This window comes from Lacerta agilis, chromosome 4 (genome assembly GCF_009819535.1).
Source record: "Lacerta agilis isolate rLacAgi1 chromosome 4, rLacAgi1.pri, whole genome shotgun sequence".
NCBI lineage: Eukaryota > Metazoa > Chordata > Lepidosauria > Squamata > Lacertidae > Lacerta > Lacerta agilis.
The window spans coordinates 52,444,892-52,516,980 of record NC_046315.1 but is presented as its reverse complement, the minus strand read 5'-3'; the positions used below and the strand labels follow the sequence as shown (position 1 = coordinate 52,516,980).

At 42.6% G+C, this 72,089-nt stretch overlaps 1 protein-coding gene across 1 annotated transcript; it reads right to left on the bottom strand.

Annotated features, from left to right (window-relative positions):
• Window positions 1-43,813: 43,813 nt before the first annotated feature.
• ETS2 (ETS proto-oncogene 2, transcription factor) lies at window positions 43,814-59,511 on the bottom strand. The gene is made up of 10 exons (XM_033147034.1): window positions 59,163-59,511; window positions 53,697-53,768; window positions 51,168-51,288; window positions 49,804-49,923; window positions 49,317-49,517; window positions 48,654-48,737; window positions 47,931-48,173; window positions 46,688-46,951; window positions 45,942-46,060; window positions 43,814-45,377 (listed from the first exon to the last, which is right to left on the bottom strand). The coding sequence occupies exons 2-10, from the start codon at window positions 53,766-53,768 to the stop codon at window positions 45,162-45,164; spliced, it is 1,440 nt and encodes a 479-aa protein (XP_033002925.1). The 5' UTR covers window positions 59,163-59,511; the 3' UTR covers window positions 43,814-45,161.
• Between the last annotated feature and the right edge of the window lie 12,578 nt (window positions 59,512-72,089).

Sequence of the window (72,089 nt, the reverse complement as noted above, 5' to 3'; positions counted from 1 at the left end):
AATCAGGAAACATCACCCACTTCCCCTGTACTAACAATGGCAGGTTTTATTGACTGACCCCATGAGATCCATATGGCTGTCCATATTAATGTGAGCCAAATACTTTACATGCTTGATTTTTTTAAGGCCATAAAATAAAGTGTCTAGTTAAATAGTTCGTAATTTATTTTAGCATTTCAGTGGGAGCAGTGCTTAATGCAGTGTGGACGAGAATACTGAAGATGCAGGAGAGCTGTTGCAAATAATCTACTGTCTCCTCCTGCCCTGTCCTCAGCAAACTCATTGTGGACTGGCAATGGAGCAGAGGTGGGCAACACCAGGTCTGGGGCAGAATGAAGGACTCCAGCCCTCTTTGGCCAACCTCTGGGACTCTTCCCAGGCAACAAGCTTCTGCTATTGCTTAACCAGAATGTGTCCTTGAACTGTGACAATGCCTTGCTTGTGTTGCCCTAGATGGAGGTGTGTGTATCTGTAGAAAGTGGAATGTAGTTTACTGTATAAAGGTAAGAATGATACCCACCACAACCACCCTACCTGCATTTGCCTTTGGTACTGTCCACCCTTGTCATGTGCCCTCTGGAAAGTTGCTCAGGGAAAAAAACTTCCCCATTGCCTGCAGGGACACGCAAGGGACATGCAAGAAGAGGTGTTGTGATTGTGCTTATCTTCTGAACAGGTTTCCCGCCAACCACTTCACTGGCAGACTGTCAAGCTACTATGTAAATTCCTGAATTCACAACTAACTCTACTACTCTCCATTTTATCCCCTTCCTGAGGTGAATTCTCAGCCCTTGTCTTTCCCAAACATCTCCATGTGCTCTTGCCGAAGCAGCTGGCATCAGCAGCAAAGCAGGGACATGACTGAATCGACCAACCAATGCTGCACATTTAACAATTTTCAAACCTGTTTAGCTGCCATCGCTTCCAACAAAGGAATTCTGGAAACTCTAGCTGCGTTTCAGTTGACGTAGTTAAGATAAAACAAGTCTGATCAACCATAGCAAAAATACAATTTTCTGAATCCTTTGGAGGCAGCCATAGCAGTTAAACCAGAGCAAAGCTGGGATGGGCCAGATAGGAGGTGTTTTGGTGGGTGGATCCAAGGCAAGGTGTGGCAAAGTTGCTTATAGTAGCAGCACAGGCAAGCACCAAACAGGGGACTCAATGCGTACTTTAGGCCTAACTCATAGATACAAACATTTGTCCCTTGGAATCACAGTTGCCTTTAGAAAACAGCTGTGCAGTCCAAGGAAAGATGGGCATGATCATTTAAGTGCATGTAAGCATCCGGCTGGATGCTTGAGTTCCATGTTCAATGAGATGTCATACATTTCAACTTTCCCTGTGTATCAGGGTCATTCCCTGTCTTTTGTTCCTCGTTCTGCTAAATCACAGTCCCTATTTTGTTCCCAATTTTGCCTCTTGAGCACCCTATGTTGTTACTGAGGAGTTTTTATTGATGGTATTATTTCTAATTTTCTAATATATACACATTGAATTGTTATACCCATCCAACTGATATTTTGTGAGGCACTTTGGGCACAAATAAAAGATGGTGATGATGTTAAAATATGTTTATGTTGAAAAGGGAATGGCAAGTGTTCAATTACAGAAATAGTTTTATTGACTTTCAAACTGCCAGCACATGACACTGGTCTTCACTGGCTTCTCATGCACTTCCAGGCCAGGTGCAAAGTTCTTGTATTAATTTACAAGGCCCTTAACAGCTTGAGTCCAGGATACCTCAGGGACTGTCTGATCCCTTATATCGCTGCCCAATCATGGAGGATTTGGCGAGAGTCACTGTTAGTGGTCCTCCATGGCTCAGATGCATGGCTTGTATCCAGGGGTGGAGCAAGGACGGTGCATTGGGGGCAGGCTGCCCTGGAGACGGTGACACTCGGGGCCCCACCCCCACGATCGGCGACTCCCAAGCCGAGCCCAAAAACCTCGCGCGGCAGTGGCTGGCTTGCTTGTCTGCTCATTCAGCCGTCGCGTGCTTTCCTCTTTTTTGTTGTTTCTTTTTGGCGCACGTGTGCTTTGCAAAGTTCTCCCTTCCTGCTGCTGGGCCCTGGGCAGAGCTGAGGGGCGGGCCAGCGAGGCTGCCCCTCGGCTCCGCGGCACATGCGCCGTTCGTCCTGACGCGTGTGTCGTGATGGCATGACGCAAGATGCATGCACACTGCGGAGCGCCACCGCATTTGCTGCCCCAGGCAGCCAAGCGGCTCTGTTCGCCACTGCTTGTATCCACAAGAAGCTGTGTGGCCAGTGTTGTGGGTTCAATTTTGTGCAACTCCCTTCCAGTTATGCTCAGACAGGCCATCTCCCCACTGAACCTATTGTGCTTATTGGCAACTTTTTAAAATTATTGTTCCAGTAGGCCTTTTAATTGAACTCTCATTTTATAGTTTTTAACTCATTCTTAGTCTGTATTGTATTGTATTGTATTGTATTGTATTGTATTGTATTGGGTCTCTTGTACACCACTTAGAGAGATCTCCCTGGTCCTGAATGGGGTAACTGTGCCCCTGAAGGACCAGGTGCGCAGCCTGGGAGTCATTTTGGACTCACAGCTGTCCATGGAAGCGCAGGTTAATTCTGTGTCCAGGGCGGCTGTCTACCAGCTCCATCTGGTACGCAGGCTGAGACCCTACCTGCCCGCAGACTGTCTTGTCAGAGTGGTGCATGCTCTGGTTATCTCCCGCTTGGACTACTGCAATGCACTCTACGTGGGGCTACCTTTGAAGGTGACCCGGAAACTGCAATTAATCCAGAATGCGGCAGCTAGACTGGTGACTGGGAGTGGCCGCCGGGACCACATAACACCGGTCCTGAGAGATCTGCATTGGCTCCCAGTACGTTTCCGAGCACAATTCAAAGTGTTGGTGTTGACCTTTAAAGCCCTAAACGGCCTCGGTCCTGTATACCTGAAGGAGCGTCTCCACCCCCATCATTCAGCCCGGACACTGAGATCCAGCGCCGAGGGCCTTCTGGCGGTTCCCTCACTGCGAGAAGCAAAACTACAGGGAACCAGGCAGAGGGCCTTCTCGGTAGTGGCGCCCGCCCTGTGGAACGCCCTCCCGTCAGAAGTCAAGGGAATAAACAACTACCTGACATTCAGAAAACACCTAAAGGCAGCCCTGTTTAGGGAAGTTTTTAATTTGTGACTCTGTATGGTATTTTGGTATTTGTTGGAGGCCGCCCAGAGTGGCTGGGGAGACCCGGCCAGATGGGCGGGGTATAAATAATAAATTATTATTATTATTATTATTATTATTATTATTATTATTATTATTATTTTTATTATCTGTGATAAACTGGTCCACAAATTGTTGAAATAGATGAAGCAAATAGTATGCTAAGTTTGTAATCTTTTGCATTGTTTATTTTACTGTGCGCTGCTTTGGTAACTTTTTGTTGTGAAACGGTTTATGCAACTACAAATAGATAAATGACTAATGCTAGTGTCATCATGCTTCAGGGTTCAGCTCTCTTCCCAGAGCCTCCTGAAGTTTAGTCTCTAGGGAATGCATGTGCACTTCAGAACTCTAGCATTGTCATATCCTTGGGGTGAATGGGGGGAGGAGGAAGGGACACATCAAACCCTTGTTGGCCATCATCTCAAGAAGACATTACCAGTCAGTTGGGTAATTGTCGAAGATGTGCATTGGGCCAAAGTTACACCACTGAGTTCCATTTCAGCTTAACTTGATTTCATACACGCAATCCTTTTAAGGCAAGAGTGGGGACCCAGATGTTGATGGGCTTCGCCTTCTATCATGATTACTTCAATCCAAGCTGGCTGAGGCTGATGGCAGTTGGAGTCCAGCAGCATCAGCAAGGCTATAGGTAATGAAAGTTTTCTGAAGTCTTCTCATCTTCAGCAAGAAATGCTGAAACACTGAGTCAATCGAGTTACAAACACCCTGAATCTTTCCTAGCCAATTTGTTTTGAAGGGAAATAATGGCACACGGATGCGGGTGGCACTGTGGGTTAAACCACAGAGCCTAGGGCTTGCCGATCTGTAGGTCGGTGGTTCGAATCCCCACGATGGGGTGAGCTCCCATTGCTCGGGAAGGTAAACGGCTTTTCTGTGCGCTGCTCCGGTTCGCCAGAAGCGGCTTAGTCATGCTGGCCACATGACCCGGAAGCTGTGAGCCGGCTCCCTCGGCCAGTAAAGCGAGATGAAACCCCAGAGTCGTCCGCGACTGGACCTAATAGTCAGGGGTCCCTTTACCTTTAATGGCATTATACGTAGCATCAACAAGCTTTCCACGTAGTTGACAGTGATACTTTCCATGTGCTAAATAGTCCTTCAGTTGAAATGCCAGTGCTTGCTAAGTACCATTGGAATATTTCCTTGAGTGTGACTGTCTCATATGCAAAATAATTCCAGATGTATTAAGGTTAAGATGTGCCAAGCCAAGAGAACCCATTGAATTGCTTTTGCCCCCATGCCAGCAAGGACTCTGTTGGGCTTTAGGAAGAGACTTAGGTCTGTATTTATTCCGTGTGCCCTAAAACAATGTTATTTGTGACTTCTGCTGCTTTCTTGGGGGCAGGGGAGAAGTTTCTCTGAAACTTCTTTTGGGGAGAGATTTTCTGTTTACCATACTGGCTATTGCCAGGAATGTGCAGCTTGCAGGCAGCTGCAGGGGGAGCCTTGTGCTACCACGAACACTCCAGGATTCTTGTTGTTTTTAAGTTGCAAAAAGAAAGGAAATAAAAGAAAACTCTTGGCCACCTTGTAAGGTTAAATAAGGTAAATAGCACCCCCCACCCAAAAATGTTGGAACACTTTATCTTCCCCACCTGTGATTTTTCAGGAGGAGTTCATTCTGCCTTCACCCAACCAGGAAATGGTCACAAAATAATTTTTCACAGTTTTCAGCACAGCTCTAGTTCATAATGAGGGGGGAAACCTTCTGCTGGCACTTTTCTAATACTAATTACTGGAGGGGGGACATGTTCAGCAGGATCATGCCTGGGGGAGGGAGAATAATACCTCCTCATCCCACACACTGTGGTCCCAATGACAATCACTCCTCAACTTAGTATCATTTTTTAACAAACCCAAAACACTAAGTGTGGTTATTAACCACACAATTAAAGTGAAGTCTTTAGCCCTTGGCAATGTGCTATGAAGCTGATTTATTTGCATGTACATGACTGTGCAATGAGGGGGACAAGGGGATGCTTTGCCCCTGGAAACCCAAATTATTTATTCATTTATTTATTTTGATGCATGCGCGCGCGCACACACACACACACACACACCCAGTTAGCCAACAAAAGGTTTAGCATGATCTCTGAGACCACTCCTATTGCGAGTGGTTGTCAGACTCAAACTCTGCCATTTCCTGGAGAAAAGGCTTTTTGAGCTGGCAGGCAACTCAAATAAAGGCTGCTTGCTCTAATCAAATGATGCTGCTTCTACAAATGTCACAAGATTTTGAAACCCTAGAAAAGCAATGATAATATAAACAAAGGAGTTACAGAGCCAGGTGGAGGTGGGAGCCCAGGAGAGAAACCAGACGTGCCTGCCAACAAGATTCTCAGGAAATGGGTAATGGAAATCCTGTTCTTGGGAAGCAGGAACTTAGTGCTACTGTTTCGATTGTTAAAATGATTTTTAATTTTTTTAAAACTGCAGTTACAGGTAGGTAGCTGTGTTGGTCTGCCATAGTAAAAAATAATAATAATTCCTTCCAGTAGCACCTTAGAGACCAACTAAGTTTGTTCTTGGTATGAGCTTTCGTGTGCATGGTATGTGCACATGCACACGAAAGCTCATACCAAGAACAAACTTAGTTGGTCTCTAAGGTGCCACTGGAATGAATTTTTTATTTTATTTTACTGATTTTTTAAAAAGAAAAAAACAAGGTTTACAGAAAGGTGCAAGCGTTTTCTGGGTTACTAGAGAAAAAGCAAAGAAGCAGAGCTGTTTCTGTATGTTTAGCTGTGAATATCTGCAACTACTTCAAAAAGCAGAAGACAGCTAGTGAGCCCCAGACATGATATGCTGAAAGTACTTCATCACTGCTGAGTCAGTGGGCAGGAGAAATGTTGTTTGAGGCTTCTATCATGACTTGAAAGGACTAAGAACACTGGGGGGGGGGAATTCAAAGACTAGGCTGGTCACTGAAGGAACTACATCAACAGAGGGACTCTCCCTACATCCATGTACATCCTACCTGAAATGTTTAGTATTAGCACCCACACCTTAGTCTGGGGAAACTCAAAACCTTTTTTTTAAAAAAATGTTTTCATTAGTTTTCCAATATACCCCCAATAATAGCCAAATCAGAACAATATCAGTTAATTCCCAAATTACAGTATATTCTGGCGTATAAGACTACTTTTTAATCCAGGGAAATCTTCTCAAAAGTCGGGGGTCGTCTTAGACGCCGGGTGGAAAATCTGTGGTCGAGTATATCTCAAACTCTATATTTTAACTGGAAAAGTTGGGGGTCGTCTTATACGCCCAGTCGTCTTATACGCCGGAATATACGGTATACAATTATCCAAGTGCCAATCAACTTCCAATTAATACATTTTAGTTAAAAAGGCTCCCTGCATGATGGTTTGGGTGCATTTCCAATCTTATATCATTGCGTTCCATAATCTTAATGTCATTTACATTTCGGTTATAATAAAAATCTCCTAGTTATAATATATAAATTTATAAAGCTTCAGGTGAGGAACTCAAACTATTATTTTTATTCTGTCCTGCATGTGAAAACTGTTATATCTATGGAGATTCCTTTTGTCCATATGTGGTGTTGTCTCTTTCACCCCTCAGCTGTTTTCTCCCATCGTGGCTTGGGGTGCAACTGAATCTCAAAGTTTTTCAGAGGTCTTATCTCTGTTCCTTCCTTCGATGTCTCAGAACAGGCGACAGTCTGCTAGAAACCATTCTGTCTCTCTAGTAAAACATGTTGCTGATCTTCACCATTTCCCCCTCAGCCTAGGTGGACAGTTTTTGAACGTGCTGAAGATTTTATACTCCTTTCCAACTCTCAGAATCTCTGCCGCGTTTTTATCAAAAGAAGCCCCCAGATTCTTTCCCTTCCAGCAAGAGATTTATGGCCCAATTAAACTTTATCTTAGACTAGTACATTAACCCCGTTAAATTAACGGGCGCTAGAACATATGTGTTCAAACTGTTGCCCTAGCAACGTCGGGGACATGCGCAGAGCTGACTGAGCGGCTCTCGCTTATCTCGGGGTTTTTTTCTAACAACGCGAGAGCCGCATGATGTAGCCAGCTCTGCACATAGCGTCCCTGTTGCCCTAGCAACATCGGGAACACACGCAGAGCGTCTCTGCGCTCCAAGTCCCAACGGCTTCCGTGGGGCACATGCACAGTAGCGCAATCCCACGGACACAGGGACTGGACCCAGAGACACTTGCACTTTATTATAGGTGAATACATTCAGTCAGTAGCACAAACTAATCTCAGTCTCTTTTTCCTTGTCTGTTCTTAAACAAGGTGAGGGGAATTATTCTGTCTTTCCAACACAGTCATACTTGAACTTCCCTTCACCCTCCTTTATTCATTTCAGATCACACACAGTTTCCATTTTTGCTTGTTAATAATCAGTAATACTCCAACGTTCCTTCCTCACTTGTAAATTCTGGAGAGGGTTGTGAATCATAAATATACAGTATATAAACAAACCATGGGCTTCTCTCGCCCCCCAACTGACTCTCACTCTGAAGAAAATCTTATCTTTGATCTATGTAGCATGTTGTTGCAGCCCTTTTCCATCATGCACAGGTAATTTAAAGCCAATTAAACGGAGAACCTCTACTTCTTAATGCCAGCATAGGAGGGTTGGGGGAAACTCAAAACCTATTCCATCAGATTTTCAGCAAGTAGACAGTCATGCACACAATGCCCTAAAACATTTTGTATAATAGTAAAAATAAATAAATAAATCAAGCCATGTAAAATTTATATTAGTAGGTAGGACTTCTGGGAAAAGGAGGAAAACCTCTGGCACCTGCCACTCTTTTGATTACATGCATTAGCTATTCCATTCTCCTAAAATCAATGGTTAAAAGTATACATCAGGGGTCAACAAACTTTTTCAGCAGGGGGCCGGTCCACTGTCCCTCAGACCTTGTGGGGGGCCTGACTATATTTTGAAGAAGAAAAAAAATGAACGAATTCCTATGCCCCACAAATAACCCAGAGATGCATTTTAAATAAAAGCACACATTCTACACATGTAAAAAGACGCTGATTCCCAGACCATCTGTGGTCTGGATTTAGAAGGTGATTGGGCTGGATCTGGCCCCCGGGCCTTAGTTTGCCTACCCATGGTATGCATTATAAGCTGAGATTCCTGCATTGCAGGGGTTGGACTAGATGATTGTTGGGGTCCCCTCCAACTCTACAAATCTATGATTCCATAAGCTAAAAGTACAGATTTAAACACACACCAGTTTTTACATGCCTGGGTATGCTTGCCTAAACAGAAAAGTTTTAGCAAGTGCAGGAAAGAAGGCGGTGAATGCTTGTTGACTTTTCCCCGACCCCAAATTAATCTGTTGGAGGCTCTGTAGGTGACTGAACTGACTATACCATTCTTCAGTCTTGATTGTAGCTGGTTGTTAAATCTTTCCCAATGAATCACCCAGCATGCCATCCCTAGTTAGATGGGATCCACCCTGTTGGGTCTGGACTCAGTTCAGTCCTCTTAATAGGTTCATTCACCTAAGAAAGTTGACCAGTAATAACAGTTAATAAGATGACTTCACTTTGGGTGCTCTCAGACTCCAGGAAATGGGCAATCAACCAGATTTTTTTAGGGGTGAAAAATCTGTGGCATGTTTGCTGCTGAGTTAATGATTGCTTTTTTCTCATTGGGGATTGTGCTATAAAAAGAGGTCTGGTGTATGGGGCTTTATATCTCAAGTGTTGGCAGGATTATGCCCCTGAAGAAGCAATTTGGTTCAATACCGGAAGCTGCTGACATTTGACAGAATGCTTTAAAAACCTGGAGAGAACATCAAAGATGCTGCAAGGAGACACACTGTTCTAGGCTGGCAGGCTGCAAACTGAGCTGGATGACAGATGGCCTGGGTTAAAGGGCTATGGCAGTTGCGATCAAAATATGACTGTTTTTGTGTCATTCGTAGGGATGGGTGACCCTGTCAATTTCAGTTTCTCATTTTTCTAGTCTTAAGTTCTGGTCTCCACATTTTCCCATCAGATTTTTAAAAGAAGTCCTTAGGAAAATCTGCAGATTTCTAATATACACATTTTTTGTACACAATCCCCCCTAATTTGCACCCTTTTGCAAGCAGCTTCCTCTAATATTTTTATTTCCTCTAATATAATGCATTTTTGTATGTTATTTCCACTAATGTATGCATTTTTATGTACACTTTTTCTTTTGTCGGCACACGTCTGTCTTGAGAAACAATGGAGTGCGCCTCAGGGGGTGAAGTCAAACCGTTGGAGAATCACGGCGCCTGTTGTGGTTGTGGAGACCGGTATTTTGGAACTGCTTCCTCCCAGCTTGTTTTTGCTGCGTTAGCAGCACCAAAGTGACCTCTCTGGGGTGCGAGCCTTGGCAGTGTGCATGGAGGTCCTGGGCTGCCCAGATGGCCAGACCCCCCTCTCAGCCCTGCTGCTGTGGTCCAAAGGAAAGCAGAGCAATGTGTTTGGCACCAGCTTGGCTGCAGGAGTTGCTGGAAAGAAGCATTCAACCTAACCTCTCTTAGAGACTCCACTGTGGATTTGTGTAGGGTTTACTCCTTAGCCTTTTCTTCTCCTGAAGATGTCCTGCAAGGCAGCAAGTATGCATTTTTGTACATATTACTGGGCTAGAGACTGCGCAGTAAATTTTAGAGAAATTCAAATTTTGAAGGATGGCTTTGTTTGGGTTCACATAATGTTTCAGGAAGTGGAAAGTAGGTAAGTTTCCCTTTAAGTGTGAACTGAACCAGATTCCTCCCCCATCCCGTCATTCCTCAGTTGGCCCTGATTTTTTTACTTTTGTTATGTACTGAGTTGAATAGGATCCAAACTGCAGCAGTCTGATTGGTCCTAGAACAATAGGATTGAGATTGCAGCAGTCTGACTGGTCCCAGAACAATAGGATTGAGATTGCAGCAGTCTGATTGGTCCCAGAACAATAGGATTGAGATTGCAGCAGTCTGATTGGTCTGCAGGAACCACCCAATCCAGCTCCAGGTGGAAGTGAATCCACACTCTGATTGGCATACAGGAGTATCCCGGAATTAGCCAATCACGTGGGGCCCATTGTGTAAATAGTGTATATAAAGCAAACGTTTTGGGGGAGCTACATTCCTCACTACTATGAGCTGAATAAAGAGCATGAAAGTCACACTGGACTCCGAGTATCTTTCAACTTTAATCTAGAGTGGGAATGAAATGGCAAGACAGGGGAACACGGCAATCTTGTCTCTCCCGCCATACAGTGTCAGCCAGGCAAAGCTCTTCATCGGAGTTTCTGATCACTCAGAGACCCAGTTCACACTAAAAGTGTTGTGTGATGAATGGGATGTTGTATGTTGTGCACAGAGCCTTTCTGCATATAAAGTGTACATACATAGGCTCTGTAGGCATGATCTGCTTCCAGATGACTTGTTCATCCTGATGTATTTACAGGGAGACTGTATTATATTGGCTGTTTAATAAGCATTCATTCTGATTTGTCTGTGAGGAGGTTACAGTAGATAGCCTTCACATCTACACCATATATTTAAAACATTCTTCTCCCAAATAATCATAGAAACTCTAGTTTGTCAAGGGTGCTCAGTGTCATCTGAAATCTGAGGGGAGGTAGATTCCAGGAGAGATAACAATCTTAGCCCATGGGATGCTGTAGCTATTGCTCACGAGGGCTTTCCATTTCAGGAACTGCATTCAGAACACAGAAAGAGAGGGTAGACCAAGGAAAGCAAACGAAAACTGTTCAGGTGACACCATCCATCAATGTACTGTAGTGTGGCATTTGTGACTCAGTGGGCAGGAACTGTCCTCGGCTTCAGTCACGCTTGGGCTACAGTTAGTAAGAGAGTTGTCAGGCTCTGTATAGGACAAGGCTTCTGTACTCTCTTGCCCCACCAACGGCTTTTATTTCTATACTAAAAAGGAACAAAATTAATAAGATAGGGAAACTAAGGAGCCAGAGCTGTCCACCCTAGTCCAACAGCCCACCATATAAAAAACACACCATGCAAATAAACCCCTAGCAGTGGGGCAATGTTCAGAAGCTAGCTCTTAGAATCACTAAAGTGGGTAGATAACAAGTGACACCACTCATACTGTGCCGTTTCAGAATGCAATGCTAGGTTGCATGACAGACTCTCCTCAGACATCATTGATGAGAAATGTGTGGGCCTCCAGATGTTGCTAAACTATGACTTCCATCACCCATGACCATTGGCCGTGCTTGTTGGGGCTGATGGGAGTTGGAGTCCAACAACATATGGAGGTCCCTCACTCCTACCCTACAAAGCTAGTATGCTGAGGAGGAGGACCCTTTTCCCTGGTCTGCTAGTTTTCTGTTTGCAAGGAGCATTCAAGCATATCACCCTCACCTGCACTTGAAATACAAAGCCAGTATCAGGGTTTTTAACATATTTAGGCTCCTGCTAGGGCTTGTACCCCACTGAGGAGCCCTTTACCCTTCTCTTCCTCTTCCCCATTGCTGCTCCTTGCTCACCTGTCAACTTCTTCTGGCCCAGGAGGAATGAATACCTGAACAATTGTGGTGGTTAGGAGGAGCCCTAGCCACTTCCTTTCTGGTTCTCACCTGGATGGGTGAGTGGGTGTCAGCAATTGTGTGTGTGTGTGGGGGAGAACAGAAGCTGGTGGCAGCCATAGTGAGGAGGGGCATGCTGAGAAGTGGGCCATTGAGGGTCTCTTGCATGAGGGCCTCCAAGTTTGGAGTATGTCCCAGGAAATCTGTTCCCTCTTGTTATTTCTGAGCGTGGAGTTTGACTCTTAATGAATTTACTTGTTAACCAAAATACATCCCAGCCATCTCAGTTCCCCATTGATGTTAGCTCTGTGATGTCATGTGTAGTTGACTCACAAGCGCCAGGGTGTTTCTGAAAGTTTCCCATCTGCAGGTCAGGCCCATTCCTGCTTGGCAGTGACTCAGGGTCCCAGGTATCTATTTTAGTTTATTTAAAACCCTTTCTTGTGAGTAATAGGGTATGAAACTACAGACCTGGGCTTATCAGGTAAATCAAACAAAGCACCGCCAGGCCTCAAGAAGTTGTTTATTGGGAAATGTACTTTCTCTGTTTGTACTTAAAACAAAGAAGAGGAGGAAGAACTTGAAATGTGATATTTGGTGTGTGACTAATACTGTTTAAGGGATACACTGTGAAACTGAATTATTCTAATAAAGCTTTTACTTTCCAAGGTGAATGATAATATTGTTTGCATGAATTTTGAAAATTAACCTAGAACATAGTTTCTGGAGCAGGGTTGTTGTCATTGGTTTGGGGCCCTAGCTTGGAGAGCCGTGCAAGAGATGATGGTGGCTAAACATTAAGAGACACTTCCTAATGGTACTTAGGGACCTAGGAAGCTGCCTTATACTGAGCCAGGCTGTTAGTCCACCTAGCTCAGTATTGTCTCCAGTGACTGGCAGAGCCTCTCCAGGGGACAGTCCCAGCCCTACCTGGAGATGTCGGGGAGTGAAAATGGGGCCTTCTGTGTGAAAAGGAGATGCTTCACCACCAGGCTGTGAAACCTTTTCTGGTAGCTGGTGATGGACAGCTGAACAGCCTATCTTGAGAAGTGGGAGGTTCTCCTTCGCTGGAGATGTTTTAAGTAGTGGCTGAATGTCAATTTGTCGGGGATTTTGCAGTTTTGAGATTCCTGTATGAAGCTAGAGAAACTGGGACTAGATTATATCTGAGGCATCTTCCAACTCTAAAACTCTACAATTCCACAATTCTGTGTTGGATTCAGACAACATGCAGCATCATAAGTGGTGACTATGAAATCTCACCTCCCTGCCTGGAATTAATTTGAAATATGCAGCGATTCAGGAAGTGCTGTGGTCTCTATACTTGATAGCAAATACACAGGAGCAGTCACCAACATACCCCTCAACTTCATGCTGGCATGACTTCACCACTTTCCATGAAAAGAAAAAGAGAAAAATGGAATGAGCTGGTGCATAGTGTAAGACTGAGGTTGGCTGCGCTGATCAGTAGCAGTGTGCTCAGTAGGAGTGTGCGTGAGCAGTTGTTGTTTAGATATCTGAGATAAAATGGATCCACTACCAGCGAGGTAGTGAAACTTGAGTTCATGAACTAGACAGATTTCGCTCCTGCTGAAAGAAAGGAGCAGAGAAAAATGGTGTCCAGGTCAGCCTTGCACAATCCAGTGCCCTCAATATGTTTTGGACCTCCAGAGGCCATCTTCCCCAGTCAGCTGCGGGGATAATGGGAGGCTGGGAAAGATGGGAACTGCAATACAAGACATATGGAGATCATTAAGTTGGGGGAGGCTGGCGTAGATTAGGGGTACTAACAGATACAAATGCACCATAAATGGAGGGACACGCCAATGGCAAAAGGCTTAATCATGGCCAGGATGAAAGACTGCACAATATGCCTTTCCAGATCAGATTTTTGCAAGGAGACATATTCATGCTCCTGATAAATTCAGTGGGAAAGTGCAATAGGTTTTAATGATGCTGGGCTGCTCCTAGCAACATGAGTGTAAATGGAGGCAGATTTTAGGATGCCGTGTGGAGACTGTACTGTAGTCTTGGGAAATTGCCACTCTGTATCTAAAAGAAACCCAGCTCTTCAATATTGTTACTAATATTTCAGCAAGGGTTAGTATATTACCAATTGAGCCATTCATGAAAACAGAGCCCCTGCCTCAGGTATTTTCATTACATTTTGGAATTTGCATCTAATTAAAACCTTCCAGTTAGCTGTGTAGACATGACTGGACAAGTTATTTCTAGGAAACACAGAGGCGTAATTGTGGTCTCTCACGGACGATTTGACTGTGTACATTATAGCAGTCCTTGTTTCTCGTTATAGCTTCTCTTATTAGAGTCACAATAATTTAGCAGTTCTTGTTATTAGCACATGAAGCTTCATTGTAAGTCAGCCATTTCTGCTACAAAACTGGAGTACTCTTGAAATTTGCTGGTGACCGTATGCTATTATCTCTCTGAGAATCTGTGAAGAGATTCTTGAAAGGGATTGGGTTGATTTTATATGATCTTAATGTTGGTTTCATTACTGTCTCTGCCTGTGCTCTAGATACCTATTTATATATTCCATTTGATTTATTGAAGGGCTTGTCATATCTCAGCATGTATACATATTCACTGACTACAAAATAATAAAAAATTCCTTCCAGTAGCACCTTAAAGGTAAAGGGACCCCTGACCATTAAGTCCAGTCGTCTCTGACTCTGGGGGTTGCGGTGCTCATCTCACTTTATTGGCCAAGGGAGCTGGCATACAGCTTCTGGGTAATGTGGCCAGCATGACTAAGCTGCTTCTAGTGAACCAGAGCAGCGCATGGAAATGCCATGCACCTTAGAGACCAACTAAGTTTGTTATTGATATGAGCTTTCGTGTGCATGCACACTTCTTCCCCTGTAATCTTTCTGTAACATGGTTACACCCTTCTAAACAGAACCTTTATGTCTGTCAATAGCTCCTCTCTTGCTATTAATATCTATCTGTCACACCAATATGAAAACACAAAAAATCCAACCATAGTATCAGCTAGGTCTTGTGCACCAACCACATTTATTTCAAAGGAGTTACTTCTGACTAAAAAAGATCAAAGATCGTCAATTGTGTTTTATAATGTAAAGGCAGCACACCTGTGGAGTGAATGAAATAATGTGAACACAAGGGAAGTGCTTTAACATGTAATTGTACAGTATCCCCTTGTATCCTTCTTCAGTCAGTGTATCCAGCTTTTTCTGATGCTCTGTGAGGGTCCCTCCTGAGTCGCAGCTGGGGGTGGTCAGCATCCCATCCACAGATTGCTTAGCAACAGTGATTAAGCATCCTTAGCATGAGTGTTCCCTCCACAGTTTGTGCTGTAATGTTCTTCCAAAATGTCTGATTCATTTGCTTTTTTTAAAAAAATGAAAGCTAAGAGTCTGGGGCCCCTGATGGCATGGGACAGGGTACGTGTGGACTCCCTGTACTGTACTCCATCTCTGATGATGGCTCTGCCTGCTAGTCACAAATCACCCCCTCCCCGTTCTGATCCTGCCATGTTTCTTAGCTCGAGCTGATATTTCCAATTTTTCAAAGCTGCTATGTCCCCTTCCTCCTCCTAAATCTTAATGGTTAAGCTTACAGACACAGTTTCACTTTTCATGGACACTTTTCTGGTCTGATTCTCTGATGCCACAGAGCACTCAGATTTTGCCTCATGTCTGCCTGGAATAGATCCAACCTCGCTTTGTAGAAACCCCAAATCCTTCTGAGGCACCTCACCTTGGCTCATTATTTGGGTTCCATATGAATCTTTCAACACTTCTAAAATAATTTAATACTTTGTTCCTTCCCTGTATTTTAAATATGTTAGCAAAACTAACAAACTTACACTTTTGTTTTAAATTAATCTTCCTTAGTGGGCAAATCTTTTTTAAAAAAATTTTATATGCAACATTAATAACTTTCATTTTGCTACTATACACATTCAATTCAAGGTTTTGTACAAACTTTATTTAAAAATGAAATGAAAATGGGAAAACCTCCGACACTGTTTTTTAAAGCAATGAACCAGCATCCTTGGACATACTTTAAAGGCAATTTTCACCGATGTCTTTGAATAGGACTTAGCAATAATATATTGCAACTGAGCAGCCATTCTGACTGTGGAAACACACTACTCTTACTAAGCTGTGTCAAAATGACTACTTTGAGGATAAATACATTCTAGAATTTTCATATGTTTCTTCAGTAAATGATAAAAACTGCAGTCAAACGCTTAATAGGATATGTTTACAAAGGCATTTTAAACTAATGCCAAAACATACAATCTCAAGCCTGTATTTTTATATACCCTAAGGTGGAGTCCATGTTATTTTTATGGTAAACATATGGGACCTTGTTTTCCTTACTCCCCCCCACCCAAAATAAACTTTTTTTCATTAGACTATGGCTTTTTTGTTAATCTGTTCCTGCTGCTACAAGAGAGAAAAAAAGATGAACGGTATAATGACTAAATTTCTCCTTCCTTTGATGCAAATATTCAGGAACTGGAATACTTTTATGCCTCTCTTCTGCAGAACTAAGGCTTACAGAGGAAATAAATCTGGACATTTGGCCAATGAAGTTGTTTGGATTATTTTAATTGAGCCTGCAGAGAAATGTCTGAAGCTTTATTTTTGTAAACATGCCATCTCAAACTGTTGGATAAATGCCATTAAAATCAAGGAGCTCTTCTAGCTTGAGTGGGCTAAGAGTTGAAAAATCAAGTGAGGGCCTCCTCCTTTGCCTTGACACAGAAGCTTTTTGAGGGAAGGTCTGCTTTTAAGACCAGGGTGTGAAATTGTGATACTATCTTTTCCATGGCAAAGTACACATTGAGGGAAATTTATGTTTATATATTGGCACTAACTATCAAGCCAGTTTTAAGCTTCTGCAACAACGTCCTAAATAACTATGGATCAGCATACCTGTAAAACTGCCATCCCCTCCAATGCCCAGTAAGGGCGTTATGATCAGCCGATGGAACCTGATTTGTTTTGCCCTGGCCTGATGAGTATTGGCTTGTGGTAACACAGAAGTGTTACAGAAGAAGACAGAGGATGAGATGGTTGGACAGTGTTCTCGAAATGACTAGCATGTGTTTGGCCAAACTGCAGGAGGCAGTGGAGGACAGGGGTGCCTGGCGTGCTCTGGTCCATGGGGTCACGAAGAGTCGGACACGACTGAACGACTGAACAACAACAACACAGAAGTGGGTATTTTTTCAATGGTGGTGCCAGTGTTGTCAGGGCCGTCTTAAGTAAATGCGGTGCCCTGGTGCGAAGATCCCTCTGGCGCCCCTCGTGCTCTGCTGGGCAGGCCCAGGCACGGTGGGCAGCTGGGGGGGGCGCGGAGGGGCGGGTGGGGACGCTGCCAGCTGTGCTCCACCTCCGCCTCCGCCTGCTCAGCCGAAGCGGTGGCGCGGCGCTGCCATCCAGGGAGCCCTGCTTGCAGTGCCGACGGGAGGCTCGCTGACGGCCTCCCCACGTCCACAGCCTGAGAAGAGGTGGGTGAGAGCGGTGCTGCCGGCGGGGCTGGAGGGCGCAGGCACCCTCCTCAGGCCATGGCGCCTTGCGCCAGTAGCCTCAATGGCTAAGACGTCCCTGAGTGTTGTAAAATGCCCTCTCTGCTGAAATATGAGAAGCTCCATCAGTACTGGCATGATGCCAGCTTCTAAAGACATACTAGTTGAGGCAAGCACCCCCCAGACACAGTTAAAGAACAGTTAAACCCATACAATCAGAGGTTCAAGTTCTGGGGAATGCTTGCCTACACCTGCAGCCTTCAGTGGAGGGGTTGCAGAACATTACACTGCAAGAGTAACTCTCGTTGCCCTTCTCATAGCTTCGGCCAGCTTAAGTCTAAAGCAGCAACAAGTTATGCCCCTGGTCTCTCAGTGCAGGCTCTCCCAGTCAGCACACGTGGTTCCTTTCCATATATCTCTTTAAAATGCCACTATTTTTCATTCAGCCTACATCACTACCCCCTGCCCACCTGGAACTCCCCTTCCAGCTTACATCATCAAACACTGAAATCCTAAACCTGGCCTTGGTCTCTGCTCACCATCCCCTCCTGGGAGGAGGGGCTCACCCTGCCCCTGCTGCCCAGCACATACCCTCCAAGTGTCTCATTTTAAGCGGGACATACTGGATTGACAGAAGCTGCCTCAACTTCTGATCTCAGTCTGGAATGTTCTATTTTGACTCCTGGGCTCTGGCCCCGCCAGAGCACGGGAACAAAAGAGGGGCATTTTTTGTTGTTCCGAGTTGTCGTGTGAGCCAACTGACTCCCACCAGAGCGCAGGACCAAACAATAGCTTCCAGAATTATGTTTGCAGTGCCACCAAAGGAGGAGCAAGAGAAGGCTGCACTCTCTCCTAGGCTGTTAAATAGATAAATGTCTAACAGCAAAATGTCACTACACAGTGTCTCACAATAATATATAAGTCAACCAAATTTATAACAACAATAAACACCATAATTTAAGGTCACTTCCATGGCTTCCTCACAAAGAACCCTGTGAATTCATTAAGGGTGCTGGGAATTGTACCCCTGTGAGGGATAAACTACAGTTCCCAGGATTCGCTGATGGTGGGGAGGTAAAGGTAAAGGTAAAGGGACCCCTGACCATCAGGTCCAGTCGTGTCCGACTCTGGGGTTGCGGCGCTCATCTCGCTCTATAGGCCGAGGGAGCCGGCGTTTGTCCGCAGACAGCTTCCGGGTCATGTGGCCAGCATGACTAAGCCGCTTTCTGGTGAACCAGGGCAGCGCACGGAAACGCCGTTTACCTTCCCGCGGGAGCGGTCCCTATTTATCTACTTGCACTTTGACGTGCTTTCGAACTGCTAGGTGGGCAGGAGCTGGGACCGAGCAACGGGAGCTCACCCCGTGGCAGGGATTCGAACCGCCGACCTTCTGATCAGCAAGCCCTAGGCTATGTGGTTTAACCCACAGCGCCACCTGGGTCCCTTTGATGGTGGGGAGAGTGTGCTTTAAATGTATAGTGTGGGCGTGACCAATGTAGAATGACAGTAAAATGAATAAGCAGCATGAATGATTCTGCCTCTCTCTGAAATTATAGAGTCTCCTACTCCAATAAGTCATTCACATCTTGGGAGGTTTGTTTTTGGAAGGAAATGATACCAATTCATCACATGAGCAATGGGCCCACCCCTTCTACTTTACTCCTCACTTTCTCAGAATGATGGAATAACTGTCCACATGACAAGGGTCTCATTCCCTGCAACAGCACCATCTAATTTCCAAGTTACCTGTTGCCAGAATCCCAGCACTTTGGACGGTCTGAGGGTTCTGTTGGTGCATTGACAAATGTGCTGGTGAACTCTCTCTCTTTACCCCAGCTGACATGGGTGGTTTCAGACATAGTGGTCTCTGGTGTTGGGGGTCCCATTGCTAGGCTGATGATAGTGGGGGACAGCCATGCCAAGGCAACTGTCTCCAAAATGGTTTGGGACTTCATGGCCACCGTGACAACTAAGTGACTGCCCCATGTTGTTATTGGTTGAAGTTTGGGGGTGAGTGTTTGAAGCAGGCTGGGGTTGGAGCAAGTATCCAACAATGCAAATGCTCCCCCTCAAATTAGTGGCACAATCTGAATTGGAAGTGGGCACAGTCGCCTGACCTGCCCTTCCTTGGAGTGGGACTCTCACCATGCTGTCATTTGGTTCAGCTGGGGATAGGGTGGATTCCAAGCTCCTGTGAGCTCCAGTTGTAAATGATACATAGCTTTGCACCACCCAGGAGATGAGGGTGGTTGGAAGGCTCATAGTCATAGTGCAGTGATGTGGGAAAGCTGCATCTGTTGAATTTCTGCTTGCCACACACCCATTAAAGAAGGTGGATGCCACAGTTCCAGTGTTTGTTTATACCTTTGCTGCATATGCTAGGAGCTGCCACTGACTTGTATTTTTGTAAAGAATACTTATGGGAGTTACCAACTGAGTACAATTAAGTCTATGAATAATCCCGGTTAAGCACGTGAAGAATTAATGCAAAGTGGATGACATCATAATAAAGAACTACCACCCCTGATGATGATGATGACATCACAGGAATGAGATGGATTACAACACTCCCATTGATTATTAAGATGCAACATTATTGAAAACATTGTGGTTATAGCAGGACCTGGCCTTTCTACCCCAATCCTAAACATTTTCCTAATGACTGGACTTCCAGAACTGCAAACTGAAACAGGAATGGAAAGAAGGTATTGCAATTTGGGAGATGCAGGAATAGAGCACCAATGAGAAGGGCTCCAGTTGTTTCTGCATGTGCTTCAGAAGCACTAGAACAGAGATAAACAGAGCTTCCTGCCAGTTTCTGACTATACTGGGCAGAAGCTGCAGGGTTTCATTCAAGCAATTCCAGTGCCACAGTGGAAATGGTAATTTCAAACTGTTTAGCACACTCTCATCAGAAGCATATGATGCAGTGGAATCTAGTCTACAAAAATGTATGCCATAATATATATTGTGGTCTTGAAGATGCCATGATATTCTTTCACTGAAACTGGACAACCTGTTAACAGCATTCATCCTGATCTTTTTTCCAGGGAGATTAGATGATGTTGGCTGTTTAATGAGCATTCATTCTGAGTTGTTTGTGGGGAGGTTAGATGATGTTTCATCAATGCAAGTGATACCCCCCACTTCCCAATGCATTTTCCCATCACTCTCCCCACTAAAGTCCAATCTTTAAGTGAAGCAGGTTGGTTGTGCAAGAGCTCGAAATCTGCTTTGATTGCATGTGCTAAATTTGTCAGTATGTCATTGATTCCCACTCCGAAACAGTGACAGCCTGGAAGTTTCCATTGTTTTTGCTGTGACAGACTAAACAGCTACCTCCCTCACTGGATATTGTTTAACAGTATGTCTTTATTGAACTGGTTCCTAAAGTTGGTACTGATTTGTCAACTTTGCATATAAATTTTGACTGACAATGCTACTTGGAGACTGGCATTCATAGCCTTATTCAACTAAATTGTGTTGCTCTGCATGTATCAATTCTTGAAATTTTGTAGCTGTGGAGAGAGGTGTGTGGCATCAGTCAAGTTAAAGAGATGAATGAAAAGACAATCATTGGTTGCTTCAGAATTAAGATATAAAACCCTCCATTGAAGGATGTGCCACCAAACCTCATTCCTGTGACCTGCTGACTATCACAGTTGGACTTCTTTGTTGACTTCACATTCAACAAGTGCTTTTTCTCTATATATATTACCTTTCACCTCAATGATTCCAAACACTTTGAGCATAGAAATGTGCTTAGTATAGAGATGCGTACTGCACTGATCAGCCAATAAACTAACAACTTTGGTTTCATCACCACTGTTATCAGTGATGTTGCATAGATCAGCTCTGAGATTAAGCTATTTTCTTGCAAGACCATTTCCTTATGTCTAGTTACAGGTACGTAGCCATGTTGGTCTGCCATAGCTGAAACAAAATAAAATAAAAAAATTCCTTCCAGTAGCACCTTAGAGACCAACTAAGTTTGTTATTGGTATGAGCTTTTGGGTATCTGAAGAAGTGTGCATGCACACAAAAGCTCACACCAATAACAAACTTAGTTGGTCTCTAAGGTGCTACTGGAAGGAATTTTTTTATTTCGTTTCCTTATGTTTTACATAGAAAGGTCAAGAGTTACCACCATTCCCTGAGAAATTCTGCCTTTTTTACAGTGGGCATGGCAGTCTCTCAAACTGATGTTCACTACCTTGCCAGTCTGGGGAAAGCTGAGAGGGACTGGTTCTGCCTCAAATGACTCTCACCAAGAAGAGCTAGCCTGATATCCTTCAAAATACAGTTTTGAGGCAGAAAGTGTTCTAAGATGAACTTGAATGCTCTCCATCTTTCTCACAGCTTTCCTCTGTGAGAAGAAATGAGGACCAGCTCTTACTACATGAAAATGCACAATGATTAAATGCTGAGCCACACCATCCATTAGCATACATTTCTCAAGCAAGGCCACTTCCATGAAGGTCACGTTACCAATGGCAGGCAGGCTCCACCTGCTTGGTGACTGAGGCAACCCTGGGCTCACCTTCATTAAGCAAAAGGACTTGTTTAACAGGGAGGTTATGTGAGGACCAAACCTAGGAAGTTAGAAATATGCCGTCCTTTTCCTCTCACAACTTAAGGCTGCCTCCCCTACATTTTTCCTCTCTGGCTGAGCTCCGATTCTGGTAATAGTTGCATGACAGAAATAAATTCAATGGACACATATAACTTCTGCAGCAGGGCAGAAAGCATCACATGTTGAATTTCTGCATGGCATACAGTCTTCAGAATGAAAGCTTCTGAAATGCTTCTTCAGAATGAAAGTGCTCTCATAATGAAGATGCTTCTGAAAGCTGTCAAACCCATGGAGTTCTATGAGGGTTGCCAAACCTTTTCTCAGAGAAATATGCTCTGCACGCATTCAGGGCCAGTGCTATCATTAGGCCAATGAGGCAGCCACCTTAGGCTCAGGGGGCCACAAACTTTGAGGGACACAGTCTTATACAGATTAGTTTTTTGTTATACCTTAATAATTTTATCATTTTTGAAGTAATCCATAAATTAAAATGGTATGTAGGCTCTTTAAAAATGGGACACAGTCTAACTTCCATGTAAGCTTTGTGCAAGCAAATCAGCATGAATGTTCCATAAATAGTTCACCTGAAGGAACTTTTCTTGGGATTATCAAACTTCTGTTTGTGCTGTGATTTGTAGGTCCAGGTCCGTGATTTGTAGGCCCAGGTCTGTAATATCCAGACCCAGTTCTGAGTGGGAATGGCTTTTTTTTTGGTCCCTCCAGTTTCCCCAGTAAAACCCACAGTTTCCGCTGAATTGGAACAAATGGCAATCTGGTTTTTCACAGGTTGCCGTTTGTTCTGATTCAGCAGTACACAGTGGATTTTCCCATGGGAAGTGGTGGGGCAAAATAACAACACACTGCTCAGACCCATGCCTGCAAATCATGGCACAAATGGAAGTCTGGATGAGTCCCTTATCTCCATGTAACAGGTTACACATGGTTACATTCCACCCCCTCCATGTGTTCCTTACTGTCTTGATTGACTGAACTGGGCAACACCTAAGAACCCCATTGGTTCAGCCCATTCATAGGAGCAGTCTTCATTGTGCAAGGGTAAAGCAGAAGTCCACTGCCAAGCTCACCACCACCTTCACTAACCTTCTTTTTCAAAGTCTCCCTTTGAGAGCTAAAAATCAGCAGCAGGGAGCCTCCTGTATGTGTTTTAGAGCTCTGATTTTGCACTTGCTTTCCTGATGACTCCACAGCAGGTTGAACTACTTTTGAAATGGAGATAACAGACATGAGAGGGAGATTAGAAAGGAGGAAACTCTTGCAATCTAGCTATGTGGTGATTGCTAAGCCATTTCCACCAAATTTGGTATCAGTGTATATTTCAAGATAGTTCTGATCAGGCACCTCGCCGGGGGAGCATATGAAAGAGAGAACCAGCCATTATCTGTGTGTAAAAATCTTCCCAACTGCAAACACAAATGATGAAATCCCTTTGACAGATCAGTTGTGAGAGATTATTAACTTTCAAAAACTTTCCATCCTTTCTGTTCCTGTGGCTCTCTAAAGTAGCTCAGGTTTATATGTGGCCTTTGCCAACTAACAAAAAGTGCATTGTTTTGAGAGTGTAGTAGCAGAAATGTTCAATCTCACCCACCTTCTAGTCCGACTTTCCCAATTTATGTTTGCAAGGGTTTTGAATGACTATTATAAAGATGACTTTATTTTCAGGGGCTACTTTGGAGAGCATACTTTGTTCCTGCCCCCACAGAGAAAGGAAGCCAGATTCTTTCTCAATGTGAATTCACAATTTATCAAATTTAGCCTCATCCGCACCATTTATTTAAAGCACTATTATGCCTTTTTAATGAGTCATGGCTAAAAACAACAACAACTAGTATGTATGTATGTATGTATGTATGTATGTATGTATTTGTACTCCACCTATTTGACTGGGTTGGTCTGGCCACTCTGTGTGGCTTCCACCAAAATGTAAAAATACATTGCAGCCTGGGTAGCTCAGTGGGTTAGAGTGTGGTGCTGATGATGCCAAGGTTGCAAGTTTGATCCCTGTATGGGACAGTTACATGTTCCTGCACTGCAGGGGGTTGCACTAGATGATCCCCAGGTTCCCTTCCAACTCTACAATCCTTTGATTCTATGATTCTCCCCCAAAGAATCCTGGGAGCTATAGTCCTCTGTTCCCCTCACAGAGCTACAACTGTCGGAGTGGTTTAACACTCAATCCATATTCTTGGGGAACTTAGGGAATTGTAGCTTTGTAGCTCTCCCTCTATTTCCCAGGAAGTAGAAATGACATGACCAGATGGATATCAGATGGATGGTGGCATCCATCTCTCCACAGCATCTCCTACTGCCTCCTTCATTATTTTCTGCTGTCGGAGCACCAGAAAATAGGAAGCACAGAAGGCAGAAACAGAATGGAAATCTTGCCCTTCTCAAGACAAGTCCAAGACATTTCGCTGTCTGAAGCAAAAGTCTCTCCATTTCAAGTACAGAATCTGATTGGCAAGGGGATCTTACTTGAATGCTGGCGATGGGAGAGCATCCTCCACCACAACTGTGGCCAGGAATCATGTTAGTTCAGGGGGCTCAAGGCAGGTCACATGGTATATACAGCACTGTCTCCTAACAAAAGGAAATGATACTGAGACTCAGAAATAATGTGACTGTCACTTCTGCCTCTCCATCCACCCCAGCTCCTGCCACCTCACTCTACCTAATGATAGGGCTGCCCTGATTCTGCCTCATTCCCGCCCAAGACAAAAAAAAGGGATGCTTGCTGTAGAAACATTACTGGCAATAGTCATTACTATACCAATGGGATATAACTTTTCCTTGTGCCTATGAAACATCAGAGGAGGTATGAATCTCCACTATCCTTGCTAATGTTATTGACTCATGGTTTAAGCAGAGTGAGATAAACCCCAAACACGTGCAACGTTTTCAGGATAAGGAAAGAGAAGCATTTTTAAGGGACAGTGCAATTTGCTGCCATGAATTACAGTGACAACTTCTCTCTTGAGTGTCTAAAGTGTGCATGAGTAAACTTCTCCTGGTAAGGAATGAAAGGAAAAATCAACCACACCCCACAGAGGTATGGGGTGATTTACTATAAAGGGGAGGAGAGCAACTTGGCTTAGAGTATCTAAAATATTATTTAAATCAATCCAAACTGGGAGTTAAGCATTTCACCACCTGCCTGCCCTGAGCACTGAGAAGCCTTAGGGCCATGCTCCAGGGTTTACAGTGTTATCCTGTACATGTTTACTCAGAAGTGAATTCCATGGTGTCCAGTAGGGCTTATTCCCTGGTTAATACCTTTCAAGTTGCTGCCTTCATTTCCTGTGGACAAGACAGCATTGTAGTTTTGTGATGTCTCTGGATACTTACATACCATACATTTAAAGCAACGCCTTGCCCCAAAGAATCCTGGGAACTGTAGTTTACACCTCACAGAACCACAAGTGTTTTGGACCAGAACTCAAGGAGACCAGGGGTCAAATCCCTGCTGAGCCACGAAGCTCACTGAGTGACCCTTGGATCAGTCACTGCCTTTCAGCCTGACTTACCTCACAGAGGAGTTGTGAGGAAAAAATGAAGAGGGGGAGGACTGTGTACACCACCACCTTGAACTGCTTGGAGGAAAAAGGTGGGATGTAAATGAAACCAATAAACAAACTTATTGCCTTGCTGTTCTGCTAGTGTCTTTCCCCACCCTCCTCTCCAGCCTGTGATCTCCATCTCTTCGTGGAATCTCCCCCCTGCTCCAGTAATTAGCTCCAATGCTTTTTTCAAACCTAATTGATGAGAGGATGAGAACAAGAGTCTGGATAGATCTAGATAGATGGCTGACTGACTGACTGGGTAATGGGTGTGTGTGTTATGCCTGAAAATAGATGTGGGAGAGGGTTGTGTGTATGAATATGTGCATTCATGTATGAAGGGGTGTGTGTGTGTGTGTGTGTGTGTGTGTGAGAGAGAGAGAGAGAGAGAGAGAGAGAGAGAGAGAGAGCCCACTGGCACCATTCATCCCCAGAAGATAAAACACCACAACAAAATGTGGCCCTCAAGATAACCCCCCACCCCTGTTATAAAAGGCCAGGCACCACCTTGGGCTGAGGGCTCAGCAGCTCCACTGGGTGCCCTTAGACAAACCAGTCATTCAGACCCAGTTTTCTTCTATAAAATGGGAATAGAAATGCTGGATTTTCACTCCTGAGTTGCTATAAGCATTGCTGAAACAATAGTGAATGGGAAGTATTTAGGAAATTTGTTGTGTAAATAGTTATTATTGTAGCAATATGCCCATTTATGGGATTTACTGGGCACGCTACTATCAGTTCACTAGGGCGTTCACTGTGTGGAAGTTGAGCTGAAAAACATATGAATTGTGGGTCAGGGCTTGGCCAAGAGACAGGCTGATTAAGCCTGCAAACAGGCCTTCGTCAATGTGGTGTTAGCATTCATTCAGCACTTATTCTGAACTTGCAGCAGCAGCCTGGAGAGGAATGTAGCACCCGCTGTGGTTGCATCAGAGAATGCACCTTTAGCTTCTGTGTCTTCCCACTAGCATTGAGCCTGTTTCATTGAAACTAAGCCTACATTGATGTTATTGATTACTTTACAGCTATGCAGGCTGAAGTCCAACCATCTGCTTCACTTTAATTTGAAACTATAATGGGAAGGGAGGCCCAGATGCTGTCAACACATGCCTAGGATGTTATATTTTACTGAAGGTATGCCCTTGCATTCACTTTTCGGTATGTATAATGTGTCTCCATCTCCACTTGATCTGCAGCAACATTACTTGCATTCCAATTGGATTTGCCGTTAGTAATGTGCATGGAGAAAAACTGCCTTTGGCTCAGTTCTTTCAGTTTAATTGGCTTGGGCACTGGAAACTTTATCTGCTACAGTTACTGGCTAGAGAACGTTTGCCTGCAGGGCCAGTGCTACATTTAGGCAGAGGCAGGTGCCTCAGGCAGCAGATGTTGAGAGTCAGGGATTGGCTCAAACTGTGCCATACAGACTGCTGTGTGTCCACTAATCTAGCCAGCTGTCCACATGTGCTGCAGAGGATGCTGTTCCAGGGGCGTACCCAGGATCAAAACTAGCGGGGGGGGGGGGGGAGAGCCATGGTCGTTCAGGTTCAAAAACAAAAACAGCTTCAAAAAACAGAAAAACTTTCCCCCTAAACAGAAAGCCCCAAATGGCTGAAAAACTCAGTTTCCCAGGATCCTCAGTCCTCGCAAAGGAACTACTCACCATGCAAGGGAACTCAGTTTCCCAAGCTCCCTTGCAACGATGAATCCCGGCAAATTCAGAAACTGTTCCTCTCTTGCCAGCACGATGTAGCATGGATACAAAAAGCAGGCAGGCGAGGAAGGATGAGAACCCAGGCTAAGACCATGGTCAGCCCTCGAATTCGCCCCCTGACACTGCCCAAGTCTCAGCCTGCATCCCCATTTGACCAAGCAGGGTGCAGGCTAGGATCCGGTCTCTGATAGGCACGCCAGCTCTTTGTCGGCATGAGGGAGGGGGAAACAGCCAGCGCAACACACACACACACACACACACACACAGTGGCCAACTGTACCTCAGCAAGAGGGCAAGAGCTCAATTGTTATTGAGATTTTGGGAGGGGGAGAAACACTAGTCATTGAGCTTTTTTTCAGGAGGAGAGCTTTTTTCTCCTTTTAGGCTGCCGATAACCATTTAATTTTTTTTTCGGGGGGGGGGGCAGCTGTTCCTGGGTATGCCCATGTCAGCTGTTCGATTGTCTCTGTCGAAGAACAATTCAACTATCAATCTGGTCAACTTTTGTACAGTGAAAGGAAGGAGAAACCATATTGTCCTTCTCCTTACACAGCAAATACTTTGGGCCAGGCCTGTTTGCCTGTGATGCCAAATAAGTTTCAATAAATGTACGGTAGTTTATGGGTAGGCCTGCTGAGTACGCCTATCTTTTGTGTTCTTTCAGAGGTGTTTCTTGTGCCTTCATCATGATTTGCTTGCAAAAAACTTACACAGAGGTTAGGCCCATGCCTCATCTTTATTGAGCATTTGTTCTGTTTGCAAGGAGGTTATATGACAACCACAAAAAGGCAGAATTCCCCAGCTTTGGTGGCTGGGGCTCATGGGAGTTGGAGTCCAATAACACAGCAAAATTGAAGCCCTTTTGTAAAAGAAGAAACTTCTCACCAGTCTCCCGTGTATTGCTTTAAAACTGGCTTAAAACTGGTTGTTTTAAACTGGTATAAACCAGTCAACAACCTGGCTTGTCTAGGGCTTATGTGCTACTTCAAGGAGTAAATGGCCCAGATGGCTGATTGTTCTGCCTTTAAGGCATCAAAGAGACTGCTTAAGTCTGAAGCCAATTTTATTATGAATGATGAATTTTGTGGATTACCACATGCTAGCCTTAAAAGATAAATAAGTTAGCAACTGCATCAGCCTTAGAGAGATCAAAAGCAAGAATGCACAAAGGCCTTCAGTCATGAAAATTACAGTAAATGTGTAGCTGAAACAAACTATTCATAATAATAAAATGAAAAATCACAGATTTACATGTTTTGCTCATCTAAAAATTTAAAAATAAAAGGTTGAAACCTCTTCATCCACCGCACGGCCTGGAGGCTTTATCAGTGAGGTTTATTTTTAGACGTCTCCATACCAGATTCTTCTGTTCAAGCACTTACCAAATTGCATGAATTATTGTGAACATATAGGAACAGTGTTCAGTGATCAGGTGCTTTCAGGGTGTACACACCATACATTTAAAACACATTTTCCTCCCAAAGAATTCTGGGAACTGTAGTTTATTCGGGGTGCTGGAAATTGTAGCTTTGTGAGGGAAAACTATAGTCCCCGTGATTCTTTTTTGGGAGAGAGAGGGTACTGCACTTTAAATATCTGGTGTGTACACAGCTTGTGTGTGTAGCTAAATCTGGCGATGTATAGGCGATGTATAGGCGATTAGCTGGCTATGTATAGGCGATTAGCTCTGGATCAACAGATACTTCTACCCATTCAGCACTATGGCGAAACTGGAGCCAGTCTTCCTTCAGTATCTTGATAACCATGCAAAGTATAATGAAGGAGTGTGAGAGCCTTGCTTTAAGGCAGGGGTCAGCAAACTTTTTCAGCAGGGGGCCGGTCCACTGTCCCTCAGACCTTGTGGGGGGCCAGACTATATTTTGAAAAATATTAACGAATTCCTATGCCCCACAAATAACCCAGAGATGCATTTTAAATAAAAGGACACATTCTACTCATGTAAAAACACGCTGATTCCTGGACCATCTCCGGGCCGGATTTAGAAGGCCCCCGGGCCTTAGTTTGGGGACCCCTGCTTTAAGGGATCACATTTTTTCCTCCTCCTCAAAACTACAGTCCAGAAAAGAAAGACATTCACAGCCAGCACTTAACTCAAGGGAAAGGCCACACACTAAGCCTGAAACAAAAAGCCACTTTTCATAATCAAAGAAGGTTATGCTTACAATGGTATAGTAAGTAGTACACTATTATGCAAATTCACATACCAGACAGCCACTAAAGGGCAATGGTTAAGGTAAAGAGTCACTAAGGATTAACTGTTGGATGTGCAGGCATAAAAAGAGTCAGTTTTGCCTCTAGCCAGTCAGAAGCACATTAAATGTTTATTGAGTAGGAATGACTTATTAACAGCTTCAGCTAACTCAAAGCACTCCTTAATCCACTAAAAGAAAGTGGCATTTATGGTTTTGTGTTTGTATTTTTTTTAAAAAAAAAAAACAACAACTCCAATTCGTTTTTGGGATTTCAAAAAACGTAGCAATACTTTGTTGATCTAGGATGTGTCAGTTTACAAATGATGGAACCTTTGGCCAGCTGAGTGATTTGACTTAATATGTTTAATAATTTTCCATTGCAGTTAGATTCTGTGGGTGAAACATTATCTGAAGATATCTTCTTACAAAAACTGACAGATAATTTCTCAACTCTGGAAAAAGCTGAGATCCTCAGATTAGGGGTCAGCTAGGACTGAAAGGATCTGTCAATTTCTGTTCTCTCAGTTTTTCATTTTTCTAGTCTTAAATTCAGTTATCCACATTTCTGCAGAAATTTGCAATAATAATAATAATAATAATAATAATAATAATAATAATAATAATAGACACTTCATGGAAATTTCTCCTAAAAACACATTTTTGAATGCAATGTACACATTTTTACAAGCAATTTCTCCTTTTAGTATGTTATTTCCAACAATATACTCATTTTATGCACATGTCTCCCATTGTATCCATTTTTGTAAACACTAATTGGAGAGCTGCATTGCAAAATTCTGATAAGCATGAATTTCAAAGGATTTCTGTGTTTCAATTTTCATATTGTTTCAGAAAGTGTGGATTTAATAGATTCATTTTCAAACTGAATTGAATTTCTCCTCCAACCCTACATCTAGCTTGCTTGCTTACCTCCAGTGTTGGTTGTCCAAGCCCAACTGCAAGTTTCACCAGGAGACTTGTGGGTGTGAAGAAGGGTGTGTGGGGAGGGAGAGGACTTGGGTAGTCACTGCAGGTTGGGGATAGGATTAACAGGTTGGGGGTAGGATTGACCTTCCTATTAAAAAATGTTTCCGGGTGTCAGAAGTGAGCCAGAAATAAATAACATTGAGCAAATGAAAATTCTTTATTAGAAATAGAACCAGTATCTGCACAGCAGTGCCAAGCCTAATGAGCACAGCAACTCTTCTTTGGTACATCTTGCCCCTATGAGCATTTGCAGAATCTGAAGGTCCTCACCTTCCCACAGCTGCCTAAGTGTCCTCTTCAGGGCTTTCCCCAATCATTCTGAGACTATATTAGCATGCCTGCCTTTGCTCCTACCACTTCATGCCTCTCCTGGTCCTGGAAGACTGGGCGGAGGAAAGCTTGTTGCAGCAGCAGGAGGAGACCCTTGTGCTTCTTCACCAGCCTGAGTCATCTCTGCCTGAGTCATCTCTGCCATCCTCTCCTGCTTCAGCTTCAGCTTCAGCTTATGGACTTCTCTCAGCTACAGACTCTCCCAGCTCACTAAACCCTGTTACCTCTTCAGCTTCTGGCAAATCCTCTTCCTAGTATTCTCCCTCTGACCATTCATTGTTGTTCCACACCAATCACTGGGATCTGAGCCTTCTTCCTTTGTGGGTACCCCAGCTGGTGCCTCTGACCATTCCTCTGCATCCAACCAGTCCATGTAACTGGGTAAACCTGCTCCTTGTAAAGGCAACACTATTCCTGTACTTATGCTAATATCGGGCATTCTGCACACCATCAGGGTTATGAACATTGTGAGTCATTTGCCCTCTGCTAAGGACAGCTATGTTGAAATTTTATTCAGCAGCCCCAGCATGAGAATCACCCCCCCCCAGCCTAAAGTATAGGGGTTGTGCCACTTTTATGTTCTGCAAAGGGGCTAGCTCCTTGTTGGCACCAACACTGGTAGGTTTTTGGTTTCCCCAAACAGCACACACTGTGGCTTGATCACAGTCGTGCAGATTTCCAGGCCCAGCAGGAAACTGGAAGAGCTTTTTATGTTCCATGGTGTTGTGTTGTCAGCCTTGAACACAGTAAGCATCACCCACTTTGAAGATAAAACAGAACAGATGCCTGTGTGTTGTGGGCTCCATTTTATTTTTTATTTTTTTTAAATGCAGTTGCTAGATTTTATTTTATTTTTTAAAGAAAATTAAATCTCTCTTAAAATGATTTTGTAGGCCTTTGAGGTAATAATTAATGAACACAATGTGTTGTTACACACACCACAGTTGCCCACTGGTCAGAGTTAGTGCCAGCACATACGTTCTGTGATATAAGGCTTGTTTACACATATATTCAGGTTGTGCATAAGATGGAAGCACTCACAGCACTAAAACTCCCACAGATCGTGCCCTGCTGTTTTCCTTTGGATTCTGCTTTCACCCTCACCCACATCCGTGTGTGTGTGTGTGTGTGTGAAAGCTGAGCCCTGATTCTCAATCAGTTCTCTCCTTCCAGTGTAGACCATCCATTCAGAAACATCCCATTCACAAAAGCCGCTCTGCCAGAGACACGGAGAAGATAAGTCACCAGCATTCCAGCTTGTTCCCTTAACTCTCTCCTGTCCAATGCTCAGATTTACAACCAAGAAAAGCAGGACTGGGAGGGACCCCTCAGATGGCACCTCCCAAATGTGCAACTTCAATTATATGTGTGTGTGTGTGTAACACCATATATATATGCCAGGCTAATGGAGAACATTTCTGCCTGTTATATTGAAGCAAATCATCGTGGGCTTAAAGGACAAAGTTCTCTCTGAAGGTGATACGGGCTCATGCAGCAGCCCTGAACTTTCGGTTAGAGAACAACACCTACGCTGCTGGGCTGGCTGCCAAGGCAGCTGCACCCACAGAAGGACTCAGCCCTGCCAAGATGAAAGAAATTAGCCTTCTACCAGCGTGGCGGGTCCCCCGCTCCTCTCTGCCTTTTTCTTATTTTAAAAGGAACAATTTAGCATTTATTGCCTACCGAGCTTTATTGTTATTTTCTTCTTAACCTTCAGGATGTGTCTGCTTCCTGACCACCAGCACCCCCAGAGAAAGTTTTGAGGACCTCTCACACATATCTGAAATGACAAAACCTGCTATGTTTGCAGCCGCTCATCAGTTATTGACTAAAGAAGTACAGATGAGCTATGAAAACAGTCAGTCCACCCTTCTCCCCAGTCACCTCTGTCTGCCCCTTCTGTGTGCAGAACTGGCCTTATATGTGCTGGCTTCATAACTTGCCACCTGGTTTCTAAAAAGATCTTAGAGACAAGAGGAGCCCTGGCTCAATGGTCAAGAGACAGCTTTGCACAGAGAGCTCAATGTACCAAGCAGCCTGCCATATTAAGGAGGACTTTTATTCATATAAATATGTGCTGCGCCAAGGAATTGAATTCAGATTCACAGGCTTTTGTTCAAGGGATGAAGACAAGACATTGTGTTCTAGGTTTCATGCAGTCCAGACCTGAATTTTCTTCTTTTGAATGACAAGATTTATTAATAAAAAAAACAACAACACGAATATAGGAGGTTAGACTGCCTGCATGCTAGCCGTCACTGCTCTGATAATTGCTACCTTCTGGGATGTATTAATTCCTGGTGCTATCTTGTCTGTTCCTTGCCTTACATCACTTCACCCCTTCAGCTGCCCTCCTGGCAAGTTCTCAGCCTACTTTGCTTACTGTATTATCTTTTCTAATGAGTGAGCTTCCAGTAATAACTGCACTGGGGAGGCTTGGCCTCATTCTTGTTAATGTGCCTCTCTTACTCCATGTGTAGGGCAACCTAGGAAGAGTCCACACAAGGTGTGGCTGCAGTGACTCTACTAGAATTGAGTACAAGGCGAGGTTGGAGCTGACGAAGCCGTGTTAAGAGATCAGCACAAATCAGCTGATCCTACACTGGTCAGATGATATGCCACTCTTGTCTCATGAAGGGTTCACTTTCTTTTCACTGGGCTGGGGGAAAACAACCACCCACCATGGTGTGTTCAGTCCCACTAAAATACCTTGCTTAATAATCCTCTTTGTCAAGCTGACATACAGGGCTGGCCAGTGACAATTTAAGCAACCTTTTGCAAATTTGAGCCTTATCATCTCTGTCTGCTCCAGCAAATGGAGTGACTTTTATCTGAAGAAGTGTGCATGCACACGAAAGCTCATACCAGGAACAAACTCAGTTGGTCTCTAAGGTGCTACTAGAAAGAATTTTCGATTTTGTTTTATCTGTGGCTGTGCTTCAGTGGAATATTAATCACTAGCCCTGGCTCTTCCTTTGGAAGGATATCTTCCTCTCTGGAGGCCAGAGCCGGCACTACTATTAGGCAGATGGAGGCAGCCACCCAATGTTTTTCCTGATCATTCCTCTCTGTTGAAGAGCAGTACTCTGTCCTCGGGTGCAGCAGAGGACACTGTCCTGTCCACCAGCATGGAAGTAAGATTTAAGGGCTGCTCCTGTTTGTCTTCTGTGGTGGAATTGTGGGGGCAGGAGGTGCCAGTCTTGTTCTTTGCTTCAGGCAGCAAAGTGTCTTGTGCTACATCTGCTGAAGGCCTAGCTAAATGTTAGCCTACAGTGACAAAATTTGATGGTTTTTGTTTATTTTTACTTACAGACTCACTACTTTTGGAGGAGGCGATTTGGCACAGAGACCCTTCCCATGTCCCTTGCTTTCTCAATGCTCCTTCCTCAGCCCCAAGAATTCAGCCCCCCTCCCCTTTTTAGCAAGTACAAACACATGTCTGGAACTCTGGGGTGGGGAAGTGGTGAAGCAATAATAAGAATAATTAAATTTTTATTATTTGTACCCCACCCCAGCCACTCTGGGCTGCTGTGGAGGAGATGAAATGCAACTGAGCAGTGGCAGACAGAGGAAGGGCGAAGCACAAATACACCCGCTGTTTACACTGCGCAGGTCATGATCACAGCTCCCTCACCCTTCCAATAAGTCATAGCAAACACCGGCAACAGGTCAGGGAAATGTCGCCACCCCACTGACAGCCACCGACAAACATTCTTCCCTGTCCTAGGCAAGCAACTCCCAAGTTCCTTTTCTGTAACAAAAGTGGCCAATAGAGTTTTATTTGAGTGTGTGTACTCAGTGCATTCCTGAGTGCAGTGCACAGCTAGATCATCATAACAGGAGCACCAGGGAGTGCTATGTTGCAGTCATATACTGGAAACCAGTGAAAGCATTGCGTGGCAGAGAATACAATCCTTTGCCCACGCCAGCCAACCAGATGGACAGATGCATACCTGCTAAGAAAAAAAACTTTGACCCTCAGGTCTAAGCAGGGCAGGGCAGGGCAGGGCAGGGCAGCTGGTGAGGGCTGTGCAGAGCCCTGCCAATAAATATAGGGAGTGGGGGGGCAGTTTAGTGCATGGTGCTTTAAGATGATTCAAAAAAGCCACTTTCATAAAAGGACTGTTTTTTAAAATGAGCAGGGAAAGCAAGCTCAGTCTTGCCTGAACACTGATATCTCCTTGAACATCCAACCTGTTCTTAACTTGCTAGAAATTGCAGGGGCACAGAGAAGAGCAGCAAGCCTTTACAAGCAAAATCCATTTTGAAGGAGACGTGACTCCCTCCCCTGCTCCCCCGTCCTCCTCCGATAATGAAACCAGCACAGTCTGATGAAATGTATCTTGGAGAAAAACGCTTCGCCAAAGAGGAGCGGTAAACTGCCAGTGTAGAAAGCTCTGCCCCTCCCCCCCCCCTCCGCCCTGTATATCAGTTCAGTTAAGGTTCTGCAGGTCGTCAAACTCAGATGAAACTTGTAAAAAGTGGATTAAACTATTCATATGCATTCTCTTGGGTGTGCTGGAGGGACTAAGGAAAGGCAGGACATTAAATCACCTTTCATTCATTACTGGGGGGGGGGGTACCAATGGTTAATGACACCTGAGTCAGAGTTTAGAGGATGGAAGCACAGGCCTGCTAGGAGCTGTTTCTTGCAGCAGCAGCAGCAGCAGAAGCAGCAACAACAAAAACAGTTTTATTTTTACCTTTATATCCCACCCATTTCCCCCAAGGAGCTCAAGGTGACATACATAGCACTCCCTCTCCCAATTTTATCCTCACAACAACCCTGTGGGGTAGGTTAGGGTTGAGAGTGAGTGACTGGCCGAAGGTCACCCAATGAACTTTATGACTGAGTGGGGATTTGAGCCCTGGTATCTCAGATCCCAGTCCGACACTCTAACCACTATGACACACTGGATCTCTGTGAACTTTAGGATGGGTTGCTTGAGTTCGAGGCCAAACATTTAGCCTTCCATGTTTGTGTTGTCTTCTGAGGAACCCCTTCATGAGTCTGCCACAGAACCTCTGTTTATTGCAGATGATTCTAGGGAATCATCATTCAGTCAGCATCAGGCAGGGTTAAAATTGGAAGGAATCAGGTGCTGGTTGTGGGGGGGGGGAGTGGTCAGACTTGTGGATTTCACCAAGCTCTCTTCCTACCATTTCTCCCATAACTCCATCAGAATGCACTGTGATATACCCTCCTTCCTTGCACACAATTATTATTTCAATTCGTGGGTCACTTGCCGCCTAAGGAGTCTCCCCAGAATGTTAAGAGCATAAAGCATAATATAATATTAGAAAAGAGAGAGGAATGCATAGAATAAAAGCCATACATTAACCCATAAAACCAATCCATTTTGAGCCTGTTGGTAACTGGGCAGCGATATCAGATTTGTGTGAGTAACTGCCTGTCTACACCGTTATTTTGTTTTGTCTCCATTGCTACTGTTTCATGTAATGTCTTCTGACCTTGCATCAGCCTTATTGCAGAGGTCTGTGGTTTTGTAATGAGTCTCACAGTGCACTCATTGACTCTTTGTTGGGAGGAAGCTTGTAGGATCGAGCTGGTGTTATTTTCTACCATGCTGGACACATCCCCTGCGCTGAGCCAATTCCCCCCAATAGCTCATCACCCTTTAAAAAACCCTTTGTCCTAATTTGTAAGTTTAAGTGAGTGAGGACTGAGAACCTGAGTCACTGGTCCATCACACGCGAGCTGGTGTGATGTCAGCACAACAGAACAGTGAATCAGGTTGTATGGTCTTTACTAGTGAAATTCCAGCTGGATCCAGCAAGCAGCTGACCTCATCCACGGTTAGTGGAGCTGGCTGTATTTCTCGGGGACTCTGCGCTGCTAAACTTGATAAGAGTTTTACCTAATAATGTGAGTAAAGGCACAGAATGACTCAGCAGGGAGGAAAAAAAACCCATGGCCCCAGGCATCGGGATGGCTCCTTCCGTGTGCAGAACGAAAATTGCAAGGAGGTTAAATCATACAAATTGGTCGTTGTGCCCTGTGATTTGATCCAGCGGGGCTGGCAACCAAATTTCCTGAGCCCACTCCAAAAACTGCACTTAGGTGCTCAACAGAAGCCTGACCCTGAGTGTATTGTTCTGTGCTCTCGGAGGGAGAATGGGATAAAAAGGTTGCCACCTTCACAAGGGATGGGGGGGGGGAGAGCCCGAGCAGGTGCATCGCTCCATGAACAAACAAGGCGGAGCTGCAGTCACCTTCAAGCCCCCACCTTTCTCCTCTGATTTGTATCTGGTTAGAGATGAGCAGCCTCAGGCACAGAGGCCAGCTGCAGCCCTCTGGGCCTCTCTTAGTAACCCCCATTTGTCTCCCCAGACCACACTCCCTCCTGAGCCTCACCCAACACCAACGCTGCTTTGCACCCTCCTTGCGTTCTTGATGCTGGCTGTGAATACCAGTAGTTATTGTCAGGCGTGGAGAGTCTTCTCCCCCTCCGGTAGCATCAAAGGCAAGAATAACAAACAGTTCGTATTTTATAGTCCTTTTTATTCAGTCATCTGGTTGCAAGACAAGAATCCATGACTCCACACATAGAGAGACGTTGGCTACTCTGAGCCCTGCTTCTTCCATCCCCAACAACATCCTGAGTGCCAACGGGAAGTCCCAGGAGTCCCACCCCTCTGCCTTCTTTACTCTAGGGTGCGGAGGGACCGACAGGCCTGTGGAGATGGAGGGTGCCCCACACTCTCCAGGGAGGTCCCTGCTCTCTCACCTCCCCTTCCTCCTCCACTATCTTGTAGCTCGGTAATATTCTATAGCACCTCCCTGTCTCTCTCCTCCTGAAACTGCTGTAGACAAAGGCGGCGAAGCTTCCCCCTCCTTCTCCTCTTTGCAGAGAAGCTGATCAGACTGAGTGCATACTTCCCAGTCTTCCTGTTCCTACCATTCCCTGACAGTGATAAGCCTTCTTACTTTCCTGGATGGAAGACAGAACGGGAGGTGTGAGTGTGTCGAACCTGGCCTACTGTGCAAAAAGGACCAATCTCTGCCCACTTTTGCCTCTTGCCCTGCCCACCACTCTGCATGTGGCCCACAGAAGGTTGCCCAGAAGGGCATGTGGACCTCAGGCCGCTTAATATGACAGTGATGCCCCACATTACTGCCCCAGCCTTGCAGTAGGAGATCAGGATGGTCTTAGCTGCTACTTCTTGTACTGCAAAGTTCTAAGGACCCAGAGACGGAGCACTACTTCAGAACACAGGGTGCCATTGTTTACTGAGAGAAAGATGTAGTTGGGAAGAGCTGAAGTTGTCATCCTTCTCTTACAAAACCCCAAGAACCAGGAGAACATGGGCATAGCCAGGATTTATGTTGGGGCAGGCGGGCTTTATGTTAGGGGGGTATAACCTCAGCTAGTTAAGTATTTTTGATTGATTTACTGCTTGTGGCGGGGAGCTACACCCATGCAAGAGAAGTGGCAATGCAGAAGCTTGCAGGAAATACCATACTAGAAAGCAAACAGGGTTTTGTTCCATATGGACCTCCTAAATGGTGTTATGGAAATTTCCATCCCAGCTGATGCTTGAGAATTGCATATGGTCCTGTTAGTGAAGAGTTGTGACTCTTGAAGAGCAGAGGCGGTGCAAACTCTGTTTAGTCAGAGTCTTCAGGTAACTAACTGATAGGACTTCTTGGGTGTGTATTGTCTTCACCGAACTGTCTGGGCAGCAGAGGTTCCTTCATAAACAGTCTGCTTCTCTATCTAAACACACCATTAAGAGACTGGTGGCTAGCACACAAGGAAATATTCAATTATTATTACCTTAGGTCTAAATATTTGCCTTGCAAGTGAACAAACAGAAATAGAACCTCAGTAAATACCATACTTAAACTGTTACTTAATAGGGAATTTAGAAGGTCATGTATTGCCTTAAGGCTGATGCACACACACACTCACACTTGTATAATGTGTGTGTGCAGTATAAGTTGGACATTGTTTTTAATTCTGAGACATTTCATTAGATGTGATTACACTCATAGTTACCTTACCCAATTCATTAGAAACTATGTTAATATAAGCAAATAATAAAGACAAACATGGAAAATTATTAGAAAGAACTGCATAGAAATAATAATAATAATAATAATAATAATAATAATAATAATAATAATAATAATAATAATAGAGATGGAGTTTATTAGAGGATGCCTTTGCATATGATAAATGATTTCCAGATCAAACAATGTGCTGCATAAGTTTGAAGACATTTTTGTTGTTGCTTGTAAGTTTTGTTTCAAGTCCTTTCCTGGTGATGCTGCCCATGTTCTCCTGAGTCAGGTTCAAAGAGAAATTTTCAGGGTTCATAAAACGTATGAATTTTATAAATCTTGAACTTTCTCTTTAGCTCATATCAAAATCTAAGTGAGAGAATTCTTGGCTATCTTTCTGCATGGCACCACCATGTAAGCCTCAGGAGTAGAGGAAGAAGGCAGGCAGAAAATGAAGAGAAGAGAAAGCCTGCTCTGCAGTATGTTATTTTAGGATGGAAAAAGAAAGAGTCTTGTAGCACCTTAAGGGTGCCATATTTGTTGTGGGGTGAGCTTTTATGTTCTAGAATCCATTCCATCAAATGCATGAAGTGGCATCCTCATTTGGCAGACACACACACATTCATTTTCCTATTCCCTCCAAGAACTATTTGTCTGCAAAAACTCGCTTTCTGTTAAATTCCTAACTGGTGTCTTAGTTTAGCTGAACTTTGAATGAGCTAGTTGCAAACTGCACATTCTAAAGTTAAAGTACAGTCCTAACCTCAGGCAGAAATTCAGAATGCCTCCTCCTGATTTGTCCTATGATTAATGAGACATCATTGCCAACTCCTTTAGGCTTGATTCTTCACCTCAGCAGAAGTACAGCTATCATCTCAAAGAAATGAAAAACTTCAAAAACTCATTGCAGCAAGGGGGCAGAATGTGGGATTTTCCACGCTCTGCTTTGAGATGATCCGAGTCCTCCTTTTGCAAGCTATGTGTTACTATCGTGCAAAGACATGAGCCATCATGTGCCTGTTGCGGAACGGCATCTCAGACATCACGCACATTGCAATGGCCCCGGCAGGGAGATAAAAAGTTTTGCTTTATCTGACTCAAAATGGGAAATGTGCTAGATCCTGTGCAGCCAAAGAACAGCTGACTCTCTAGAAAATGCCTGCAGCATGAATTAGTGTAGAGTTGTAAATTTGCAAGAAAAACTACTCCCCCCTTTTTTTCTTCTTTCAAAAAACAAACAAACACAACTTGTCTGAAGTGCTCAGATAATGAAGGCTAAATCTGACCACTTACAGATGAAGGAAACTTAAAAATCCCATTTTGTAAAACAAAGCAACACCTTTCCACCTTTCCCCTTGTAATGCAGGAGCAAGAAACCTCAAGCCCTGGAAAAATATGAATATTGCACTACAGGCTTCTTCATCTAGCTCTCAGAACTGGGCCACAAATCCTCTCACCAGGACACAGCTATCACCCACCATTTTTTGTACCCTGGGTCTTTCTTTTTGGCTGCTGTGTGACCTTGTACTCTAATAATACCTCTTGCTTGCATGGATGGAAGATAGAGAGGGATGTGCAAATGTGTGTTAAAATTAGCTTATACGAAGGTAAATTTTACATTTGTTGCATCTCCCACTTTTGCCACTGGCAAAATACAGTGGATCCTTGGGTTACGTACCACCCTCCTTACGAACACTTTGGGTAACAACTCCACTAGCCCAGAAGTAGGTGCTTCTGGTAGAGAACTTTGCCCCGGGATGCGAGGGAAAGTCGCGTGATGGCACAGCGGCAGCAGGAGGCCCCATTAGCGAAAGCGTGCATCAGGTTAGGAACAGTTTAGGGTTAAGAACGGACCTCCGGAATGAATTAAGTTCGTAACTGGAGGTACCACTGTACCCTCAGAAAGCTGCCCAGTACAGAATATGACCCTCAGGCTCACAAAGTTTCACCATCTCTGCTGTTGCTGTTAGCATCTGGCTGTAATGGCATATCATCACGTCTCTGTGCTTCTAAGTTCCTGAACCGGAAGGGTGCAACAAAGACTGATTTCTCTTGCACATGCTGCTAGACAGGTCTTACTGTCAACATTATGCGTGCCAGGGGCACAAGATGGCTCAATACAGGCCAAAAGCATCAGTGCACATGGATTGCCAGGTATGAACATGACTGTTTTGGAAAAAACAAACTTTGCAGTGCTGTATTTCAGGAATGAAGAAGAAGAAGAAGAGTTTGGATTTGATATCCCGCTTTATCACTACCCGAAGGAGTCTCAAAGCGGCTAACATTCTCCTTTCCCTTCCTCCCCCACAACAAACACTCTGTGAGGTGAGTGGGGCTGAGAGACTTCAAAGAAGTGTGACTAGCCCAAGGTCACACAGCAGCTGCCTGTGGAGGAGTGGAGATGTGAACCCGGTTCACCAGATTGCAAGTCTACCGCTCTTAACCACTACACCACACTGGTGGAAGGGGTTACATCTGCTTTGAATTCACACTACCTGATCTGGAAATCCTTTCTTCCTCTATCAAGGCAAGTGGGGGCTGGTTCTGGTTATCCAGTTGTGAGGGGATGGCTCTCTGCACATACTCACGTGGGCTCCCCTATTCTTGTGTACTGAACACTGCTATGAAAGCCACTCCCAAAGCTGAGCTCAAAGCAATCTCTGATTTTGAGTCAGCCCCAAGATTATGTGAGCCTAAGAGATTACCTGAAATCTTTTGCTCTCCAGGGCATCTGTGAATAGTTTAAAGTGGGCAAATTAAAGGCTGCAGCTTAACCACACGAGACTTTGATTAGTTAACAAATGGTTAAACAAAACACCCAGCTCATCACTCTTTAGAAGACTAATACAGTAGTCAGGACTTTTTTTTAGTACTATGATGTAACATCTCTTTTCTGCTTTCCTGTAAATGATTACAGGGCTTTGCAATCATTGCCTTGTCTGTCCTTCAATAGAAATACAGCAATGTTTTGGACACCAAATTTACCACAAGGTTAGCACATTTGCCACGTAATTCAGAACATGTTTCATAACTTTGTAGGCATACATGTTCACACAGTAATCGCCCATGACTTGGCTGGCGGTTTGATTTCCAGTTCCTAGATTTATTTTTAGCGAGCTTGGCAAAGTGGAAAGTTTTGTTTCCTCTGTGTTGGAGAACGGCAGCTGCCCCACTTCTGCCATTGCAATAGATGGGTGCATGATTGCTGTCATGGGAACCTAGTGGACACTGCCTGTGATGTCACTGGCGATGATGAGTAACTGTCAGGAAAGGGTGTATGTCCATATTCACATGCAGCCTTCTGGGGGGAAAAGGAAACATGGGGTAACCTGCTTCACACCACGATCCGCCACCAGTTCAAAATAATCCAAGCAGTTCTGTACTCTACCTCTCAGGACATTTCCAGCTTTCCTCAGAGAGAAACTGACTTCAGTAGAAGCTGCTGCTATCTCAGCTAGTTGGCTTCACTATTTTTGTGACAGATTTAGGGAAGTGAATTAAGAGAAAAGCTTTCCCCTTCTGTTACACTTGTAGTTTGTCAGTATGTTGGATTAGGGACAATTGCAGTTGTGATAAGGTTTTAGATGCTCCTTCTCTCCATAAATGACTCTGTCTAGGTAACCCACATCTTCCTTGATTAACCGTGTTGCTATCAGCCGCCTTGGTGAGGATATGGACTCGGATGTGGAACAACTTGCTCATCGACAAGGTCATTTCCTCCCAGCAAGCCATCTTGCATCAGATTAGTAGTACCAAGAATCCAAAGCGGGTGAGAAGGAATATTTTTGGTAAAACGATTATGATGGAAGACTCTCTTGCATAAAGTTGAGAGTGAAGCTGACCCCTTCTATTCTTCAGTTTGTTTTAAATTGTTTCATTGGATTTTAACACTGTAGGATTCTATGGTTTTAAGCACTCACACCCACACAACTGGCCAGGATCTTGTGGTGCAGTAAGAAATCCATTTAAATTATAATAATAAAATGGGCATGATTCGCAGAAGAAAAAGTCTAAGGGACTGAAGCTGTGAATTAAGGCATATCTTTAAGACCACTGTCCCACATAACAGAAAGCCTCTTTATGATCTCTGCACTTACCAAGAAGCTGAATTTGCAAGAGGCAAATTGTTTAGGCTTTGAGGTTGCATACTCTGCATCATATTTCACATGCTTAGTTACCAATGAAAGACAGGACTCCTTCATAAAAGCAACATAAATTCTTTCAATTTATGAGGATGTATATCTCCCCCTCCAGTATTTTGCCAGTCACATGCCCAGCATGAGAGTTGAGGCGGCGGGGGGAGAACCAGCTAGTAAGCAGTAGGCCTGTATATCCATAGAAAGATGAAAGCATCAATCCTGACATAAAGATGTGACCTCCAGGGCATCTGATTGGGGCAGGTTGGGGGGGGGAATGCATGTTTTCTGTAGCGGCCTGTTGTAAACACTAACAAAATTAGCACCATATTAAGTTACCCCTTAAGAGGGAGTGTTGGAAAGCACTTCTTGTGGGAAGTAGAGATATTGGATACATCTGTAAACAGGATTGTATTTACACACACAGAAAAGATCCCAAATATTTTCCAGCTGTGTTTCCATGTACATTTGTAGCAAATGCCTCCATTTGGGCCTGTTTTACATGACTCACAGTAGAATTTCACAGTATTTTAATAACCCCATACTAATTAGAAAACCACTCCAGGGTGTGTGTTGCTTTTGGAGTCCAAATCAAGAACTTGAAATGTTCCACCATTGAAGGCAAGCACTATAGAGTATATGCAGTTTTATCAGCTATTGTGATTGTGTTCTTCAGGAGCATGTCTTGTTGGCGCATACACAATTCACGCCATTCAATTTGATAGAGACATGAGATCTAGCTAAGTAATGTAAGCATATGGCTATTTATTGCTTCTGCTGAAAGATTGTCAACCTTGCAGGAGATGGAGCTGCTTCTCTGCAATAAGTTTGCATTCAAATCTTGATGGACACTGATATGATGGAGATACTATTGCCCCCTGTGTCAACCCCCAGGACTTATTATACACTTAGATATGTACTTATTGAATTGCTGGTAAGTTTCAAAATTACGGTACTGTTAAGAATTCATAAAAGTATAAACACAACTGTTAATATTTGTTCAAGAGGTTTTAATAACATTTTAAACGTCAGACTGTACATTTAAATTTACATCAATCTCAAGATAAAAAATACTTTTCTTTTACAATATTTTTCATTTACAAACCATTTTTTCCCAGTGAAGTGTTTTTTTTTTTTGGCAGTAAAAATAGCTGCTACATATATCTTTCTCCTAACTGCTGAAAAGGAGTCAGAATTATTTCCAAAAATAGAATTCATATTTTTATCAGGGTAGTTGATGAAGGGTGAGGGCAAAGGTTGGGTAATGGCCAACTGAAGAAAAGAAACAAGGACTATACATATAAATTGTTTCCAAAAGGACATGCATAGAAGAGATATGCCATTAATAAATATATTTGAAAACAATATTAACATTTTCAATTTCAGTTAGAATAAAAGGCAAATTGGGCCTTTTATGCCCCAGACTATATTATTAGTCCCTTGCAAAAAAAAAACCAAAACTCAAAGTGTTTTTCAGCCAGCCATGAATTATACTCCTTGCACAAAAAAGGCACTCATCATGTGCCTATGTGATTTATCAACTCCTTCAGTAGATTAAATACTTGTTCCAGGATGCTTAAGTGCTGCTGTTCTGAAATGAAACTTTTACTTTCCTCCTCTTTCAGATGCTTGTATGAGCTTAAATTACAATATACAATATGTTAAATAGGAGCATTAAACTGCCAGAGATTCATTATGAACGTGCTTATACACACAAACACAAATTACAGACTTTGAAATGGTACATATTTCTTCCCTCTTTGCGAGGACTCTCTGCCACTGCTCCACCTGGCTCTGAGACTACAGTTTGCGGAGGGTACATGCACTGCTTTTGCAAGAACGCCCAATGCAAACTCAACTCAGTACCCAGAGTTAAATAAAGGATGTCTAACCTTCCCTCTCTTAAATCACATGTCATGACATATAACATCTGCAAGGTTGTTATTTTTAGGGTTTGTTCAAGCTAGAAATTCTGGTGGCTATCAGCCTTTGGTATGGGTAACACCCTTAATTATATGGTGGTATAAAAAAAACCAGAACTCTAAACCCTGGAGTACTTTCGTATCTTCCAAGTTACAGCTGAGAACTGTGTTGACCTCACTCGTTGCTGCTCAAAAGGTTGGACACATCAAGATCTGAAGCCATGGTGCCCCCAAATAAGGCCATTTCTCTTTCCATTGACTTCACCTGGTTCACAAAATCACTTCTTTTAAGGTCTTTTACAGCGCCCCACTCCAAACAGCCAGAAGGTAAAACTAATGACTGATGCAGGAGGTCCCAGTTCACAGTTCATGCGTTGTTGCATTCTTCCATCAATGCTACAGAAAATTGCAATGCTCAGTCTTCTGTGTCTGGCTGCACTCCTAGCATTGCATGCAGCTCCTCTGCTGTATAGCCCAACAGGTTATGTAGGTCACATACAAAACGGTATACGTAGCGCTTCCCTGAAGTCTTGTGTATGATGTTCTTGTCATAGTAATAGCGGAGGCCGCGGCTCAGCTTCTCATAGTTCATTTTGGGCTTGTTTTTCCTTCTGCCCCACCGCCGTGCGACCTTAAGCCAAAGGAGAAAAATGTGATAAGTTATTAATATTCAAGGCAACCGCTGAAAATCTGGATTTCAGGAATGGAGTCATTTAGATTGTTCCAAATGCCATGTTCTTTAATCACTAGCACTTCCACAAGGCCAAGTTAACTGGAGCATACTAGGAACAACAAGTTCAAAAGGGAAAGGTGGAATGAAATGCCTAATCCTTAAAGCTTAATGAATAGCAAAAGACATCTAGGGCATCTAGAGTTGCAAAAAAGGAGGTTTTAAATAATGAAATACTTCAAGTGAAAAGCTTCTAACAAATTAACTTTGCTGCAGCCTTTTTATAACTGACAGAATTTAAATCATGAAGCAACCACTTGATACCTGTTCCTATCCTGATTCAGAGTTATGCCTTACATCATTTTTTTTTAAAAGCTGGCCAACAAACTATACACGGGAAACAAGTTTTATACATCTAGTTAATACTGCTTATATTAAGGTGCAGAGTACAGGCTGTCTTTCCTCATAGCTCCACCTAAGAATAGGCGCCAAACATTTTCTATTCATGACAACTGAACTACTAACCTCATCTGGATCTGTTAATTTAAACTCCCATCCATCTCCAGTCCAGCTGATGAATGACTGACACGATTTGTCAGTTAGAAGCTCTAAAAGGAACTGCCACAATTGTATCGGTCCACTACCTGTTAATACCAAGATAAGATAAAATTATTGTATAGCGTCATACATAAATTAATGTGTTAAAGAGACTAGCACTAAGAATTTTAGTATAATTGTTTAGTATAATTAAAGTCGTCTTGGGTAAAGGTAAATCTGACACCAGTAGTTGAATCAGAAAAAAATAAAATATATACCTGTAGTTAATAGCATTTTCTTACAGTAGACCTGGATTCCCAATCTTAAAAAATTAATGGCAACAACTTGAAGGAGGCTTCCTTCCCCTCCAAACTGCTGGCTACACCTTGCAGTACCCCTCAAGTTTCACTCTCAAATCCACCCCAACAATTGAATTTCATCTGAAACATTGATTTCAGAAAAGAACTTGCACTGGGCACAGCAGAATTGTTGAATTCTGCTTTTATTTAGCTTTCATACACACAGAAAAGGGTACAAATAGTGGCTTTAATTAATCTTTATTTTGACGACAGTCCGATATTGCTTGTTACATTCACAATGGCTACCTCTGTTGTCATTTCACCTAAATAAAAACGCACCCTCGTGGGGCATTATGCAATCGGTGAAGGGGCAGAAACACCCCAGAGGCAAAAAAATAAAAATAAAAAGGTCAAGGAAAATATTGTAACACTTGCCTGTAAACCCAGCTAGAATTGCTGCTGGTATAACTGGTTTCCCTTGCTCCACAGGGTCACTCCTTTCTTGAATGTAGTCCTTAAAGGACATTGTGGGTTTGTTCAGACACAAGGACTGGCTGCAGTCATCATCAAAACTCTCATAAGATGGCACACGCTGGACATCCACCAACGAGGACTGGCTGTTCCAAGACTGCAGCAATGAATCTGAGCCTTCATAACTTTCTGTGCCGCTGTCACTTGAGTCATGCTCTTTAGGTTTACCTGAAAGTGTGGGAAAAGTCACAAGTTTGGGTTTACTCAAGTTTTTCTTTGTATCAGCATCGCAGCTGAAATAAATGGGAATGATAGAAACACCCGGGTTTGAATGGATGAGGCTGAGAATACAGGTTCAAAACTGCACTCTTAGGCTGGATCGAGACACATCAAAGAAGCGTTTCAGTTAAATGCGTTGTAAATTTAAACAGGGAAAACAGGTGGCACAATGTTATGTCGCATATATAACGCATATCAATCGCATGTCTTTGCCAGTCTAGCTGAGTCCTTAGTTCAGTGCAGCAAGCCAATGAGAATGCAGCTTAGTTTCATCTCTTTCCTTTTTAACAGTTAGTCTACCCCCACTCCACCAATTAAGAACTCGAATTACTGAGGTTGCAATCCATCGTAATTCAGATTATGTTTAAGTCCTTCAATTTTGCCCAGTTGTGGTCAGTAAGAATACTACTTTGAATCCACGAGTTTACTTAATAGATCAGCAGATCACTTGAAAGTGATTGCAATACCCCAAGGACCGCTTCTCCTCATATGAAACAACCTGGCCCCTGCAATCATCATGAGGCCCTTTTTGGTTTATATATTGTAAATCGCCCTGTGATCTTCAGGCGAAGGGCAGTGCAGAAATAATTAATTAATTAAGGCAGCTTATGAAATTTATAGCTTAGTTGCCAGCAGCTTAACAAGACAGTTTTTTTTCTTTTCTCTTAAAAAAAACTGTACTGTACTCCATTGACCTATCAAAAGGCACTATGAGTTCTCAGCATCTCAAAATAATGATTTGTGGTTGAGTAATAAAGAGGTAAGTTGGGTTGCTAACTCAGAAACAATAAGCTTGGATTTTTTAATACATAATTGCTAGAGCACATGTTAGTAACTGTATTATATTAATGTTCATTTCTTGGAATTTTCTATACTGTAAGCATTATAAACAATAAGGGATCATATGCATAGGGAAGTGCAATCTTACCAGAGTTATCCAGCATCAAGTTCAAGTTGTTTCTTGTGAAGTCCTGGTTCATGGAGCAGTAGTTCACACTGACAGTTTCTAACTGTGCTTTAGGAAACATCTGATATTCTTGTTTTAGGTTCACTACATTTGGTCCAACAGATGTCTGACATAAGTCATCCAAAAGGCTGGATTTTGGATAGCTGGGGGCCTTTGGATAGCTGGGTACTTGAGCACAATACTGTGCTTGTTCTATGTTAATACCTGGGGGGGGGGAAATGCACATTTATTTTTATAATACTCATTGCAGACTCCACAAGAACAATATCAGATGTCAAGTAGAGCAATACATGCATGGCCCTAACACTTGTTAGCACAATGTCAAATGCCAAACATGACAATTAGTCAACTCAATCTCCCTGGCATCTATAACCTTCTCACCTCTCCCCAAGTTCTAGTCCTAACAGATCAGCATTTTGAAGCATATCCATTCCTTTTATCACCAGTTCCTGGCAAAAAAACATACCCTCCCCCAATAACCTGACTACCTCCCTCACCCTTCTGAAAGTAAAAGGTATATAAAGCAACTTTCTGTAGATTGCTGAATATGCATATGCAATTTCATCCTGGGTGTATACTCTGTACAGCACAGGTATGAAATTGGATATCTACTGACATCAAAAGGAAATTCAGTCTTTCCAGATTTCCTTAACTGCTGTAATTAGCCTAATTAAAGATACTTACCTAATGTGTTGTTGTTGACCCAGTGCATGGATGAAGTGAGATGGGCGTTTTCCATATACTGATCTTGTGACTTTTCTTCACTGTCTGGAAATAGAAAAAGTATTTGTTTATACATTTTGGACAGGGGAATTTGCTTTCATCTGTTAAAAGGCAACATGTGACATTGTCACAAAATATCAGCAATTATAACACATTTTCACTGAAATCTGTTATGACTAAACTTGCCAGATTACCAAAACCATGTACCAAATCAATAATTTTTAAAGAGACTGGAACCTAACCCTGGGCACAATCTAACCAGAGTTTTAATTCAAGGGAGACTTAGCTCTCCTATTTAAATCAGTAGGAATAGTTTGAATATATATATAAATATATGTAACATGGTTATATTGTGGTTGTTGTTTTTTTTAAAAAAAGAGCAATCAATCACATCAATATACTTCCTTCAAATCAAAGCAAACAGTAATTTCCACAATATTGTAGCCTTCTTTCTTAGAAGTTTGTAGAAAGTGATTGTTTCAGAAACAAAGACAATAATAGCTTTTTGTATAAAACTTAACAAAAAGTTTAGCATTTACTTTTGCAAGTTTACCATCCACTGCCCCCAAACAAAATTTGTCATGTTTCCTGGCTCATGCCACTACTCTGGTTAGACTTATTTACCTTTTACCATTTGATCCAGATGTTCCCAGAGAATATCACCCACATAATCAGGTGCCAGTTCCAAGAAGCGCTCCTTTCCCAGTCTGCACAACTCTTGCCCATCCATGGCAAACCTCTCAAAGTTCACATTTGCCAAACTAAATTCATTGGTGGCCCAGATAAGCCACTGGCACACCTGATGATGTGACCATAACCATGGATCTGCAAGGAGCAAGACAAACAAATTAACATTAAGGAAACTCTCTGCAGGACACACACTTATTCCTACTGGCTGCTGCCTCTTTTAGTAACACTTCTCCATATATTCTTTTGAGAAGCATCCAGTAAACTAAACCTACACCAAGCTCAGGCTACAATCCTCAAAAAAGATCATCTGCAAGAACTTCGTTTAGTTCAGAAACTCTCATTCTGTTTACTGGTATTATAATAAAACTACCTTTCTAAGGCTAATCGGTGTAGTCTTTTGAATTAGAAATAAAGCACTTACTATTTGGAATACCCAGTCTGCGCTGTTCCTTTGTGAAACCACTGAAGGTTGCTTTTAAGGCCTGACTCATCACAGCCTTACTGCATGGGGTTAAGAGAGGCAATTCACAGCTGTTTGATTCTGAAAGGCAGAAGAGTTGCAATGATTTAGAAAAAGGGAAGGGGGAAAATGTTTAACTTTCTTCTTTCTCAACTGCAGCAAAGCTTTGCTATTAATGTAGATTTTGGGCCCAACTGCTTTCTTTACACAAGTTGCCAGCGATGTAGGTTAGAAGAGACCAGCAACATTTCAACACTAGAAAAGAATATAAAGTAACCACGTTTAGAATTGTTTGCATAAACATAGTAATTATTCCGAGTGTGTTATTTAGCTCTGCATTCCTTCAGGACAGGATCACCAGCATTGCTATTGATGATTTTAACTCGCTTTTTGTAAGAAAGAGTTTGCCTTTGTTATACAGAGTTATAATCATTTCAAAACCACAATACTTCGCTTATCTATGTCCTATTGACTATTTCATCAGGTTTACAGCACTATTATGGCAAGAACAGTGTTGCTGCAACTGGGGCTCTGACGAACTATCTGAATTCATTTATTGATATGCTACCTGCCAGCTTGACTTTCAGAGTAAAATACTACTTTCATTACCAGAAGAACTAAATGAACTTTGCATCCTGATCAGTTTCAAGCCTAGGAATAAAGAAAATAGTCATAGTGCTCCTTTGCTTGCAATGGCTTCTCCATTAATTCCAACAACTATGCACATCTTTGTATTTTGCTAGTCAGGTAATGGAGCCACATGCACAATCTGGACTAAGAATTTTAAATTTATATTACGAGGGGTACTTCTGTGCCCAACTCTACCAAGACATTTCCTACATAAGCACTACAATGGAACCTCTACTTACAGACACAATCCGTTCCAGATGTCCGCCCGCTGGTTGAAACGATATGCTAGAAGAGGCGTCTTGTGCGCATGCGCATTCGGGGGTAAGGTGCTTCTGCGCATGTGCAGACAGCGGCAGCCGCTTCTGCGCACACGCAGATGGCAGAAGCCGCTTCTGCTCATGCACGAATTGCGGCAAGCCCGGTGTTTACTTCTGGGTTTGCCACGGACGCAACTTGGAACGTCTGCGAGACGAGGTGTATGTAAGGCGAGGTTCCACTGTACTCAAATTAATAGGAGCTACACATGAGCAATGACTTTGCTTCAACACTATCCTATTATGAATAAGAGGAGATGCCCACAGATTGTGCCTTCTCTAATTCTTCATACAGGTGACTTCGGACCACATCCTGTTTAGAGTATTCTGTTCTATTAACTAGCATGACAGAGAAGTTACATTTATTAAACTGGTATTTACCATAAGAAATAGAATCAAGGCCTGTTGGCACTTCCTGGACTGTCTGATCTTCATTTAATGAGGGAAAGTATCCAGTAAACAAAGAATTCGCACTTTCAAAGCTATCAAATGCAGGCTGCCGCTGAAAAAGAAAATACAGGAAGTTCAGTTTGGATATTTTAGTACACGCACAAGTTTATAGAGCAAATGTGATATGGTTATGTAACTCATTGTTCCAGGAATCTTAACAGTTCCATTCTATGTTAAGCAGCCATTTCTTGGTATTATTTCCCTTGATACTGACTAAGTACATACAAAGGATTGATATTGGAGTTCCTCATTTACTAAAAGCTGTAGTAGTAGTTCAAATAGGAAGTTACAAAAGCATCTTCAGATTCATAATGTCATGGAGCATATCCTTGCAACATTTTAAAAGCACAATCTGAAATTTGAATTAACAAAGGTTTAGGTACTATTTTAAAAGATTTGCTTTATTTTATGAAGCACTGTTCACATTTGAATGACCACATAACACTATAAATTCTATTAAGGGGGGAATAGGTATGGTCTAGACTAGGGGTAGGCAACCTAAGGCCCGTGGGCCGGATGTGGCCTAGTTGCCTTCTCAATCCGGCCCATGGACAGTCTGGGAATCAGCGTGTTTTTACATGAGTAGAATGTGTGCTTTTATTTAAAATGCATCTCTCGGTTATTTGTGGGGCATAGGAATTCGTTCATTATTTTTTTTCAAAATACAGTCCGGCCCACCACAAGGTATGAGGGACGGTGGACCGGCCCACGGCTGAAAAAGGTTGCTGACCCCTGGTCTAGACTCTAGAAAAGACATGAAATATGAACAGTAATCTGAGATTTGAGGTTTTATAATTATTTACTTTCCTAAGTAACTTCCTTTTTATGAAGCTATTCACCAGAATATTTTTTTGAAATGCATACTAACTGCATATTGATATACAGAAACTGCATAATAACCTTTCTTGTATAATTGTGTGTAATATATATAAGCACCAATTTGATAAAACAAACACACACGAGAATACAACACTACCATCTTTGTAGCAGCCATTGTAAAGAAAGTCTGAAGATTTGATACATTCCACTATTTCCCCCCACCCATTAACTTACAAACATAGCCATTCACTGAAATGTTTTCACATCATTAAAATGGTTAGCTTGTTGAGGTGTTGAGCCAAGAACAATGTGTTTGACTTTCTACCACTTTTATTAATATATTTGTATTCAAATGGTCAGGGAATCAGCATATCTATGAAGTTGGGGGGGGGGGGTTGGGGTAACTTCTTTAATACATTGCTACTGATTTCACCCTTTAAATTCAAAAAAGCATATCACAGGGTGGAAAAGCCAGCACAAAGTACACCTCTCAGATGTGTGCCTCTAATGGCTGGTTTTAGCCCAACACTAATTTAGTCAATGTGATTCACTCTAGAACAAAGAAACTGTTCATATAGACATTACTCCAATAAGAAAATTCAGCTTTAAGAACTTACTTGAACAAGTTGCTGTACAAATAAAATGATTAATAATAAGCCAGCTGTCTAGCCTTCTAACAACATAAATTCTTTCAATGTTAACTGATAAAAGATCTGAGTCAACACTTTCAACATAATCTGGAAACTCCTGTGTTTTGTGTAAATAAGTGACCCTTGTACTGAGTCACTGGAAAAAATGCAGCAGAATTAAGAGTGAGTAAAAGGCAAGCTGTACTGAAAAAAATATGTTTTGAATATGAAACTAAACAGCACAATGAGCACGTTAAAAGCATAGACACATAAAAATCCTGAACGAATGAGGAACAGTTGTACAATGTTGGAATTGTGCCCAGAAGGCCAACGTAAGTCAACCAATATGCCTTCAATATTCTTTGTGACCGGCCTACGAGCCAAGGAAAGGTTAGCAAGCATCTTCCAGAAGGCTTACATTTATATTCTTTTGTCTTAACTAAGTAAAAATACAACCTTGCAGAGTTTATTGCTAAATTAAGACATAGCTTCATTTTGCTAAATTATTCTGTCTCCGATTCCCTCAAAGGTTTGAATGTCAGGCAGTACTGAAAGCAATCAATAGTGGAATTTTTAAAGAGACATTAGTTAAGTTGATGTCACAGCAAGCCAAAACAGCAGACAAAGCACTTCTCATAGAGGACTTTGAATTTTAAAACTATAGGACAGTTAGGGTGTAAATACAATCAACTGTACATAAGAATGCACATTAAGCTTTTGGCTGTCTCAACAGTGCATTTATTTTATACACCTGTCTTGGTGAGATCATCAGGCAGGATTTGGCTTTCAAATTGTATAGCAAATAAGAAAACACTTTCTGTCATTCTCTTTTCAAATGTAGAAGGCCTATATGCAAATGACACAACATCGAATTAAACTAAGTCTTCACTGCACTGTTACTGAAAATGTTAGTTTTAGATGGAACAGAAGTATATTGTTTATAGCATGTACAAATAGTTTCATGCATGCAAAATTAAAGTGTTACTGAAAATGTTTGTTTTTCACAACTCACCTTGAGCAGTCCTCTATATGCATTGCACACAGGTGCGACCTGATCCATGTTCTTGATTCCAAAGTCACTCATCTAAAATGAAAAAAGAATATATATATATATGAGAGCTATTTGGTGACAGGGGAAAAAACACTTTTGGTCATGCATGAACATTCTATCTGCTGCAGTTTACAAAGATCATACACAAATGTCACCGAGCTCCTTCATTCAGAAGGGATAACACAGGAGAAGCAAATCAAGAGTTATCATTTAAAAACGTTCTAGCCGCACTGGATTAAACTTTAATGTCCCAACTCCAAAGAGCTACACAACTAGCTTTCAAACATCACCCCACCTCACAGAAATATTTTGAAAGAGGGTAATTTGCCAAGCTGTATGTGATATGGCTTGGTGGGTGAAGGGTGTGTCACTGACCAATCCAAAAGTCCAACAATCAGTATGTCAGACTTGGCTATTTTAACTTACAAGTTACAACATAATGTTCTACAAACATAACTTTTTTATTTTAAAGATCATTATGCACAATTGGGTGCAACCATCAAAGTACTATGGAAAAAGACTCTGCATCAAACATCCAAATACCAATCACTACAACAGCATATTGACATGTATGCTATAAAGGTTACATTGATGCTACCTAGCATTTAAATTATAATAAGGATTACGAAATTTTGGCTCAGTGGCTGGACTTTGGTATGGCACTGTGAAATACAAGTTCAAATCACCAGTCAGCCATGAACACAATGGGTGGTCTTGGGTAAGTTAACAGCACCTCAACCAAACCTATGACACAAGATTGTTGTGAACACAATATTTAATTTTTGCTCTACTTCATTTCCATTGATGAAATCTCTCTTTATGTGTATCTAGAATGACTCCCTTCAGCTTCTGCCAAAAGTATAGACTCTCTGAATTATAAATTATTACTGAGACTCTATAAAATGCTATTGCTATCTAAAGATGGTATTATTCATCATCCAGTCATCATGTACAGCTGAATACTTAAAGTATGCGTGGCCTTAAGTGAGCTTTCCCAAAAATCCATTAAAAGTAAGCGTACACATAAATCAAACGAAAAAAAGGTTTTAATATTTTTTTCAATTCTTTCTAAAATCTCCCCTCCTTTTTTTGTTCACATTATGAGATCATATAAAAAGAATATTGTTGGAACGTAATACTGATAGTCATTTCAAAACTAAAGAATTGTTAAGAGAGTAACAACACAGCAAGCAGCACCTCATCCTAATCACATCCATTTGGTTAATGAATCTCCCAGCTATTAGTGGAATTTACTTCCATATAAGTGTCCTTAGGGTCATCACCCTTCATTAAAACAATTACTTTAGAACAGATATATTTTATCAGACCTAGTTCCATATTTTGTTAGCCTTTGAAAAGGTACACTCTAGTTCCCCACCAGCTCAAACACCAATTTTGTACTCACTTGCTCCAATTATCTAATCAGGCCTATACAACCTACAGGCCTGAGGTGAAATTAAACTTAGTCAGGGTGGCCTAGTTACATTTAGTAGGACTAACTACCCACGTTTCAAGCTCAGCCTTGGGCAGTAGTGTTGTCTGTCCCCCTACTTTTGGCTCTAGACTCTAGAGAAAATGTGAGCCTTGCCCTTGGGCTGTTCTTCCCCAGCACTACCTAATGATCAACTTTTCACACCATAAATATATTTAACTAGGGGTTTCTACAGGCAAACTGTACACACCACTGTAGATATCTATAATTCGGCTCCTCTATTTCCCCATTCACTATAATGGAGAACCTAAAAATAGCTACAACTTTTCACATTTTGGCCAAAGTGGGTGAGATTTGCAGGTACAGGAGCTCCTCCAGAGTGGATTAAGCTTGCCAAATTGCAGACAAATAGGTCCAGGGGCTTTTTGTGGGGGAAGTAAAAGGCATTCATTTTCTTCCATTATCTCTTATGAAAGCAGAGCAGGGGTTTCTCTCTTGCTCTTTCTTACCTTAAAACAGTTAAGAAGTGGTTGAGTCATTCATGTGTATTCTTGATTCTAAAAGTTTTAAAAACTCTGCCGTTTCACATAGGGCCTAGTTTCTGGTGCCCTTCAATAGATCTTACAGACCTTGCCTGTGTCCTCTGATAGGCCATAGGCCTCCAATACAGCCTTTAAATCATGATGCTTTTGTAGAACACTCATGTGGAGTTCTGAGGAGCTCTCGGTTTGTTTGTGTTAAAGCAGATAGCAGAATGAAGGGTTTTTTTTAACACCTTAACTTTCATTTAAAAAAAAAATACCTCTATTGCTGGACTTAACAAAGAACAACCTAGGCAACATGCTGGACAGCATCACTTATTGCAAAGCCCACAGACCTAGGATAATTAGATATACAATGACATAGTAATTCAGTATTTAAAAACCTAGAAAATAAAGTGACACTCTGGGCAGGCACTGTTCTAAAAATTTTTTGGGGGGATGGCAATTGACTACATCATGTTTTAACAAGACCCCTCCCTTCACTCCAATTCGCTTCTTTATTCAGCTCCCACACATAACTGATACAAATGCTATTTGATTATTGTTGGGATAAAGGATTTGAAGAGACCAAGAGCGCACTGCACTACAGTGAGGGGAAATGATAGCGTACTTTATATTTAATAGTGCCAGGAACAGTATAATGTGAGGTTTCTGACTAAAACTCTTAAAACTATTGTTGATGGAACTGTAATAAGACCCGAGTACATTTACTCAACAAGAGAGGGTCAAAGAGAAGGCTATAAAAGCAAGCTTATGGGGCGTTGTTCAGTTTGTCACAATTGAACACAAATGTTTCATAGTGATGCTTTGGCACAGTGTTGGTTTAACCCTTATCTTCCAGACTGGTTATCAGTTTCCAGGAATGCATCTGTAAATGTGTATCCACTTGATGTACTGTACTTTGCCTAAGAAGGTTATCAACCAACGGATCAAAATGCTGTTAATTTTAATGTAGGGTTTTCCCCCCTTAAGAATTCCACACCTGGCATGAAAAGATAAGAACATGGCCCAGCTTTTTCTCCCTTATGTCAAGTCTTTAAAATCCCTGACCATAAAAGTGGAATTCATTTTACTTTAGTGTCACTTTTAGCTGTCTGTTCATATAGAAATCTGTATTGATACAGAATATTAAAACCTCAGGTTTATATACTGTAATGAGCTATTCAAACATGAAAAAAATTATGTGGTAAGTATGAAATACTTTATATATTAATTATACTGGGTGAAATCCTGGTCTGTGTTTTCAAACATACATGGGCTCTCTCTCCTCCTAGTCGAAAATACATTTTTTTCTCCACTGACAGTTCTTTCCACTGACACAGTTCTTTCAAAAAGCAAATTCCAACAATTCTTAGCTTCAAGAGAAGCTTTCTTTTCAAACAGCTTTGTTTGAGGCAGAGGCTAGTTTCCTGAGCACTGGCCACAACTGCATTTTATATTAAAACTGGGTATTATTAACCAAAATCTCCTGAGCTAAATGGGTTCCTGTAAGTAAGCATCTTCTACATAAAAGACAAATATAAAGAGCCCTTGCCCAACTAATTAGCTGATATTTCTTCCAGTAAAATATAAATAAGTGTTACTGGTGTTTAAGCAAGATTTTCCTGCATTCATTCATTTTCTGGAGAAGTTTCAGTTACATACATACTGCCATGAGTGTAACATGTTTAAGAAAAGCCATCTGTGACATGTGGTACTAGATTGTACAAGTGTGCATAGGTATATCTTCTGGGTACATTTTTTAAAAGGGGGGAAGGGGAATAGGTGAAGAGATAAACAGTCTGTTGCTTGTTGTTACTCTCTAGCAAATCATAGTACAGTACAGTATACCAAAAAGCAAGTCTTGAGGCATATGCTTTTGTGGATAAAAACTAGGCCTTACTTTTCCACCTGCCTTATAAACACATGGTCAAGCTAGCAGGTAACTAAAAACTTAACTTATGTGTAGGTGATTTCAAGCAGGATTAAGTATTCATTGTAGGGTTATGAGGAAGTCTGCCAGAAGCAGTTAATGCATTCAGGATCAACATTTAGTAATCAGAGACCAAAATGTTAAAATACTAAAAATACTAATGATAAAAGATCACTAATGATTTTATCCACTTGTCCTTTTCAATGCAACATTAAACAAGTTTATTTTTTACAAGAAAGTTTAAAAGCCTAATCAACAGTGAACCAGTATTAATGTGAATATGCCACACAAACAACCTATTCACTCTCACAAAAGGTATACAAAAATGCAGCAATAAATTTAGGTGTTTGGAGGGGGGGAAACCCATATAGACATAATTGTTAAGGGCAACAATTTCCTTCTCTGTTCCTGATCATATCCAAAGAAACATCTATTAAGTGCCATTAGCACATGGATCAATAGCATTACAAGATTCATTTATATCGGAAATGAATACTTAATGCGGTAAAAGCCTTCTGCATGCAACACCTTATGCAAAAAAGGAATAGTGATCAAACTACAGATACTGTGACATTTGATCTTAACAGCCCAAATATTTACCAGTGAGCAACAAGAACGCACTAAAAGTGGGTTTTTTTTAAAAAAAGTTTGTTTTTCAAACTCCTATCATTCATCTTATATGCGCCTCTCCTCTTTCTTCTAATCACATGGAGATCAACTGACTTGCAAAGTTAGATCTGAATAATTCTAGTTCAGGGGCCCCATTCACAAATCCAAACAAAAATAAATTACACCAACGCCTTTTTAGAAGAGCTTCTCCAGTAAAACCGAGATAAGGCCAAAACAAGTGCTTTGCCGGGCCTGGGAGATTTTCGCCTTTGATTCCGAAGCAGTTATTTCTCACCAGCACAAGCATTTTCAAGGCAGAACTGATGGCCGAAATCCCAAGAGCCCATTTCAGAAAGAACTCCAAAGCAGCTTCCGGGAAAGCGGAAAGACCTGTTGTTACTCGCTAAGCAAAGCAACGCCTGCTCTCTTGCTCCGCCGGGATGTGCCCGGCATCCCTACGACGAGGGCTCGCGCTGCAAGCCACACAAAAATGCAAACAACCACTCTGTGTGTGTGTGTGTGTGTGTGTGTGTGTGTGTGTGTGAGAGAGAGAGAGAGAGAGAGAGAGAGAGAGAGAAACTAACACACGGAGCAGAAGAAGACCCGTATCCGGCTTGTCCAGATGCTATTCCAGCACAAATTCCGATTAGCGCCTCTGGCAAATCCCTGGCCAGAGAGGCTGGAGAAAAGGGCAATGCGCTCTCCGTCTTCTCTCTCTCTCTCTCTCTCTCCTCCCACCCCCATTCTCTCTCCCCCACCTGCGCCCCGTCGCCAGTTACCTGAGCCCGCCTGCCCCAAGGCGCCTCCCTCCAGCCCAGAGAAGCGCGCGCGCGCCAGCCTCCCCGAGCCCAGGGTCCCTCGCTCTCCCTCCCTCCGTCTCCCGAGCTGTGTTTCCCGCGCCCCGCCCGGCGGCCTCGCTCGAGTTCCCTCACCTGGCCGAAGAAGATCCGGACTTCGCCCCCCGTCCAAAAGGCGCCTCTGCTTGCGGACCCCCGAAAAAATATCCCTGCGCGGCAGCCGAAGGCGCGCGCACAAAGCACACGGCGACGTTATCCCAACAAGGCTCCGGAGGTGGAGGAAGAGGAGGAGGAGGAGACGACCTCCCGGCAAAGCACCACCAGCCGCGGCCGAGTGAAAGGGGCGAAGGGCTCTCGAGCAAACTCCCAGGCCGCCGAAGGACGTGTGTGCCTGTGTGTGAGGGAGCTCGAAGTGGCTTCCCGCCGTCGCTGCTGGTGGCCCTGGAGTGACTGCGTTGCGCTGGCTCGGGTTGGGCACGCCTGGCTTCTTGACGGGGCGAGGGAGGGGCCGAGGGAGGCGGAGCGCCAGCAGGAAGAGCCGCCCCTCGGCTGCCGTGCTGCAAGCAGGAGAGCAGTCTCGGCTGCCTCCGTCCCCTCGACGGAGATGCCTGGGAGCCTCGAGGGGGAGGGTTTGGAGAGGCTCAGAAGAAACCTACTTCGCAGAACAAGGCGAAGGAAGACCAAAGCCCTTGATCCACCTATCTCTCTGCGTACGAAACTGAAGCTTTCCGAGCACGTCGAGAGCGCAATGACGAGAGCCTTTTTGGATCAGACCAATGGCCTATCTAGTCCAGCATCCCTTTTCCCGCAGTGGCTAACCAGATGCCCGTGGAAGCCCCGAAATAGGAAATGAGCTTGCCCTGAGCATATTGTTGTCATGCTCAGGAAGAAAACCCACAATTCTTAAGTTTATCTGTAAACTGTAAGGGGAAAAAGCAGGGTATAAATAAATATTGTAATAATTCTTAATAATAATAATAATAATAATAATAATAATAATAATAATAATAATAATTTTATTTATACCCTGCCCATCTAGCTGGGTTTCCCCAGACACTCTGGGCAGCTTCCATCAGAATATAAAAACATAATAAAATGTTAAGCATTAAAAACTTCCCCATACAGGGCTGCTTTCAGATGTCTTCTAAAAATGGTGTAGTTCTTTGTCTCCCTGATGGGAGGGCGTTCCACAGGGAGGGCCCTACCACCAGAAGGCCCTTGGAGGTGCTCCACAGAAATACAAATTGCTGCACACAAAATGCATAAATGAATACACCTCTTATCACCTCTTCCACCCTTTTTTTTCAAAACTAAAAAGCCCCAAATGTTGTGGCCACTCCTCATAGGGAAGTTGCTAAAGCCCCATGATGATTTTGGCTACCCTTTTCTGAACATGGCCCAACTCTACAATATCCGAGTGATATGCTGACCAGAAGTGTATGCAATACTGCTAGTGTGGTTGCGCCATAGATATGTATACAGTACAGGCATTCAATATTGGCAGTTATAATTTCAACCTTGTTCCTAATGATGCCTAGCATGGGATCCACCTTTTTCATAGGAAGGGCAGAGTACAAGGTCGATGGTAAGTGAACAGACATTTATGAGAGGGAGTGGGGAAAGGCTACTTTTTACCATTCATGAGCTAACTGATAATACAAACAAAAGACGAGTTAATGTGCATTAAAGCAGTGTTTTTCAACCACTGTTCCGCGGCACACTAGTGTGCCGTGAGATGTTGCCTGGTGTGCCGTGGGAAAAATTGAAAAATTACTTTATATATAGTCAATATAGGCACAGAGTTAAATTTTTAAACATTTTCTAATGGTGGTGTGCCTCGTGATTTTTTTCATGAAACAAGTGTGCCTTTGCCCAAAAAAGGTTGAAAAACACTGCATTAAAGGATAGGTCGTTTTGACTTATCTTGAGGGTATGCCACAAAGAGAGGAGTCTAACCCAAACACTGGAGCCAATTCCAGGGGTCTGTGGGTGCTTCTGCGCCCACAATAATATATTTGTGGGGCTGGGCCCCTACAAAATCCGTGGGCAAAGTTGCGGGCACCCAAAATCTTCGGCATGAGATGGCACCTACGAACCCAAATATGCAATATATTTAGTTACACAAATAAATGTTCACATAGATTCTATAGACATTGCATTGATCTTACCAATTTCTAGGGCCTGTTTGTGTTATTACTGCTTACATGCTTCAATGGCTTCCATAGACAATGAAGTGGCCGTGATATGTTAGATGGTTCAAAACTGTTCATTTCCACAGTAAGTAATAACTGGTGATTTCTCCAACTTTCCTGGCTGGTACCATGGATTATGTTTATATGTGGTCATAAATTGTATTCCAGGCACCAGAATAGCATTTATATTTAATTGATGTAATCTGAAGTAAATGGGCTGTGAGGTCACCCACTTTTTATCTCCATACAGAACACAATGCAGACTACACTTGCATGTGGGATGTGCTAGTCCAGGAGTATATAGACAAAAGCACATCAGGCCTATTTTATTATTATTAATTCTTAATGCAGTAAGCTCTTGGGCTGTATTGCAAACTACACCCCACATCCCATAGGTATGTTTAATTATGTATATCATTATTATGTTGTTCAATACAAAAGCTTAGGAACAGTCCACTCTTGTACATGCTTTTCAGTCCACTCTTGTACATGTTAAGTCTCAATGTGCCCGGTGGGGCTTAGTCCCAGGTATGTATGCATGGACTATCCCTCCTAGTTCTCATTATTTTGCTTGTTTTCTTGGAAGTAAAACTCACTGTATTATTATTACCCCAAAGTAAGCAAGAATAGGATTGCAGGCTCAGCTTCTTTATCTGAAAGAACCGTATCTCTTGAAGAAGTACCGTATATACTTGAGTGAGGCGGGTGGCGGCAGGGGGGAGGAGCAGCCCGTTTCGGGCCGCTGATCCTGCCACCGCCGCCTGCCTCTCTCGCAAGGGGAGGCATCGGAGCTGCGGTTGGGAGGGGTGCTGCGGAGGCAGAGAAGCAGCTGCAGAAGAAGCGGGGGGGCGGTGGAGAGGAGCGAGCGTGGCTCCTGCTTGCCCTTTCCACCCTCCGTGCCTTCCTTGCTGCTGCTGTGCAGCTGGGCAATAGGGCACCAGAGCCGCCTGAGCGGAGAGAGAGAGGGGGGCTGCCTCCAGGCGACGTGTGCACGCAAGGCTGGCAGATCGTGGTTTTTTTTTTTAAAGAAAGAAGGAAGGGGGTGTTGAAAGCTCAGCAGCTGATTGCAAGAGATCGGATGGAGATAAGAGACGCTAGCAATAAAGGAGGCTGCCTGGGAGGGGGGAGGTAAAAGCACATGGATCCTCAGGATTTTTGCATTGGGTCACCCCAAATTCACCATCAGCTCACATAGCATGTCCATGGGTACAGCCTGCACCAAAAAAAATCACGCATCCACTGTTTCGTGGGGCCGCAATGGCGCAAAAACGTATATTAATTTGTCTAATCTCATTTAGGGCTGCTCCTTCCTCCTCCTCTGCCTTTGCCGCTGTTGGCATTCCCCACCCTCGGCTTATACTCGAGTCAATAAGTTTTCCCAGTTTTTTGTGGTAAAATTAGGACCCTTGGCTTATATTCGGGTCGGCTTATACTCGAGTATATAGGTATTTATGATATGATGATGCTTTGCTCTTTGTTTTGTTTCATTGATCAGATTATTGTACTGTTTACTGTTATACTTTAATGGCTGCTGGGTTTTGTTTTTACTTGGTCTTCCTTTAAGTACTGATTTTATTATTGTCTTTGCTCTGTTAGATTTGAATAAACTAGGGCTCAACCATTTTGGCGTGCTATCCTACACATGTCTAATAAGACGTAAGTCTTGGAGATTTCTTTGATGCTTGCTCCGAGGTTAGTAGTACAGTAACAGGATTGCTGCCCAAAATAGACATTTTATTAGGGGCTTTTGTACCGTTTAAATTTATATTTTTGCTGCTTGTTTGGTATCTTTCTAGAGTTTTTTTCTGTATTTTAATGTAATGTGAAATCATTTCTGGCTGTCATTTCCCACATTGCCTTGAATGCTTATGGGCAGTGAAATGAGTCCTAAACATCATTTGTAATAAATTAATACCCCTTTCCTAAAGTGTGCTTTATTTGGTTTTATGCTCTTCTGAAGGATGCAGAATAAGCTAAAATAAAATGTGCACTTAAGCAGCCATTCATATTGTGATACAGCTAATACGGTAAGAGTATTGCAGCCATCCTGTTGCAATAAAACGCCACTAGTTCTTTCTCAAGGGCCAAAGGGTTTATTTCTACTCAACTTCCTCCTTCATATACCAAACAGTCCCCATGAGGACACCAGCACTCATTATTCTATTTCAGGCCTTATTTTAATAGGTGTTATGTTAATGCCACACAGCTGCTGGAAACATAAAACATTCCATGGTCATTTAAAAAAAATTAAGCTTTACCCTTTATGACAGTAGAGGAGGTGATAAACTGAATGTAGGGTATCCCACATGGCCAGTAGTGCAGAAAGTAACTTTAAACATTCCCATGATTTTCAGTTAAATATTTCAGGACTGCAACATTTGGGGTAGACCTAATTGGGTATTATTGAAGGATGTGAGGCAGAACTGCGCTGTCCTGATAAACGATGTAAAATAAAACAACCAATATCACAATGCCATTATGCAAATCTATTCCGCAGTTGATAAGCTGCGTATGGTCCTGGTTGCCTCACCTCAAAAAGGAGAATGTAGAGCAGGAAAGGGCAACCAAAATGATCAAGGGGCCCTTTTCTATATGGGGTGTTCACAACATTAGGAGCTTTTTAATTCAGAATGAAATGGTGGCGGACATAGCAGAGGAGTATAAAGATGGTGTGCGATGTGGAGAAAGAAAATAGGAGGGACCCCCCCCCCCAATCTAGAATTTGGGGCCGTGTTGGAAGATTCAGGACAGTGCATAGTTAAACATAGCTTAACAAATCACTTATATTTTAAATCAAGTGTAAATGTGCACTCATTGTACTTTAGATGAGATATCCCATTGCAAACTCATGCTTCTTTAAAAAAAACCCAATGCTTGGATATTGAATATTATTATTAATTGAATTTATATACCCGGAGGTCTCAGGGCGGTTCTTTCCTTTTACTTTGGGCCCAACTATTGTGACATCAATGTGCAGTTGTAGCTGTGCTTTTTTGTTGTGTGGAAATATCTTCTTTCAAACTCGGAAGCCCTTGTGTTTCAGGGATATTGCAGCTTCTCAGCACATGGATTGCAGTGTACTGTTGCAAGCGTAGTAAAGTAATGATCTCCCACAAGCAGGTGAAGTTGTATTTGGGAGTAGTGTCTTGGGAGTGGTTGTGTGAGTGATACAAGGACCTAATGGACTTGTGTTTGAGACACCACTGATGATGATGATGATGATGATGATGATGATGAGTGAGAGCACACTCACATAAACCCCAGATAGGCTGCCCTCATATTATGAACTTAACCCCAGTACACAACCAACAAAGAGAGGAATTGCACATAATTGACTGAAACGAACAGACAAAAGTTGGGAGACCCCTTGTTGGTAATACTCCTGGCATTATTCAGTATTTAGATGTTTCATTTAAATTTCAACAGTGAAACTGAAAATGGGCTTCTCTAGATTTTCTGGTCAGTTTTCACTCTTATGCAAGCCCCACCCTGGCTGTGCTTCCTTACTTAGGTGCTGCAGTTTGCGTTACCCAGCTTTAAAAACAGATAGAGGGAACCTTTTTTCCTTTCTGGAACCTTTCCCACATTCCTTTGAACATAATCTGTCAGGGCCAACATGCTGGTGATTAGAAGAGTTGAAAATGGTAGTGGGTGGAGCAGAAAGTGTGCCCAACACCCTTCTTTTAAACCTCTCTTTGCCACCACCTTCCCCCCCCCTTCTACAGGTTGCCCTTCCCTGTTTTAAACATAGCGGGTTAGGAAGGGACAAGAGTGGGTTTCCCCACATCTGCAAGGCTGTTCCCCCTGCGGTAGTATTACTCCATCCCTTTGGCAGGTGGAGGCCCTGGATGGAGCTGGCGCCTGTGGGTTGAATAATACGGGGCAGCTTTTGAATAAAAGCTTGCAAGGCCACCTCACAAAGGATAAAGAAAGATGGGAGAGACACTTTAAACTGTGGATAACCCCCTTGAGACCTGATATCTGATTTCTGTTCTCAAATGTGTACAATCAAGAAGATTATGACAACAAACATTAAGGGAGGCGCACAAAAGCACTGATTATGATGATAGCACTTCTTAATGCAGCAGAGGCATGATCTAATAAGGCAACATCTGTTAAACTCATAAGGGAAGCCTCTGCAAATTGTATGTCAGCTGGATAGTGATTTTAATTATAAGACTGATGAGAACAATTATACTGCCCTTTATATTGAGGAAGCAGCTGTCAAAAAGAATAACATGGCAGAATGGGGGTTCTTTGTTCTTTGTCAATTATTTCTCTCTCTCTCTCTCTCTTTCTCTTGTATGCGATGCCGTGAAAAGAAAAATGTTTAAACATTTTCCTCCCCAATCTGAAATAACTGTCTGATAAATGAGAGGCTTGCTTCAGTTCTGGAGCTTTTCACGATGTGTATATTACCTATATATGTGTGTGTAATGTTAAGATGGGCCAATGAAATCTATGTCAAGGTTTCAATTTTCAAACTTAAAGTGTGCAGGAGCTGCATCCCTCAGTGCTTCCTCTGTTACAGATCCAAGGACCAAAACAGTGAAAAGCTCGACTTTCAAGAAGGCTTCATACATTTAAAGCCGACCCCTTTCACCAAATAATCCTAGGAACCGTAGTTTGTTAAGGGTATTGGGAATCATAGCTCTGTTAGGGGTAAACTACAGTTCCCATAATTTCTTTTTTGGGGAGTGGGGAGAAAGAATGTGCTTTAGATGTGTACCGGTAATAGGTTTTTTTTGCCATGGCCTGGGCATGACTTACTGTTCTTCAGACAAAAAAGAGCCTTGTGTGTGTATGTATATTATTTATTTTCACACTGATTTTTTTTTTATAATTGTAGTATAAGACCAGCTACACGTGAATAGTGCTGTACGTGTCACTGAACAATGGCAACACCATCAATACTGTTGTGAAACCCATTGAGAGCTGTACTGTTGTGAAATCTCTGTGGCTGGGATTTTTTAAATTCTATTTTTAAAGCAAGCTCTTTTTCATGATAGTTTTCACATTATTGCCAAATACCTAAATCTGTGAACGCCAATTCAGAGGAAGCTATGAACGTGTTGCTGCATTATAGTTTACTATAAACGGCCGTGGAACAGAATTCTCCACTCATTCTCGGCATGAAGTTTGACATGCCTGAGCCTGTAATTTTCTGTAAGCATTTTGGAGTCCCTTATTCTATGGATTCCCTCTGCAGTGCAGTTTATGTGGTATGTTATTAAAAAGAAAATGTTAGATGTCACTGGAAGTGGGCACCACATACTTCCATGGATATCAGTATCCTTGACTCTGTCTGTTTTAATGTTTGTGTAAAAATGCCCCGGGCACTCCAGGCTTGAATCATGAGCTGATCTTGGGGAACCTGTTTGGATTTTAAGAAATACATGCATAAAGTAAAGAGGGGTTCACAAACTTACTGCTTATCAAGGGAATGTTGCTTTTGTACAAGCCAATTTTGAAATGGCATAAGCTGAAAATCTTCCATTTATCTCTTTGTGCTGGTTTGTACCACTTTTCCCCTATCATTTTTTAACTTAAAACAAAGCAACATTTTACTGGGACATAGGCTACTAAGGGAACATGGATATAAACCACTGGCATCTCAGAGATTTATAGAAGGATACTTTTAACTAATAAGTGGAACAATTTGCTTGCATGAGGTATATTAGCATTCTTGCTCTCCTCAATGAAGGGAGGGCAGAAGCTCTTTTCTGCATGTTGACATCTGAAAAATAAAGGTTAGAAATGACAACACTTCTACAGTACTGTAACATTCACTGAAATATTGATAATGGTTTTCCTACAGAGCTACACTAAATGTGTACTGAATATTTTAAGTATCAAACATGGCAGGCAAAACTGCCTCCTGATATGTTAAATGAGTTGGTAGGGGTTTGTAGTAAACATAAAACAAAAACAAGAAACTGACAACAAGCCTCCATTACACGGATGAGGTAGAAGGGAGCTTGTTCTGAAGGGGAAAACCTCTACAAGTTTAGTAGTGGATTCTCTGGACTGGAGTGCATATTGTACATGCAGCTCCAGTGAGTAGATGCAGGAGATCTCTCCACTGTCTTCTGAGAGCCATGGATGAGGGTTTTTTTTAATCGGAGGCCACATTTGCACATAGACCACTATTTGTTTGATTGGGACACATGCTGAAATTATTTAGGGAAGTTTGAAAGAAGATCATGATGTACCCTGTGCTCTGTGTTGCATAATACAGTTGATAGTAAATAGCAAAGTGGGTTTTTTAAAAAAAATGGTGTGAATTTAGAATGGGTTATGATTTTGCAATTGACCCATATTTGCCTTGCATAGTAGCTGCATGGGAAAAGAAGTGGGAAACTGAATTTTGTTATTACATGACATGCAATCTGCACAGTTTTGCTTCTTGTAAGTCAGTGCTTAGTCATGTTACCACTGCAGCTGTTACTTAAGGTTGCTCAATCAGTGTAGAGTGTATTCCTTTGGTCAAAAGTGCAAAATGCATAGCACATGTGGATTTTTATAAATATTTTTATTTAATTCATGAAAGAAGGTAGAATACAAAAAAGGAAAAAAAAATAATGTCCTTTGTATACATTTTGACAATAATTTACACATAACAAAACAAATATTCATAAATTAACACATTAATTGTGAGCCTGGGTCATTCAGATTACCATTGTGCAATAAGATGGGTTCCGCACGCACAGAAGCAAGCAGTAGACATTCTCAGAGTTCAAGAGCAAACACCCCAGCCCTGTGAAAACATCAATGGCAGGTATGAAGCAGGACCAGTGAGGAGAATCATCTGAGAAGAGGGGGTGAGGCTAGGCAGAAGGTACAGCTTGGATAGGGTCCCAAGGGCCAAGGAGACAGGCCTGGAGAGCTGCAGCCCACACCCACCACAGGCCTGAGGTCCCCCAAATAACTGTGTGCTGGGAGTTATTTCATGGTATAGGAGAAAAGTCTGCAGTTTGTAATATTGTCATGATGGAGAATATGAGGAGTTGGCTGTCACTTAGAGATTAATTTTAGGGTTTGTAATGTCCTAGGTGAAGTGGCACACTCCAGAACTGTACACCTGGCAATTGTTTACAGAAAAACATGGGTAGGTAAACTCAGTAATCTGGACCAAGCTCATTATGCTTAATAGTAGTATAACTGTAGGACAAAACAGCTGCAGCTCATTGCCATAGGGAATTCACAGTAGATCTCACCCTACGTCATTGTTTTTCAAATGGGTCATGTCAACATTTCCCCACAGTGTATAACTGAATGATTTGTATTATTTATAAAAGGCATCACCATAAGAAGTACTTGGTGTAAGGGGAACAGTGCACATAGATGAAGCTGACTTACTAGTTGCCCTCCATTATGCATACAGTGGTACCTCGGGTTAAGAACTTAATTCGTTCTGGAGGTCTATTCTTCACCTGAAACTGTTCTTAACCTGAGGTACCACTTTAGCTAATGGGGCCTCCCGCTGCCGCCACCACGTGATTTCTGTTCTCATCCTGAAGCAAAGTTCTTAACCCGAGGTACTAGTTCTGGGTTAGCGGAGTCTGTAACCTGAAGCGTCTGTAACCTAAGGTACCACTGTACGTGCATTTGATGTTTCCTTTCAGTATCTTTTGATGGTACCCATGGTAAATTTTCAGCCAAATCCTAAATATGTTTACATCTTAATATTACTGGAGAATATAGTTAGGATTGCAGCACCTAGATTTCCAATTTAGCAACATCATTTGGAAGAGAAAAAACAAAACTTGGCATAATTAATCACACCAGCAATACTAAGCATAATATTTACAATACCTTGGTACTTGAACGGCTTGGCTCCCAAACAGATCGGCTTCTGAATTCTGCAAACCCGGAAGTAAGTGTTCCGGTTTGCGAACATTTTTCGGAAGTCAAATGTCCGATGCAGCTTTCGCTTGAGTGCAGGAAGTTCCTGCAGCCATTCGGAAGTTGCGTCTTGGTTTTTGAACAATTTCAGGAGTCGAATGGACTCCTGGAACGAACTACATTTGAGAATCAAGGTACCACTGTATATAGCCATGGGAAATGGTTAAGAGTTCTGAGGGCCTCTCAGCTGCATTATTGTGTGACAAATAGTTTTAGCAGAGGAGAACTCATAGAGTTGGAAGGGACCCTGAGGATCATCTAGACCAATTCTCTGCAATGCAGGAATATGCAGCTGTCTCATACGGGGATCGAATATGCAACCTTGGGATTATCAGCACCATGCTCCCACCAACTGAGCTAATATGAAGGATCAGTTGTTAGATCACACTCGATACACCTATGGACAGAGAAGAGACCTGCAGTCCCAGAAGAAAAGAGGTAGGAATGTGCAGAAAGGTAACTGAGCATCACAGTGCCCATGTTCATCAGGCATTTGTCTTCTCCCTCATTGGCTTTCAGCCAGGGGTAACTAATCCCATGTCAGGGATTGTGTGAGTTAAGATCTGCAAACCTTGGTCGCAGCAATTTGAAAAAATGCTACACGGAAGGCCTTTGAGGATGCAGAACTCGCCACAGCCAAGAACTCTGGATTTTCTTGCCACCTGCATGAGCCTACTCTCAGGGTTGGTTGGGAGGACTTATGCAGCTGGGTGAACTGAAGAAAATATATGAGACAACCCATTAAAAGAGGTTGTAAAAGCCAAGAAGCTCATTTGTAGGGTTTTTGGTGGCCAGCAAATAATTCAAAGTAGCAACTAGTAGAGAAATGCAACGGGGAATGTTCCAAATATATGTGCATAGACAGATTATTGATCTTGGTTTGATTTATTCCATTTCTGTCACACGTTACATTTCACAATGCATGCCAACCTTCCCCAACCAGGTCCCTTCCAGATGTTTTGGACTATGACTCCCATAGCCCCAGCCAAGCATAGCTATGTTGGCTGGGGCTAATGACAGTCATCATCCAAAACACCTGCAGGGTATCAGCTTGGAGATGAGTAGTGTATGTTGATGCCTGAACACTCACAAAGCTGAGTATCCAGTTGATCAAGTCCAGTCACCTTTAATTTCCCAAAGGAATTTGGATTATATCGCTTCCATTTTGCCATTGGCTTTTTGTAATAATACTGCTGTCAGAAATGTCTCCTTTAAAAACTGTTACTCAAAAAGTAAATCAAGGACACAACCCACTAAAACATTTTTTTCTTGTGCACATCTACCAATGCTCCTCATTTATTTATTTTTGCAGAAGACTTGTATACCACTTGATTGTAATAAAACCCTCATAGCCGTTTACAGAAAGAATAAAAGAACAAAATTATCAGTAAAAATTAAAAGCCACTATTTAAAACATTTAACATAATAATTAAAAGCAGTGATAATTCAGATTGTGCTCCAGTTGTTTTGCAATGTGGGACTAAAGCAACTTGCTCAATGTAGATCGAAGTGGCTTCTAATGCTCCTTCCATTGGGGACTGGAGAGAAGATCATCCTCAAATATTGTGTTTGGCAATGTAGACCAAGTGACTTGATGAATAGGTCATGCAAGATGTCAATACCAACAGCTAGTCTACATAGTAAACAATGTCAGAGTCACCCCTAATTACTGGGATATAACTACCAGTCATTAACTCCTCTTCACACAGTGCTAGTATTTATAGAAATGATTGCTATGCTCTACTTAAAATTGAGATGCACACTTCATTTAATTGAGAATTAAATCTGAATTTGTCTGAAGTGCTCTAAATTCCTCTTGTTACTCACCTGGCTATCATTCAGAAAGATGATACCTTTGAATGTGACGTGTGCCTCATTAACATCCATTAAAGCCACCTACAGCATGCTGAAAGGCTGGCAGTTACAAAGGAGCTGAATAATTTAGCCAATTATCCAGAATTAGTTATTGCAATAACTTCTTGAAAAACATTGATGTAAGAAATATCAAATTGACTGATGGACACAGCACAATTGTTTTTGTTTGGATTTTGTAAAACTGAACAAGCTGCGGTGTGGAAAGAGCCAAAAGGCATCAATGGTCAGTAATATCCAGATTGCGTTGTGAACTTACCTACCTTGTGATATGTCAGGGTGATCTTGAGAAGGGTCTACTGCCAGGATGGGCTTGTGGGGTCTACGATGCATGAAGTCCATCAAATGGAGCCAAGTGCAAAATAGCGACAGGGCAGGGCCACATACTCTTAGAACACTACCATATGACCTGTTTATTGAGTATTCATCCCGATCTGTTTGCAGGGAGGTTAGATAACACTTGCTATTTAATGAGCATTCGTTCCGATTTGCTTTCAGGGAGGTTAGAGGACATTGTGTCAAAGCAAGCAAAGTGCCACTCTGGGCTCCTTTGGAATGAAGGGCAGAATGAATGAATGAATGAATGAATGAATGAATGAATGAATGAATGTTACCCCACACTCCCCATTGCATTTCCCTGTCCCTTTCTTGATCACCCAAAGTTCAGTCTGTTGCAGGAGTGTGTTTGTTGTGGAAGACCTCTAAATTAACTGTAAATGTGGACCCTCAATTTCCCAGCATACATTGAATCCCACCCAAAAGTAGTAGAAGGCTGGAAGTGCCCTTAGGATGAATAGTATTGTTTTCAGTACCAGCACTAAATTCACAGACCTGACACACACACAACCTGATTTTGCCCCTGAGCTCTCTTCGACACAGTTGCCTAAATTTTAGGTGTGTGTGCATGTCCTTTTTGTTGCTGCTATTGATAAACAAGTGAGAATCAGAATCCTGGCTGATCTATTGCATATCAGAGATTTACCAGTAGCTCTCAATTCACTTTCTGTCCTGCCTACCCGACCCCACCCCCTGCCGTTCTACCATGGCAGATTAAGCTCAGAGTATGCAGGAATTTATATGCTTATTTGGTGCT

Bases quoted from the DNA above. Each gene is read 5' to 3' on its own strand.
- ETS2 (XM_033147034.1), bottom strand. From the start codon at position 53,768: ATGAGTGACTTTGGAATCAAGAACATGGATCAGGTCGCACCTGTGTGC. The intron at 49,924-51,167 runs GTAAATACCAGT...TCTGCCTTTCAG, and splicing joins CCTTGATTCTATTTCTTATG to AATCAAACAGCTGTGAATTG. The intron at 46,061-46,687 runs GCAAGTGTTACA...TGGTATTAACAG, and splicing joins AATTCTAGCTGGGTTTACAG to GTAGTGGACCGATACAATTG.